General features: G+C 44.5%; 1 protein-coding gene and 1 pseudogene across 1 annotated transcript; both read right to left on the bottom strand.

Moving 5' to 3' along the window:
• Positions 1–2,208: 2,208 nt before the first annotated feature.
• LOC136477891 (tripeptidyl-peptidase 2-like) lies at positions 2,209–26,992 on the bottom strand (annotated as a pseudogene).
• Positions 26,993–27,532: 540 nt separating this feature from the next.
• On the bottom strand, positions 27,533–30,234 carry LOC136477892 (probable phospholipid hydroperoxide glutathione peroxidase). The gene is made up of 6 exons (XM_066476149.1): positions 29,862–30,234; positions 29,506–29,582; positions 28,661–28,722; positions 28,402–28,520; positions 27,886–28,053; positions 27,533–27,796 (listed from the first exon to the last, which is right to left on the bottom strand). The coding sequence occupies exons 1-6, from the start codon at positions 30,144–30,146 to the stop codon at positions 27,755–27,757; spliced, it is 753 nt and encodes a 250-aa protein (XP_066332246.1). The 5' UTR covers positions 30,147–30,234; the 3' UTR covers positions 27,533–27,754.
• Between the last annotated feature and the right edge of the window lie 32,490 nt (positions 30,235–62,724).

The raw sequence follows: 62,724 nt of genomic DNA, 5'->3' as shown, positions 1-62,724 counted from the left end.
TTGAATTGAGTAAATACCTGAATAAAATTAGAATTCAAGACATCTATTTTGTATTTGAAAATATCCGTATCGTATTCGAATTTGAATGAAAATATGGTAAAAGGTGATATCTGTATCCGAGTATATGCGAATCCGATCCGTTTCAATAGGAGGTCTTGTTGTATCAAACATGAATCAGTTGGTTCTCTATGTTGATTACCACCATCATAGGCATCATTGCCGCCTCGCCACCCCTTAAGCCATTATGGCCAGACAAAGAAGATGGTGCTTCCACCGGCCAAGGTCATGCCTCTCCTTCTCTCCTATGGTTAAATCGAGCTCAGTGGAGACTAACGAGGTTACCCGGAGGTGAGCAACCGCCAGCAGAAAATGTCATATCTTCTTATTCGAAGAGGTCTTGCTATCCTAGACACAGAACGATTGCCTCTCTATCTTGACCACCACCGGCATGCCTTGGTAGGCGTCGTCATCGACCTTGCCAAGCCACTATGACGCCATCAATGGTTAGACGAAGAAACTGGCACTTTCATCAGCCAAGGCCATGCCTCTCATTCTTGCATCTCTCGTGGTTGAATCGAGCTCATGGTTGCACCAAGTGCATTTCTTCACCATGCAAACATAGGTGGCACCATGGCGGGAGCCGCAACAGCATTGACAACCTGTGCTTGAATCGAGCTCGTGGTGGGGCACGGAATGCGTTTCTTCACTGTGCAAACATAGTTGGCATTGGCGCCATGGCAGAAGCAGCAACAACATTGGAGTAATGGTAGAAAAGAAAGATTATTATAATCTCCCCCGATCAAATATACTTTCATTCTAAATTAAAAGATATTTTAGCAATTCTAGATACATTAGTTTTATTATGTATCTAGATATAATGTATATCTAAGTGTACATAAAAAACTACCGTATCTAGAAAAGCCAAATCATCTTATAATTTAGGATGGAACATTAGTCATTGTTTCTATTAATGGCGGCATCAATGTTTTTAAACTAAATATTATTGATAGTCAAAAGTTTGACCTTACCTTATAAATCAATACGACAGAAATTATACCCCTCAAAAGCAACAAGCGTTAAATCCCGGTATGAATGCAAATTCCTTATGTACATTTTGCATTAAATAGGTCAAGTTTGGATCTCCCAAGAAAAATGAGAATGAGGTAGAAATATAAGAACTTGATCCAAACACTTGATTCTAGAATGAGATTCTAAAATCCAACTATCTACCCAAAACCTATTATTTGAAGGTTTTCGCTATACAAAGACAATACTATGAGAATGAGATCCAAACATCCTTTTTTTTTAATCCAAAATCCAGATTTTACATTCACTGTCTAGAATCCAGAATTTCACTATGAGAATGAGATCAAAACATGCACATAGTAATCCTCTCTCTTGTTCATCAGTTACTTACCTCTCTCTGTCTATCGCGTCCTCGAAGTGCCTTAACAAGTGATGCTTTTGTGCGGTTATTCTGCTTAATGTTCAGCTAACTCTGTTTAATGCTAAATTGTTAAAGCCAAGTCCATATCATCCTCAACTATACTACACTCCTTTAGGTCTTGTTTGGTTTGATAAGGAAGACCTTATTCGGTTTGATAGGCATTATAGGGATTGAAGGGATAAAATCCCCTTCAAGTCGTCAAAATCACTCAGTGTTCCGTCATATCTTCTTGGAGAAAGGACTCGGCTAGCTGAAAAAACGACTGATGCTGATACTAATTTGTTACGAGAGAAAAACACTGTTATTTCACGAAAATGATACAGTTGATAAGTTCAAACGAACCAGGCCTAAAAGGGTTGTATTGTACCACTGGTTAACTTTGAAACAACGGTGTGACGGCTAACCTTGAAATCGAAGATTCCTCCTGCCTATACATTGCTACTCATTACGTCAGTTCCCAGTGCACAGATGCCCGTGCGCAGTCTCTTCCTCTTTACATCTTGTTCGGTTATTCCCCATTCCATGGGGTTTGAAGGGGATTAGGAGGGATTAGAGGGGATTTTGACTTGCTAGGGATTAAAACCCCCTCAATCCCCTTGGATTGATTTGCAAGCCGAACAAGGCCTTAACAAAATCATAATGTCATCATCCAAACTTTGTTTGACCCTGAATCCCTGATATAATAATCGACAATCTGGATCTTAAAAAGTCAATTGCGATCAAAAGATGACAAAAAAAAAAAGAATAGCGCACAAATCCGGTAGCTTGCCTAGTTGGCTTTTTTATATTATTATTTTTTTGCGAAAATTTTATATTATTATTTATAAGAGAAAACTGCAGTGTAAGCAAATGACCATCGAAATAATGAACTGACGCACCCAACAATGAAAATGACAACTACTGAACCCAGGATGATATAATGATTGTTAACATATGAGTTCACAATCAAAATGGTGGCAGACTTGGGGGAAAGCGGACTTGCATCCACTGCTTTTCGTAGGTTGAGACATGGCTCCATCCCATCTCCTCAATCAACTGGATCTTCAAATCGTAAAGCTTTTTCTTTGGTTCAGATTCATTTTGAATCAAATCATTTAGAATCTGGCCATCATGAAAATAGTTACTATTAGCGCTGAGCTTAGATGAACGCAAGGGGAAAAAAACAAAAGTAGTATTACAACAGTAACTGGCAAGCATCAGAATCAAACAATAACTAACAGATAATCATCTATTATCATTAAACATAGTTGCTGACAAAATATAGTACTCTGCAATACTACATGTCTTCACTTGGACCAGCAACCACTCAACCATAGAATAACTAATGACATGTAGGCAGAACCACCACTCCTCTAACAGTTAACATGAAGATTACATAACTGCAAATAGTAAGCACTTGATAGGCAGAGCATACCTTCAATGCTGTACCAGGTCTTCCACAGCGTTTTTCACGCAAAACAGTCAGAGTGCCATATTTTGCAGATTTGGCATCAACCCATTTAATCAATTCTTTGTAATTCTCCTCAAAAATATCTTTAGCAGATGCCTCAATTGACTCATCAGACTGTCACAAAACAAACGAATTATTTCCAAAACATGAACCATGGCAATACACAGATAGACATAAAATACATGTATTGTAAGTTCAGTTGTATGACGTCATGCAAGAAATTAGAATACCAATGCATGGCATAAAGATCCACATACTGACTGAGCAAAAAGTAGAAAAACAATCTTGTTATGCTTTGCAATGTTGATACAAGGTTTGGACAGTTAGAAATTCAGGAAAAAGAAATCCAGGAAATCAATGAGCAAGATGCAGGTCTAAGTTCTAGGTTATGATAACATGAGTAATAAAAAGTAAAATAAAAACAGTAAAGGCATTAATGTCAAGAAAATATGAAATGCAAAGATGCTGTACCTTCAGTGACTCAATCTCTGCCAATGCAAGACACTTTTGATATAGTGCATCAGCTAACTGATCCCGTGTTTCTTCCATTTTTTTCTTGAATTTCTGTCATGGAGAAAATATTTCAGGATAGTCAGCATTAAGTAGGAGCTACTCTCACCATTCCAAATTATAAGACATTTTGGTTTTTCTAGATACATTGCTTTTACTATGTATCTGGACATAGTGTATATCTAGAAAAGCCAAAACGTCTTATAATTTGGAATGGAGGGAGTAATACATTTTCAGAAAAAGAAAAGAACAAAACAAAGTACTACTGCCGTTTGAAATTACAAGGCATGTTTCATTTTGTTAGGACGAGGTTTTGACCAACAATTACTCACTTAATGTGATATAAACCCATAATCATAAGTATGTATGTTCAACACGAATCTAATACCATCAAGTTTGTTTCACAAAAATCAAAATCATGTATTGATATAGTAATTGCTGGTAAAGGCTTGCACTAACGAAATGAAATACTTCAAAAGGAGGAAGTACTATCTGTTACCTGTGCTTCTTCATCTTCGGGATCTGAATTTAGAGATAAATACTTGGCCAGTTCCTCTTTATCAATACTGCCCACAACCTCATCGGCTGCAGCAATAACCTGAACACCAAAATGACAAAGTGGAAAAAAGAACTCTTGCTTGATAAGGAATAGTGAAATTGATTAAAAGAGAGAGAAAAATGAAAGTTGATTTAAAAAAGGAGACCACTTATCAAAGCACAGCACTGACATAAAAGTAATACACTTGAACTTTGCATAAGGTCGAAAATATAACATGATTTTATCTGACAGATTAAAGGCATTAACCCACCTATGTGACAGGAAAATGTCTTCTGTAAGTTGGAATAGGCACACGGAATAATCGGTTTATTATGGAAGATATAATTGTAGACATATATAGGCAAGGATGACCTAGGTTTATAGAAATACTGCCTCCATCCACAAAAGGATGCAACTATGGGATTTGTGCAAGTCAAACTAGCTTAACTTTGACCAAGTTTATAGTGAATAGTATTAACATTTATGTCTCCAACTCGGTTTACTACAAAAATATATTTAATAATTAATTTAATGGTCCCTATCTTGTATCATAAATGTTAGTACCCTTTTATTAACTTTGGTCAAACTTCGAATCGTTGTGACTCCTAGAAAAGTGAGAACTGCGTCCTTTTGTGGACGGAGGGAGTAGAACCAATCAACAGTGATCCTTACCTATTGGAGATCAATCTATCTATCCTAGCCATATGGGGCGTGAGGGTCTAGTAGGGGCGCACAGGCCCAGCAGGAGAACACCAGGCGGCAGCCCAAGAGGCTGCCGCCCCCTTCTGTCTAAAATCTTCTAATGGAAGTGAGAATGAGCACTGTACATTATGCTTGATGAAGAATATGTTTGAAGTATAGTTTTACATTCAAAAGTCTCAAATGTCCCAGCACTGAAGTAGTAACAGCCAAACTGATTTTGAATGAGTAAATAGCGGTATACACCCAAACCGCATTTGAAAATGCTTTGATGTGACTGGATCCTTTTCAAGTTAGTATGATCAGCAATCTGGCTATGAAAATTCTATGGAATATTTATATGGTTATGTTTCATGTGAAATAAATACTGCTCTCTCCATTCCAAATTAAGTACACTTTGGTTTTGTTCTAAGTTAAATTTCTTTAACCTTTAACCAATTTTATTGGAAAAAGCACCAACATCAACGACAACAAATTAGTTTCATGGAATCTCAATGAAATATTGATAGTGGATTAATTTGAACCTGTAAATGTTAATATACTTTTTTTCTAGAAACTTGGTCAAAGTTAGAGAAGTTTGACTAAGAACAGAAACAAAGGGAACTATAATATGGAACAGAGGAAGTGAAAGCAACTAAGCCTTGTAGCCACAAGCAAGTTTGGGTAGGGTATAGATGAAAGCCAACATGAGTTGACAGCAATATAGATGCATTAATAATGGTAATAGTAATATATAACCATAAAAAGGCACCAAAAAAGCCTAGTTCATGAATCAGGCATGTCGACTGCTGATTCCCATGCGCTTCTAAGGACAATTATTTGGCCATATTCCACTTTTCAAATCCATTTCATGTCAAAGCTATAGCCAAACTTTTACCTGTGTGATTGTTTCCTAAGAGAAAAATGCAACAAGATTTTATTTCATTAAACAGTGATGACATGAGCTAAAGTTTCCAATTCCAACACTAATCAGGCTTGCCAGAAAATCCAACTTAAGGACGCAGAAATGGAGCCTGCAGGGATAGATGACAATTCTATTGCACCAAATAAAGGGCCAGTTTTTTTTTTTTTTTGGGGGGGGGGGGGCAATATATGCATGTTGCCACTAGTAGTGAGTTCGGGCATTAACCAAACAGTTCCAACACACCAACCATAGGCATGGTAGATAGTTAAATAAGGACAGCTTCATACAAGGACAACAAATTTGTAAATTCATTTAAGCGTTGCTAAGCTCAGTAGGTAGGCATAAGATGCAGGGCACCTAAATGAAATGGAACATTATTCAACATTTACCTCTTTTTCATGGCTAATCTTATCATCATCAGTTCCTTTCTGGAGAACACATTCCAAAATCTTAGAAAGCAGAGGTGTGTACTTTGGATATTCTGACTGCCACATGCCAAGAAAGTTAAGTCAGTTGGAGTAACAAAACAAAATAATACAATATAAATATTCAGTTTCTACAATTTTGATGGCAGAAAAAAACTTTTTGGAAAGAGAAACAATAAGGTATCTTATTTCCCATCTTATTTATAAATTTTTCTCAAATACACAGGAGAACTGCATATCATTGCATTAAGAAGAATGTAATAGAAACAACACACCCCTCACAATGTAATAGAAACAACGCACCCAAAACACACCCCTCACAGGTCAGAAGAATGCAAATGCACCAGGAGAAAAAAAACACAACCTCGCCCAAACAAACCAAAACCTCCTCAAGTAATAGTAACCACCAGGGCTAGAAGTAGTGCATAGAAGGAAGCTGAGCCTAGCTCGGTTGGTTGAGGATATGGATGCACGCCTAGACCGCCCAGGTTAAGTCCTCATCGAGACAAATTTGGATGTCAATCCATAGGTTGGTCTAGTTTAGCCACCTAGTTCCTCTTACTGGATTAGTTTTTTTAGTGCATAGTAATTCTGTAAAGTACACATCCTAACAAGAAAAAAAGAAATAAAGAGAAGGAAATAAACTGTTAGTAAGCTACATGATACTCCCCCCAACCAAATATGATGGATGTATAAGCTCTGCGCACAGAGACCAAGGATAAATCCTCCCCACAATGCAACAATCGAAGCATCAAATCTGATGAGGACATTTCGTTGCCGTTAGTGTACGCCCACCATTGGCACATGTTGCACGTAGGGATTTAAATCAACCAGAGAACGGCAACTACCCATAACTATGCAAGCATTGTTATGTTGCATGCATGCACTACAAAGCTGACGCCCACGTTGAAACCAAGAAAAAGCGGCGCCCACGTACAAATATGCTAAGTCAGTGATCAATATTGGGAGTTTTTCAACATCAAAGTATTGGCCATCAGGGGTTCCAACCCATATCTTTTATCAAAGTTTCGAAGATGAAATTATGTAGGAAACAGATATATTTGGAGAAAACAGTTCTATAGGAAACGAAATCTAACTATTACATCGAAAAGTGGACTGCAAGTTTGATCCAAGAACAGAATGATTTTTGTTAAGACCCTTTGGTAGAAGAACTTTGAATAAAAGATAAGACTTCTCATGAAAGGCGAGCCGAAACATATCAGATGAATGATTTTTACAACATGAAAAATAGCACACCTTGAGTTTTCTTATACACTTATAGCATCTTTATGATTGTCATTTAGCCATTATGCATGGCACCCAAATTAAGCACACATAGACCTCCAAATTTATGTCAACACGATGAGTAAAAACATGTGAAATAAGATAGTAAAATGTGAATAAGGAATTAAGGATGATACAGCAGTACTACATCTGAGGATACTACAAAAACATCATAAAAGGAAATAATAGTACTTGCAGATAAGATTGCCTACAGCTTCAGCTATAAAGGACAGTGGACACATAGTTAGCAGACCGTTAGACTAGTGTATGTTTGGCACTGCAGCTATTCTGTAACATTTGATCTTTCTGAATACAGCTAATCATAAGAGAAATTGTTACTAAGAATCATATGCCAACGCTACCTTCAGAGAAGCCACAAGCTCCGACCAGGCAGACTTGTCCTCCTCAGTTTGTTGCTTAACACTGGAAAGAAACTTTATCTTGGTGTCTCGAACCTAGTCATGCAATACAATGATACATTGAGGATTGTATTACTTCTCAAGAGTTTGGATGGCAATAAGAGAAAACCATTGTAATCATGTATACAAACATGATTTGATCATTATTTCCATGTAACTGAAATTTACAACTATTTAATCAGCATAATAATATATTACATGGATCTAAAATTTATTATCCGATGAAAACCTTCCAAAGCAATTAAGTTTCAGATAAAAAAAAATTGGATGGATCAGAACTTATTATGAAACAAAAATAGTACATGTAAGAAGTAAGAAACCTAACTAAAAAGTAAAAAGAATACTGAATTCCAATAAATAGTATTACTAGCAGATTAAATGTGTACCAACCTCCTCATCTAACTGCTCAGATACGCTCTTTGTACCAACTGAAACCCCCTTTTCTTTATCATCATCAACCTGCAATAACTTGTATTGATTACGTCGAACAAGGAATGAACCACAGTATGAAACAAAATAGATCCCAACATATATGAGACAAAATGTAGAGCACAAATATATGCTGTACAAAAAGTATCAGGACTGTGTGCCTGTATGGTGATCCTGAACTGGAGATCCAGAACTAATACAAGGATGATCATAACAGCAACAAAGGTAGAAAATTGGGAGCTGGTGCATTCAATACTACTGACCTTTGATGGCAGAATAGTATATGAGATACTATAAGATACTGGAGCATGGTGGTTTTGTTCACCTTTCTTGTTAAATGTGCTTACAGTACCATAGGTTATGGACCCAACCAAAACAGCCCCAGGTGGAGCATTCTGCAGAGCAATAAACAAATAACACAAAAACAAAATCATATGACCGACAGTAGTGAAATCTAATCAAAATTATACATCAAGAGGATAAATACCTTTGGGAGTTTTTCTCTAGATGGAGGACCCACATAGAATGCTTCAGGTTCGCTGAAAATGTAAATGATTGTTGTAACTAAGTGCTCTTATAATAAGATAATCACAAACATTTGAGTAGGAGGTACCCTGGAACTAAAACAGTGGATTTGAAGGTGCCACTTCCAACTATAGGGCCATCAGGTTCAGAGTAGAAACTCAATGGAACGAAATCCTGCAATAAGGTCATAACATCTACATCAGCCATATTGGTAATCGGTCTAAATGTGCACAATTCTTGATGAACATGGACCCCTGGCTAGCTTTCACAATAAAGCATGTTTGGATGAGGGGAGGTTTTGGATTTGGGTAAAATTTGAATTAAATCCAAGGAATTTAAATCCCAAATTCCCTAACCAAATAGGCCATCATTGGCAACAAACTAACAACTAACAAGAATATAATTGACTGCAAGGTCCACACTCCACAGAGCAAAAGGCACCTGAGTTCAGTAAATCATCCTTGAGAGTTAAGACCATGAGCCAAGCAGTAGTAGCAATTATTGGGCAGGCAAACCTGACACCACCTTTTTGCTCAAACCAGCCTACAGAAACGAACGTAAGAAAATCTTATCTTCCAGCCAATTCTGTGATCTATACTGTTGCTCAGACATAGAATCACCAGGACTCAGTGATAGATATGTACATTAGGAAAGTGTATATTAGGCAAGTCTATATTTAGTATGATTAGCACCTGCCATGTATTGCATGTAAGCTGCCATGTATTGGCTATATATATCAAGGTCACCCCCCCACGTTGGGTGTGTGGTGTTTCCCTTCTATCTCTGTTATTCTACATGGTATCACAGACCGAGATCAATTAGATCCCGGACCTTCTACTTCCGCCTCCTGTCTCCCCACCTCTCTCCTGGGCGCCCCTCCTCCTGTGGCGAGATGTCTTCCAACGCCGATGCCTCGGCCGCAGCCGCTGCTGCCGCAGCCGCTGCTGCCGCTGCTGCTGCACCACCACCGCCGCAGGCCGTCGTCGTCCACCCCTACACCGCCGTAAACGTGAAGACTCACATTCCGGTTACCCTAGAGATGAAGAATCCCAACTTCACCAAGTGGGCTTCGTTCTTCAAGGCCTTGTGTGGGAAATTCAGCCTTCGCCCCAACATCGACGGGCCAGCCCCTCCGACTGCTGATCCATCGTGGGACATTGCCGAGTGCACTGTCCGCGGCTGGATCCTCAACACCGTTGACGACTCGGTTCTTGATCTTGCCATCACCGACGAGAACCAGTCCGCCCGTGAGCTGTGGGTGGCGATTGAGGGCCTCTTCCGTTCCAACCGCGCGCCCCGGGCCGTCTTCCTGCTTGAGGAGTTTCACTCCTTGAAACAGGGTGACTCGACGATTGACGAGTACTGCCAGCGCCTCAAGATCAAGGCCGCCGCTCTTCGGGACGTCGGCCACACCATCGAGGACTCCCAACTCGTCCTCAGCCTCCTACGCGGCCTCAACCCATGCTACACTGCCACTGCCGACGACATCGCCAACTCCCCCGAGCTGCCCTCCTTCTCCAGGGCGCGAGAAATGCTCTCCCTCAAAGAGCTGCGCCTCGCCAACGACGAGAAGACCACGGCTGCATCTGCCATGGTGGCCGCCTCTGGCTCCTGCACTTCTCCAGGGTGCCGCCCCTCCTCCTTTGTGGCCACTGGCGCTGCTCCCAAGGGCTCTGGGGGCGGCAAGAAAGGCAAGGGCGGCAAGAAACAGGGCGGCTGGCGCGGCCAAGGCACCGGCGCTGGCTGGCAGCAGGGCAGCGGCAGTGGACAGCAAGGGGGCAACCGCCCCATGGGGCCCTGGTTCTGCTACAACCCATGGGCCTTCCAGGGCGGCGTTCCTCCTCCAGGCCGCAGCTAGCAGCAGGGCAACAGCCCCGGCGGCTGGCCCCCTCACGGTGACCAGGGCATCATGGGTGCCAATCCACCGGCCCACACCGTCTTCGCTCCCCCTCCGCCAGCTCCATCCGCTCCACTGTGGGATCAGGCCGGCCTCATCGCCGCCTTGAACCAGATGGCGCTCCAGAACTCCGGCTGGGTCATGGACTCCGGCGCCACCTCCCACATGCACAACTCGGATGGTATACTCCTCTCCCGTCAACTCTCTTCTATCCCATTCATCACTGTTGGCAGCGGCCATCATCTTCCTGTCTCTTGCTCCGGCAGCTCCACATTACCAGGCCACGCGTCTCCCTTCTCGCTTCGCAATGTTCTAGTTGTCCCATCTCTAGTGCGCAACTTACTTTCGGTTCGCCAATTCACTCGTGACAACAATTGCACTATCGAATTTGACGCATTTGGCTTTTCTGTTAAGGACCTGCAGACCAGACGCGTGATTCTTCGCTCCAATAGCTCCGACGGCCTCTACACCGTCCCTGCCACGCCACAAGCCAACCTCGTCACCTCCACCGACCTATGGCATCATCGTCTTGGTCATCCAGGAGCTGCTGCCCTCCATTTGCTTAGACAAAATAATTCCATTTCCAGTAATAAATCAGCTCATACTCTTTGTCACTCATGTCAACTTGGCAAGCATGTGCGGCTGCCTTTTGGCCATTCCAGTTCAGTTTCCTCTTTACCTTTTGAGCTTATACACTGTGATGTTTGGACATCCCCGGTCGCTAGTATTTCTGGTGCACAGTACTACCTTGTCATCCTCGATGACTTCACCCACTTTTGCTGGACCTTCTCCCTAGTCCACAAGTCCGAGGTAGCTACTCACATCACTCAGTTTTGCGCCTTCGTCCACACACAGTTCAGCCTTCCTGTCAAGGCTGTTCAGGCCGACAATGGCACTGAATTCGTCAACAATGCCCTCGCCACCTTCTTCGCCTCTAGCGGCATTCACTTACGCCTCTCCTGCCCTTACACCTCCCCTCAAAACGGCAAGGCTGAACGTATCATCCGTTCTCTGAACAACATATGTCGCACGCTGCTCATCCACGCCCACATGCCACCCAAATATTGGGCAGAGGCGCTAGCTACAGCCACATATCTCCTCAACAGGCGCCCCTGCTCAGCCATTCACCATAGAGTTCCCTATGAGCAACTCTTCAAGCAGTCCCCAGACTACACTATTCTTCGTGTCTTCGGTTGCCTCTGCTATCCCAACCTCACCGCCACTTCCAAACACAAGCTGGCCCCTCGCTCCACAGCCTGTGTCTTTCTTGGATACCCCTCCTCTCACAAGGGTTATCGGTGTCTCGACCTCACAACTAGACGGATTATCATCTCCCGTCATGTTGTCTTCGACGAGAATCATTTTCCGTTCAGCACTGACCCCACCAGTGAGCCCACAAGCTCTCTGGATTTTCTTCTTCCAGGTCCTGCTGCGCCGGTGCACCACACTGCCACCATGGTGCCCCCTGCGGTCGCTCCGTCGCCAGTCGCCGCTGAGCAGTCGCGACGCCGAGCTCAACTGGAGGAGCTCGCTGAGGACCCCGCCATCCTACAGATTGGCCCGGTCCTTCCTCCTGGCACGGCTGCTCCTGCTTCGACCGGTCCACCTCTACGGGTCTATGTTCGGCGGCGTGCTGGTGCTCCCGCCCCGGCTGCTGAGCCGGCTCCTGCACCACTGTCTGCACCAGTCATGGAGGTGCCCCCGTCGGCGCCCGCTGTTCCAGAACAGCAGGCTCCTGCTCCAGTTGTGGTAGCCGGTCCGCCACCTCCTCCTTTGAGCCGACCTGTGACGCGCCTCCAGACAGGCTCGCTGAAGCCTGTTGATTGTTACGGCTTCCCACCGTCTGCTCACGTCGCCGCCGCCTCCACTGCCTCACCCATTCCCCGCGACTACAGAGGGGCCCTTGCCGACCCCCAGTGGCGCGCGGCCATGGCTGAGGAGTACAAGGCTCTCGTCGACAACGACACGTGGCGACTCGTTTCCCGGCCCCCAGGTGCCAACGTGGTGACAGGCGAGTGGATCTTCCGGCACAAGTTCCACTCCGATGGCACCCTGGCTCGTCACAAGGCTCGCTGGGTCGTTCGCGGCTTCACCCAGCGCCACGGCATCGACTACGACGAAACGTTCAGCCCCGTCGTCAAGCCTGCCACCATTCGGGTCGTCCTCAGCATCGCCGCTTCTCGTCAGTGGCCCATCCACCAGCTGGACGTGAAGAATGCCTTTCTTCACGGTCACCTGCACGAGACGGTCTACTGTCAGCAGCCTCCCGGCTTCGTCGACCCGGCGCGTCCCGACGCCGTCTGTCTTCTTCAGCGCTCCCTTTACGGCCTCAAGCAGGCCCCGCGGGCGTGGCACCAGCGCTTCGCCACGTACGTTCGACAGCTCGGCTTCGTCACTTCTTCCACCGACACCTCCCTCTTCGTCTACACTGAGGGCGGCACCAGTGCCTACTTGCTGCTGTACGTCGACGACATCATCCTCACGGCTTCCTCGGATGCTCTGCTCTGCCGCATCATCGATCGCCTTCACTCTGAGTTTGCCCATGACGGACCTTGGGGAGCTCCATCACTTCCTGGGGATCTCCGTCACTCGCTCCTCCGACGGGCTCTTCCTCAGCCAAAGGCAGTACGCGGTGGATCTTCTTCAGAAGGCGGGCATGGCCGAATGTCACTCGACATCGACGCTTGTCGACTCTCGTGCCAAGCTCTCTGCCACGGAGGGCGCTCCCGTCGCCGACCCCGCCACGTACCGGAGTCTTGCCGGCTCACTTCAGTACTTGACACTCACTCGCCCCGACCTGGCGTACGCTGTGCAGCAGGTGTGCCTCTTCATGCATGATCCGCGCGAAGCTCACCTTGCGCTGATCAAGCGCATACTTCGGTATGTGAAGGGCACACTGTTGGCTGGCCTCCACATCAGCACTGGGCCTATCGACAAGTTGATTGCCTACTCCGACGCTGACTGGGCAGGGTGCCCCGACTCCCGCCGCTCCACCTCCGGCTTCTGCGTCTTCCTCGGCGACAGCTTGGTGTCCTGGTCGTCCAAACGGCAAACCACGGTGTCCCGGTCCAGTGCGGAGGCCGAGTACCGGGCTGTTGCTCATGTGGTCGCATTGTGCTGTTGGCTTCGACAGCTTCTTCAGGAACTTCACGTTCCATTGAAGGTCGCCACAGTTGTCTACTGTGACAACGTCAGCGCTGTCTATATGACAGCCAACCCGGTCCACCACCGTCGTACCAAGCACATTGAGATCGACATCCATTTCATCCGTGAGAAGGTGGCTCTCGGCGAGATTCGCGTTCTCCATGTGCCGTCCAAGTATCAGTTTGCTGATCTCATGACAAAGGGGCTGCCGGTTCAGCTCTTTGAGGATTTTCGGTCCAGTCTATGCATCCGGAATCCTGATGCTTCGACTGAGGGCGGCTGATAGATATGTACATTAGGAAAGTGTATATTAGGCAAGTCTATATTTAGTATGATTAGCACCTGCCATGTATTGCATGTAAGCTGCCATGTATTGGCTATATATATCAAGGTAACCCCCCCACGTTGGGTGTGTGGTGTTTCCCTTCTATCTCTGTTATTCTACACTCAGGAACATGTTGTTTCATACATTCTTGCAGGCTTGTTCAAGTAGAAAGGTTAGTTGACAGGCTGGCAAATTTCAGATGTACAAGCAGATGCAAACTAGTGATAGTAGTTTTGTATTATTGCCTTGTGTACAGAACCATATTCAAATAATGGATGTCAATAAAAAAAATCTAGTCCTTACATGGGATATTCACAGCATTTTCAGAGTAAATCTCCAGGACAATTTATATTTTATGGGTATGAGGCTATCAGCCCACCCATGACCAAAAGTGCGTATGTCAAAGAGGTGGTTGTAACATGAGTATAGAAAGAATACCTTTATATCTAGTTTCCTCTCAATAAACACAACCAATTCCTTGAGTTTCTCCAAGAATTGCACATTCTCATGCCTACACCATTAGATATATTATAAAATAAACGAGACCATGGTAAATGAAATAGCTTACAGCATCTGACAAGATAACCTTGCATTTTTAATCTATCAAAATACAAGGCATCCACACAATGCTATTAGTTTTGCTATTCCATCATCTTTTAATGCAATCTAATATTCTATTAGTTTGTTTATTCTTCCATTAACTTGCTCAGTTTTGACCCAGAAGTAATGTAAGAACATGCATGTCCAGCTTATACATACAACACCTTTATTTCTAGGAAAGTCCTGCTACAACTTGCGGACTATCCTTCTAGTATTAAATAAAAAAGGATTCCCATGTATTGCCGTATGATGCAAAAGAATTTATTGTGCAATGAAACTACAACCAAAACAAATGGGTTCGTATTTAATAACTGAGAACAAAACATGTATGAAATTTTAAAGATGCACACAATTTATTCTTTCTGGCAAGAAGCATGCCCCCCCCCCCCCCCCCCCCCACCCCCACCCCCGCCAACATTTTCTGTGTAGACAGATCTAAAGATGTAGATGAAGAAATAACCACAGGGGTTGCATGGAAAAAGAAAGCTCAATGTTTAGTATGCAACAGTCTTTCTCTGTAGTCCATAAATCTAGTTTATGTTATTGGGGGTTCCTAGCTCATGATTGATTTGCCATCAGATAGCATGGTTTAAAGAGATTTGATGCTAAGATGGTATAGAGTCAAACGCGACTAATTAAGTGGCAAATACTCAGTGTGTAAATATCTTGGCTGTTGGAGCTGAGTTATTCAAGTTTCAATAGTCAGTAACACATGAGCTACGGTGGCGCTGTGTATGGGTGGGGCAGGGGTTCAGGGGTTTTCTTGACCTGCGTGAGAAGGTATTCTTAATGCAATGCCCGGGGGTTGTCTTACCCCCGTAGGTCGAATTTTTTTTCAGTATCTTCCCTTTTTGAGTAAACCAGTAGATTGGTTAGAGTTCTCGCTGAGTACTGGTTGTGCAAAGATATACAGTGTCATAATAAGTTACTCTATGTTAACCCATGAGAAACATTTGCATATTATTAAAACAAGATGACATTAAAAAAAAGAGATGCATATGAAGATGGGAGAGATTTACCTTATGTACAGTTGCAGCGTGTATTCGCCTTTTGAAAGTTTGACATAACTAGGGTAAACAGTCTCCAGACGAGTAAATACGCTGATTAACACAAAAAATATATATTCTAAGCAAGGCAACATCAGATATGTTGGTTAGGCTAAAAAGGGGAGCAAGAGTAACATCGATAAATCATAGTGATGTCTAGACAGGAATTCAATCAATTGGCAAAATAAGTTAATACTTCCATAGTTTCTCTGATTCTCTCACATTAACAAAGTTGTATTTTTAAGAAGAGCGAAAACACAAATTACGAAGTACATAATGATCCATGCAGAAAAGGGAAAAGATGAGGATGAATTAATCAACACAAGAGAAACAGTCAATGGAAAGAAAACATCTAAAATTCACCACCATTGGAAGGGACAAATAAATTAAAGAAATGTTTTTCTATAAGCAAAAGAAATGCACCTTGTTTGAATCTGATATTCTATAAAACTGAGACTCAAATTTGTTGTCATATATTCTGTTGTTAAGCAGTGGCACATGGGGCTTTATTTCAGCACTGTCTTCTAGTTTGAACTTGTAACTGCAGAGATTCAATGAGAGAAAGAAAATGAAAAAAAAAAGCAAGTCTTGAGTCTTGACAAGAATGTATAGGTATGTCAGAAGCAAATATAAACTCACGTTAAGGTCAGGGCAATAATTTGCTTGCCAGAGGGCAATCTATCACGGTCAGTGGGAAGCGAAGAAAGATTACACTCCACAGGTCGATAAGGCATCCTGATCTGCAATCTTAAAAATCAATATATGGAAGGAAAAAAAACTCTTCAGACTTCTACAGATTCTCAACTGACCTTGTTCAGGGTGGCAACAGGAACAAGCTTCTCTGATGCTAGAAGTGATCTAGCAACTATAAGCAAGGGTGACTCACCATCAAGGGTAGTTACTTTCTGATCAATGGATATTCCATGGAACACAATCTGCAATTTGTAATGAAAATATTCAGCAAGGAAATAGCTGGTATAAACAAATTGCCTCACCAGTCAACTTACAAATTTATCTAGGAGACCAAGGATTAAGGCTGATCAGAGAGAAAGAAGAAAGAAAGAAAAAGATTATTGATGTAGATAGAAGCACCTCAAAATCAACACAGGTAGGCTCATGGCTAGCAATTCCACTAGACCAGAACTGGGCTATGGACAACTCCAAAGTTAAGCCACCTTCAACAGGAAAACTGAAATTCTTTGAAGATGGAGAAGAGAAAGTAACAACAGCCTCCCATTTAACAGGCCGCTTCAGTGGACAGATCTGTCATATTTGATGTTAGAGATTGCATCTTAGAAATAGGAATTAAGATAAAATCCTATATAGTATACCTGAACAGTATCCAAAAAGAACCTTCTAGGAGTATCAAAAGCTGATGTTCGCATAGTAACTTCCGCCCATGAAGCTCCAAAAGGTACATTTATGAACCTCCTTTCAATATGACCTGAAGGAAAGAATATGTATAAAAAAAAAGTTGCCTTTACTTTGAACCTACAAAATTTGTCAGTCCCTCCTCCCTGTGTTGGTACACATTGGTGCTTAAAAGGTCCTCAAATTTGCCTCAAAAAAAAAGGTCATCAAATATTCATAAGTGCAAACCATATTAAAAATAAGTGTACATCCAAAAACAAAGATATATAAGTTAGCAAAAAGGACTTTTAGCAGGCAGTAGCAATGAATACCAGATTGAAAAGAAAGGTTTGAAATTGACAATAGTGGTGGCTCTCCCAATAGAGTAATAGGCTTTATTACAGTAATTGGCACACGGAAAATAGGTCCACGCCATGGTGCTTTGTAATCTATGCCATAAACTTCAAAATAGTGAAGGCCACTGCTGATATTAGCAGGATTGACGACAATGCTGCAAGGAAGTCAAAGAAAAAACAAATGAAGAGTTTCACTCGACAGAATTGAAATCATATATTGATCAAATAATTTTGATATACTATTAATATTGTGCAAATTGAAAGAGAATGTGATCATTTCCCAAATTTACGGTTTGATAAGAAACAACATTTAGCTTCAATTGAAGAGCTTATGCTATCGCTTCAATAAAAGTTTGCAGCAATAAGTTAATGAACATTGTCCAGTGACAAAATCATGTATCATCATCAACCATGATCAGATGAGCGACACGTGTTATCTTTTTGTATGTGTTCATATAAACAGATGCCACAACAAATATTAATGAACCACTACACTGAAGTCGGAGGAACTGAATATAAAAGAAAACGATATGGTTGTGGTTGAATACACAAAAGATACCAACTTGAAACTGCGCCCATTGTTTGTGACCAATATATACTCAGGAATTTGAACCACAGAGGTATCAGTTGAATGCAGTTGCAGGCACTCCTCGAAAGGAACCAGTTGCTCCAAGTTACTCGCACCCTCATGAAATTTTGGGTCAAGTTGCACAGTCCACTGAAAAGTGAAACAGTTAATACAGTAGAAACCTTTTGTGCTGCCCTAGCCCCACAGAAAAAAGAAAGAAAAAACACGTTTGTAACTTTGTAAAAGCACATCTTCCATTGGTCAATGATGCTTCTTGCACCTCCAGCCTCTTTTTAGGAAGGAAAAATACAAAGCAGGACACTGTAACCCAAACAGGTTAGCAGAAACTGACCTCACTTGTTTGGCGGCATGCATTGCCCCCGCGGAGGTATATTCCTCTTAGTTTTGGAACTGCAAGGCATACATGCTACCATGTTATCCTAATACATAATATATCAAATCAACATCAATTATCAATACAGATCCTTTAGCTTGCATGTCATAAAAACACAACAGATGTTGAGATTGCATCATTATTCGAAACTAGAGGCAATAGAGAATAAACACCATGAAAGCACCACTATGGGTGAGCTTTCAGTGGAGGCTCCTAGTGTTAGTGCGGTTATTAGGTCGATAACAGAGGAGGCTGCCATGTGGTAGTGCAGCCAGGGCTAATGTAATGAGCATAGGCAGCCTAAGATAGTTTGGCAGGGTGCCTAAGGTCGTGTGTTTTATCTGGCTGGTGGCGTGCCATTTATTATTTTTGAATGGTTTGATTGAAAACATCATGCAATTAAAAACACTTTAGAGGAAAAAAATGGCTTCGATGAAAAGAAAGAGAACCCTAAGATTTAATTAAAAAAACTCGGTCTTGAGGGAAAGACCACCCCAAGGTATTGATAGCAGAAGAAACTCTCTCACTGCAGGACTGAGATAATAGTAATATAGTATAATACCCTGAAGACCCCCCACCCACACGAGGCATCTGTCCAGGAGCAGCCAGGTACGCGCCTGCAGGCCATAACAGATTAACAGCAGGGGGCAAGGGTTTCAATTTAAACCCAGCCCCGGAAATTCGCACCCATGGGGAGACGAACCAGGGACATTGGGATGCTACTAAGGCATTACAACCACTAGGCTGCAGGCACTTTCGCAGATTTAATTAAATGAAATTTCAAAAGCCCTTGGAAGAAGATTTATTAGATTAAATACTAAAAACAGAGAGGGTATTTACTTGACTTTCCCACTTGATTGATTGAGATTCTATAAGAAACAAGTGGCAACTTCTTAGCCTGCTGTGCATATTCAAAAGCCCTGCCAAAGCAAAACTATGATGTCAACTGAAATTCCAACATCATATCACAAAATTTTCGTCAAATAGAATAACATGTACAAGTTAACTGCGGCTAACCTATCAACTTGCAAAAGCCCATTTCCTGTGGTCAGTTTCTCCTCAGGTGCATTACTTATAGATGCAGCTGTATTCTCTATTGCTTTTCTCACAGAATAAGGGCTTAATGGAATGCCTTCAGCCTGAAATATATTCCAAATTAGAATAACATATGTCTTGCTTTACGCCTTTACCAAACATAAAAATGGGTGTATTGCATTAATGAACAAAAAAAAAATTGGCCACACAAACCTTCATGCCACTAACAAGAAGAGCTACCCCACCACAGGCAGAAGGAGATGCCATGGAAGTGCCATTCATGAGCATGCGAGATTGAAGCGTCCAAGTTGGTACAGGAGCAACTGCACCACCAGGTGCACTAATGGAGACGCCAAGATCCCCATCAGCAGTAGGGCCTCGGCTAGACCTTACATTTCCAATAACAGATTTAAATGTTACTGTCTAAAAACAAGCACAGTTGTAATAAACCTATTAAGTCAAGACAAGTAAAGAATCTAGAATTTGCCACCTATCCTATTGGATCGATTGGAAACAATACCACAAGACACATTACCACCCCTTGCATTTTTCTCCAACCACCACCCGATATTTCACAAGGACAAGTATAATATATTTCACCAGGACAAGTATGGAATATGATAAAACAGGTTAGATTGAAACTGAACATTTGGTTTGTAGGCAAAAAGCTTACCTGAGAAACATTTATTTTCAAAAGATTACATAGAAAAAGGTTACTTGGTGGGAACCCAATTACGATAACTTAGATTTCCCCTAATCCCCTTCTCCATATTATTTGTCAGATACTGATAAATTTGGGAGGCTAGGGCAACAATTCATAATGCAAGGCGCCGTACAGCTCATGGATTATGATAAACAACTATCTCCTCTAAGTTTGCTATGGACTTGTCCCTCACTGCTCACTATGTATGCACTCATACCAGGTTATCTCTAGAAAGGATTACCTTATAAACAAACCAAAGAGTGGAAAGATTTTTAGTATACAGAGAATGAGGCCATGTTTGTTAGGGCTGAAACTTCTCCAGATTAAGTGGCTGCTCTAGGAAGTCATAAGGCTAAACTATCCAAGAGCACGAAAAATATAAAGGTAGGAATATGAAAAAAACATTCAAAATTCTTTTATAGATTTTACAAATTCAAAAGCCATAATTCAGATATGGTTTCAAATATTCTAAACTTTAAATTTTGCAATTATGGATTTCAAGCATTCAAAACCTTGGTGTATGCTTTTCGCAGACGATGTAGTGCTAGTTGATGAAAGCCGAATAGGAGTGAATCAGAAACTGGAGTTATGGCGGGAGACTTTGGAGTCCAAAGGTTTTAGACTCAGTAGAACTAAAACTGAGTATATGAGATGTGACTTCGGCACTACTATTCGGGAGGAGGAAGATATTAGTTTGGAAGGTCAAGTAGTGCCTAGGAAGGATACCTTTCGATATTTAGGATCAATGCTATAGAGAGACGGGGATATTGATGAAGATGTTAGCCATAGAATCAAAGCAGGGTGGATGAAGTGGCGGCAAGCATCTGGTGTCCTATGTGACAAAAGGGTACCACAGAAGCTAAAAGGCAAGTTTTATAGGACGGCGATTAGACCTGCTATGTTGTATGGTGCAGAATGTTGGCCTACGAAAAGACGACATGTTCAACAGATAAGTGTCGCGGAAATGCGTATGTTGCGTTGGATTTGCGGTCATACAAGAAGGGATCGAGTTCGGAACGATGATATACGTGATAGATTAAGGGTAGCACCAATTGAAGAAAAGTTTGTCCAACACCGGTTGAGATGGTTTGGACATGTCCAACGGAGACCTCCAGAGGCACCGGTGCGTAGTGGAATCATAAGCCAGGATAGTAACGTGAAGAGAGGCAGAGCAAGACCAAAGTTGACTTGGGTAGAGACAATAAAAGGAGACTTGAAAGGATGGAATATACCCAAAGACTTAGCCTTAGATAGGAGTGCTTGGAAGACAGCTATTCACATGCCTGAACCTTGATTGTTTCTGCTGGGTTTCAACTCTAGCCTACCCCAACTTGTTTAGGACTTAAAGGCTTTGTTGTTGTTGTTGTTGTAAGCATTCAAAACCTTCTAGATATTAAGATTTGAATTCTGGATTCCAAATGCTAAATAAAAATTAAAATCTGGATTCCAGATTTTAAGCTAACAACTTCAAAATCTAAAGGGCGTACCATGTGCAGAGAGCTCCCGCTCTGTGCGGGGTCGGGGTCTGGGGAAAGGTGTCAGTGGCAAGCCTTACCCTCGCCTGTGCAATGCGAGGAGACCGCGACTTGAACCCGGGACCTTCCGGTCACAGGCGGTAAGACTCTACCGCTTGCACCAGGCCCGCCCTTCTAACAACTTCAAAATCTAATCTATTGAAAATATTGAAGACATCAAATGTTTAAAACTTTGGATTCAAGCATTTATGTTATGGGTTTCAGTCTCCAAATTTTATCTCAAACAACAACTACCATCTTCTTGCTTCTAGTCATACGGGTTGCTTTCACTTTTGAAAAGGCCGCACATTTGGATTTCGGTTTACTTTCCAAGAGAAGAGGAAGCAAAGCCCGAACAAACAGAGACAAGGACTTGATGTTAAATTCCAGTGGTTCTACGAGACTTATTTTATTAGTTAGCACAATACGGTTTGCACAATATATATCATCATTCATAACAAAACGGTGTCACATGAAATTGTGGGACTGACATACCATGTGTACTCCATTCCCTTTGCAGGTGGTTGTACAACACAGTGAGCTCCAGCAGCCATAGCTGGTGAAACATAAGCACCAACACCAATAATGCTTGTACGTAGTCCCACCTGGAGCACCAACAGTGTTTAAAGCCGGTCCATTGTTTCCGGCGCTACTAATGAATATAATACGATGCTTGTCCACAACCTGTGAAACAATATAGATCTTCAGCCACATTTCCATGAGCATTCTAAAATAGAATACTGTAACCAAAGAATTGATGAAATGAACACTGCAGTAAAGGACCCCACCTCATTAGAAAGATCAATGAATCTGCCATAGTCAGGAAGAAGGGTAGCCTCTCCATAGCTCATGTTAATCAGATCACATTTGTGCTGGATGCCAGAATTCAAGGAATCAGTTCAGGGAAAATCCTAAGAATTGATGGAGAAGGCTGCTGAGAATCTTTAGTGAACTAGGTATTCCTCGAACATTACATTAAAACTTCATAAGGATGCATTTACAATGGTACTGTGTTCAATAGACCACAAGCAAATGCATTTTGCACTCCACACCAATAAATGATATACAGAATAAGGTTAGTGTTATAACCTCTACTGCAGCTATCAAGGCCCTCACCAGGCCCGTCCCTGTCTCCATTGATCCTAAGCGAGTGTCTCCAATCTTACAGGAAATCAATTGTGCACCAGGCGCAACTCCATTCAGCAGAGGTTCCTGTGTAAGAACTCAACACACTAGTGCCTTCGAAAATTTTAATACAAATGAAAAGCCAACAGTTAGGTAACATACATCTGGATGAAATGCAGCTGCAATGCCCGCGACATGAGTAGCATGGGGATGGCAGTCAGTTACTATACTAACAAGGTTCCCATCATTATAAACATTTGCTACAAAAGAGCAAGCATCCAATTTGCTAAAAATTGCATATTTACGTTCAAGCCTGCAGGAAAAAAATGCATCAACCATTCATCTGAGATCAGAAACACATTGTTTAATATATAAGAACGCATACCAAACTGAAGCTAAAACAAAGATAAAAGATTATGTTTCAACGGTTAGCTGTAAAGTAGAAATTTATACTGCATAGAAACCTGAAGCTAGGCACATACTATCACATACAAATATAAAATGGTCAGATGCCCCAGCCACAATAAGGGTTACATCAGTAATGGACAAATGGTATATAGAGAAGTCTATGACTCGAAATAAAATGCTCTCTGGTTCGGGCTTAAAAAAATAGAGCTTGCGTTCCGGCACATATGAGATTTAATCATTTGAATACCTAAGGTGCTTTGATTAGACAATTCCTTTCTTTTTTTGTGTTCAAATGGTGGATGTTTGCGAAACCATATAAAATTTTCATGGAGTATTTTATGGCACTGTTTAGAAATTATGACAAGAGCCGTTGATAAATGAATGCAGTTCATTCAAACAACATGCAGCAAAGCATGGGCTATACAGTAATAGAAAACAAAACCAGTATAAGAAATGAACAAGACCAGGAACTGCAACATCTAGTTAACAACACAAAATCAACTATACCCACTGTTCGCCTAAACGGTCGTTTAGCCCGTTTAAACACCGTGTAAACTCTACACGGTGGTGCGCCGTTTCGTTTAATCACCCGTTTACCTTGTTTAATTGACCGTTTAGCCCGTTTAATGGGACGTTTTGCCCGAATAATGGCTAAACGGTAGGTGACCGACTGTTTACCGTTTAGCGTTTAGGAAAACACTGACTATACCTGTAGTTTGTCAGTGGAACAAAATCTGCTAGTTTTCCACCATCATTGCTACCCTCAAGGGTCTGGGTATCGACAGCAACCCTCCACACATCACCATCATTCCATGTAACAATATCGATTACAGGTCCCTTATCATCATAACCCTACAAAAACAGGAGGAATACATTACACTAGAAAAAAAAAATCCCCTTGCGTTCTATGTGGTCTTCTTACTTCAGCTTGTTTCCTCAGGTATTCAAGTCTTCTTTGCAGGTCTTCATGAGCCTTCTTCACCACGGTGTCATCAGGCTTAGGATGCTTCTGCAACCATTACCAACTAACATGAGAACTTCTGAAAGAGCACTTAACAATGCGCCCAGCAGCAATACTTGTCTACACTGCAAAGAGCAAACTAAATGCAGTACATACAATAAAATAAACAATAGGCAGGAGTGGATAATCAAGATGCAACCAGAATGGACCTAAACCTTTTCAAATTCATTCAGCTGCTTCAGAGCATTGGAAATTGCTTCCTGGTTTTCCTCGTCCCATTTCTTCTTTCTTTCTTTCTGAAGTGCGGGTGGGTAGATCCTTGTTAAGATATCAAGTTCAATATAAAAAATTTGGAGTGTAGGCACTGAAAATGAAATTTACCTTCAATCGAGATATAAGTGTGTCAGTAAACAGTTCATATATTAATTTACAGCCAACATGCCACTCTTGAGAAGGGTTTTTCCATGAGGGGTTTATAACCAAACGAGCACCTGGGTGTAAACAGCATATCAGGGAAGAGTCAGTAGAATTCCAATAGGAATATGGATCCCTATTGGCAGCATTGATGAGACAAGGAACATTCATTCATAAATCCATTGCAAGTAAGAAAGGTATACACTCCATACATTTTATTATTTCACAAGAATGCTGAGTATTAAAAACTACCATCCATTTGAAAAGAACAAGAAATGGCATGGAAGCTAAACACCATCTCACCAACCTGAAGCACCAACAATAGCACCATCAGCATCAGCTTTCACCACTTTGGACGTGTCGACATCACCACTACCAGTGCTGCATTTAAGAGCATACATGTATTTGAATTAATGGACACATAATTCAAGAGAAGTAAGCATCCAAATGTTGGAAGGATCAATAGTACCAATCAAGTACATCAAGGATTTTAGGCTTTCCATCCGAAGTAGTCTGCAACCCAGCAGCAGCTGGATCGACTCCGGAATCTGTCATGTTTACAAGTCAACATCAGCACAACACAGCTAGGAGAATCAAGCCTATCAAATGTATGGAATTGCACACAAATCGGATCCATCGTAGATCACGCAAGACTCAGACTGTGCCCGACTGCCCATGCCCTGCATTCATGCTTTGCCTAAACAAGAAATTTTACAAAGCAATATCTAATGGAGATGTAACAGCCCCCCACTGATTATACTTCTCTCCATGTTTATTTATCATATATTTCTTAACTATGGTTATTTATTTGAACAAACTTGGTTGTGTTTCTTTAGCAAGATGAACACTCATGCCAACAGGTAAAGGCTGCTAATATCATCTGAACAATACAACAAGCAAGCAAAGTCAAGCCCATAAACTGCAAGCAGGATTCAATTAAGGATGCAACTATCGAGAGAGAGTTCTCCCAATAACAGTTAGAGTGCAACCCCCCCCCCCCCCCCCCCCCCCCCCCCCCCCCCAAAAAAAACACAAAAAAAAGTCCACGCCTTACGTCTTCCCCCAACAGGCAAAAAAAACGCTCTTGCTCGTGCCGCCATCAGCCACAACTAGATCTCATTGACTCACCAAGCGCCACCACCGCTACACAAACCACTCAAATCCTCAAGCACTAGCCACATAATTATTGTACCTTGATCGGGGAGAGCAAGGTTTTGTGCTCAAAACAAAGCCCCGCCATCCTTCACCGTCACAGCTGCAGCCTTGGCCCTTGGCACCAAACCCTCACGCACCCAACTGCCAGTCCGGTGTCCTCCCCCAAAGCTCCCTTCAGTCTGACAGCACCAGGTAATCCCAGCCTCAAACCCTAACCTTAATAGTTGGCAGCTTCTCCTTGTTCTTTTCTTTTCAGGATTTTGTTGATTCTGACATCCATAGTTGTTAAAATCTCGAATTCTCGATTCTATGGTGCGGTTTTACGACTTTACGATCCAAGTTTATCGGGTTGATCTACGATTCTAGTAGTTATGATCCTACCATTTTTTACCCTACCATTGGAGTTCCGATCCGATTTAGGTTCACAATTTTAATAACCTTGCTCAACAGCAATTTGTTTCCAAATCTAGGGAGCTCTCAATTTAGATTTATGTTCTATAAATAACAAATCATATTCTGCAAAATTCAGTGTCACTTCCACAGACCATGAGCCTCCTATATGTGACAAAGATCACACCATACACACCAGCTTAAACCACAGATATCGAAAACAGAAATATACTCGCTAAAATTCAGAGAGGCTGTTATCCTTTAACTGGTATAAAACCCACAGCGCCCATCTCAGTTATGAATCCGAAAAGCATGCAGTTACAAGCCACACAGCTCAGTGACTTCACCTACTTAAACACCGCAAACCACACAAATGACAACTACGAACCAAACCAGTTAACCACATGCCCTATCATAGCATCGCCTACTAAAACCCTCAGCCGAACAGATAGCACCCAACACCCAATCTTATCACTCCGGCGAAAACCAGCCGTGCAGCCCTACAGCAACGGGGCGAAGTCAACTACAGCCAACCCATAGGGGTACGCAATCACACCTACTTACTCACCGAAGATAGCGATGAGTGCGCCGCGCCCGTCGTACTCAGGGTGCGCGGCGAGGAAGCGGTCAACGCCGATCTCCTTCTTCGGCATGAGGGACTCGAGGAACGAGGGCTCGGTGAGGCGGAATCCACCCGCAGGGGCGGGAGCGGCAGCAGAGGCGGTCGTCTCCTCGGCTGGTGGCGGCGGAGACGGGGACGACGAAGGCATCGCGGTGGCCGAGACGCCCCTGCTAGGACTCGAGCGTCGAGTCGTAACCGCCGCCGCCACAGCGCTGGCTGTGCCGAAGTGAAGTGGTCCAGAACAGGCGGAGACTGCGATGAGGAGATGCAGGTTGGCGTGGGCGACGGGTTTATGTAACGACGCCCACATGATTAGTCCTACTCCTACCAGGCTACCACATCTCGTTTTACAGGATTTGAGTTTTTAATTCAAAAAAGTTGGCCTAATTTATCGTGGAATCTGCGTGGAAAGCTTTGCTCTTGGAAACGATGATGAGATAAATAAGTGGAAAGAAAATTGGACTGGAGAATGGAGACGAGTAACGCAGCATTGGAGCTGGGAGCAACAGTGGAGTGTGCCGTCGTGCCGACCGCCGGTGGCTGTTGCAGTCTGGCAGCCGGTGGTTGGCTGGGGCTAATGGAGCGTGGCGTAGCCACTAGCCCAACAGATAATTTGTGCCTATCCTAGCAAAACGCTTGGAAAATAAGATGTGGAGAGGTATGAGAAAGACAAACTGAATGCATACCACTTAAGAACCATAGCAATTTAGAAATTCCCACTTCAAACATCAAACCATTACAAAATAATTGCCCCTTGCCAAATTAATTCCGTTGCTTTTTAGCAATATCTCTTCCGATGTTTGCCCTTGCTCCGGCGAGCAGGTACGCAAGATATGCCCCCATGTCAAAACTTATTTCTAAATATCTCAACAACCAACCCGGTTTCTCAAAGATCTCAACAACCAACCCGGATACATAACCTTTCAAGAGAATTCATGCATTGCATCATTTTATTACATACATGGCATTTACCACAAAACAGGGCATACAGAAGAAATACAGTAAAAACATCTCGGTTCTAAGCACAGTTTCAAACATCTCGGTTCTAAGAACAGCTTTATTAAAACGCTACTGAGGCAAATGCAATGCAGCAGTTTAGTAGGGCTAGTGGATCCAATTACAAGGTTGAAGAACTCCCTAGTAGCTTCTTGATGTCCTTCTGCAAAAATTTGCCAAAGTTAGTGCTGCAAGATGAAACAAGAAAACTCAAATGACCAGACCACCGACCAGGTCGATGTAGGAACTTACCTCGATGCTCAGTGGGGAAGTTGTTGGTGCGTACCGCTCCACAACACGCCCCTCTTTGTCAACCAAGAACTTGGAGAAGTTCCATTTTATGTTCTCACCAAAGAGACTACCTTTGCTGGACTTCAGGAACTTGTAGATGGGTGCAGTATTGTCACCATTGACATCAACCTAACAAAATGAAAGTTAAAAACTTTAAACTCCGTGTATGCTAATTAGAATCACATTCACAAGCACATGGATAATTCAACTGATGCATAAATTAAATTTAAACAATGAAACTGGTCCCTAATCCCCGCCATTTGATTTTTAAAACAATTATGAGATAGCCTTAGCAACAGCACAGTGAGTTCAAATATTACATTTCACACAGACAACATATATATATAGAGAGAGAGAGAGAATGCTTGGATTCATTGATCAAGTACGGTAGCTGATCATGAACGTCAAGCAGATTTTTTCCCCTTTTGGCTTGGAAAATACAAAGACAAAAGAAATAAGTACTGTGTGCAGATTTACCTTGTCGAAAATTGGATATTCAGCCTTGAAGCGAGTGCAAGCAAACTGAACAATCTCCTCATTAGTGCCAGGCTCCTGCCCACCGAACTGGTTGCATGGGAAAGCAAGGATCCCAAAACCTGAAGACACATCAGATTGACAACATTTAGCACATCAATCATGTTTTGATATGAAGGAGCCAATCTATATGAGCAACAGAGCATGCGCAAAAACACACTCCGTAATTAAGGAATAATGAGGCACAAGATTAGATACTTACCCTGGTCCTTGTACTTCTCATACAACTGGCTCAGCTCTGTGTAGTTGGAATTGGTCAAGCCACTGCAACAGAATAAAAGAGAAGTGGCCATGTTAACTCAAAAGTAGTCAACATAATCTAATACAATGGTACATGTGCACCTCATGATCAGGGATAAAAAACTATGCAAGAACATACATATATTCCTATATTCCTAACGTACAAATAGAAATGGGGAGAATAACATTGACACTTAAATCTCCATAAATAAATAGTGCAGTTGGCAGGTGTCCCACTATTTTGATGTCCAACTGCAACCACTACCACGCTGTCTGTTTAACAGGCAAATTCCTCCCACACATGGATAACTCAAATGTTGATTCTCAAGAATAGAAATTACTATGGCGCTCAGGGTACGCGTTTAGCACAATATATTTAACGGTAAAAATTTAAATTTGAATTTGCTACGATTATATTACATAACAAAGCATATAATGTGCATCTTTACTTGCTAGCTCCATCACACTTATCCACAAACATAAAGCTCAAATTATAAATACTCCCTCCATTCCAAATTGTAAGTCGTTTTGCTTTTCTACATTCAAAGTTTTTACTATGTCTATGTATCTAGACATAGTGTATATCTAGATGCATGGCAAAAACTATGTCCCTAAAAAAGCCAAGACAACTTACAATTTGGAACGGAGGGAGTACACTACATTAGATGATTAGAAGAACTAAATGAGCATATTGGCTTGTTTCATTATGAATAAGAGGATTACATGATGCATTCCACATAACTTTTCAAGCCATGATCAATTTTGCAACATAATGGAAAATGGTGTTAAGAAACAGTAAATTGGTACCACTGAGATGCAACATTGACTATGAGCAGAACCTTCCCCTTGTAGGTGCTAAGGTCCACATCTTTCCCGCTAGCATCCTGCGATCAACAACAAAAAAAAAAGATCATTTAGGAAAAGAATCCAAGACGAAAAAAATCATTTAGTATGATAGCACATCCGGAGACTATCGGGAACGAAGCAATCTTCAACCAAAACTGGAGTAGGAAGACAAGACTTGAAAAACAGCGGAATCAGGGAGGGATCTATGTGCAAATGCTAAACTCGGCGAGGACATGTGTACAAACTTTGTAGCTCTCGCTTTCAAAGAGAAATGAGGAATTGGTATTTTATACAGGCGATTGGGCCGTTTTGCGCACCTTGACGATGAAGTCGTGGACGGAGGTGGCGGAGGAGGCAGCAGCCATGCTGAACAGTGCGAACCCGCCGGATATCGAGCGCAGATCCAGCGACGACGAGACCGCGGTGGCGGCGCGGAGGATGCGCTGGCAAGGTGTGGACAGAGGGAAGGGGCTAGCGAGGCGAGTGTGACGGCCGTAGCGCAGGGGCGGCGCGGAGGATGGAGGGGGGGAGATGGGGATAGCGGCGCACGTCGGGAGGCGGAAGCGCAGGCGAGAGAATAGTGGGGCGGGGCGGGGAGGCATCGGCGATCGGGCCGCGATTATACCGGAGCGCCGGTGCCGGTGACGGTGGGGCTGATGATAGAATGAACGAAGTAGAGTATCTTACGGCCGGAGGCGGGGCCCCCACGGGCCACGGCCGTATCGTGTTGGCGGTGGCCACGGACGGTATGTCTCGCCACGTCTCACGCGAACGTGAGGGTTTTGTCAAAGCGCTGGCGCCGCCCGTCCGATGAGCATCCGACGGGCCTGTTACCGTATCTTCTGCACGCGAACGCTTGACCCCCTGGATTAGACCGTCTCCAACAGCTCATGCAAACTGCCGTATACCCAAAATCGATCATGTACAGTGTTTTAGCCGGCTCCAACAGACGACGCAGATGGAGCATGCATTTTGGATATGACACCAACCGAGATGCTTATTTGCGTCGTCTTTCTCCAGGACGCAAAGTCTTCCGCGGCAGCGAGGTGAGCGCCAGCGGGGGCCGCCACCGCCTTCATCACAGACAGCGCCGACGACGTGGATGCCGCGCGCCGCGCACTCCTCTCCGAGCGCGAGGTTGGGGCTCGGCCCGCCGACGTGGTGGCCATCCACCGGGCCAGGTACCGCGACGCGGCGGCTGAAGCCCGGCGTGCCGATGGCCCACGAGGACGGTGAAGTCCAGGTGCCCGCTGGCGCTCACCTCGCTGCCGTGGGAGGAGCTCGCCGGCGAGGCGGGGAGGGAGGCGGGTGGAGCTCGCCGGGGAGGGAAGTGGGCGGAGCTTGGCTGGGAGGGAGGCGGGCGGCGCTCGCCGGATCTGCGCGCAGGGAGGGAGGGAGGCCGTGCAGGGGAGGGAGCTCGCCGACGAGGCGGGGAGGGAGGCGGGCGGAGCTCGCCTGGGAGGGAAGTGGGCGGAGCTTGGCGGGGAGGGAGGCGGGCGGCGCTCGTCGGATCTGCGCGCATGGAGGGAGGGAGGCCGTGCAGGGGAGGGAGCTCGTCGGCGATGCAGGCCCGACGACGACGACGAGGCGGGGAGGGAGGCAGGCTGTTGGAGAAGGAAGGTTTTGGGTAGGCGACCTATTTACTGTGTAGAACTCAAATCCGGGTATAGGTAGTTGATTTAGGTATCGGCTATTAGAGATAGTCTTACCCGTGATGCGACAATGGATCATATCACAATTATATATTTTGTTTTACAAAAGATGTCACTGTGATCAAATGGACATGTAGCCAAGACATGAGATAGCTCTAATGCACGATCGGTAATTCTGCCAAGTGGGCGCCCGTCCACCGGAACACTCCGCTAGTGCCCATGGCGCCAGCCCAACAATGTCAGCCTCTTATTTGTTCATCCACTCGTTCTACAACCGTTCTAAAAAAACTCACCTCATTGCAGCACCGCGACAACCCTCCGCGACCACGCTTTACCGTACCACCTCGGCGATCGTGTCTCCCTCTCCGTCGCACCTCCGCTCCGTCGGCCAACATCTCCACCGTGCCTAGGCGTGGGAGCCAGTCTTCCTCCCTCTCCATTGCGCCTCCCGCTCGCCATGGCCTTCTCCAGCCCGTGAACTCGCCACGGCCTTCTCCACCAGACCTGCCGCGGCCTTCTCCACCGGAGTGGCGAGCTTTGCGCCATTGGTGAACTCCACGAGCCGACGAGCATTCATTCGCAAGCAGCAAGGAGATGTTGTGCTAAAAGAGCATGTTGCAATCGTATCTTTCAAGTGTTTCAGATGTTCCATAGGTATGTTGCAAGTGTTTTATATGATTGTTGCAAAAGTAGATCGAGATGTTATATATGTTGCAATGGTTGTACACATATGTCGCAAGCTTCTGTTCCCAATGTTTTATCTGTTTTTTCAGACATGTTGCAAGTATGTTTATTTGGATGTTGCATATGTTTCACACATATGTTGCATGTGTTTATCTGGATGTTGCGTATGTTTTACAATGGTTTCAAGTGTTTTTGCAAGTGTTTCAGGTGCATGTTTCATCTGTTTTCAGATGTATATCGCAAGTGTTACATCTGGATGTTTCAAAAGTAGATCAGGTGTTGCATCTCTCTCCTCACCTTCTGCTGCCTCACCTCAGTATCTGTGACAGAACCGCCCAATTTATACGAGATCAAGTACGGTTGTCCCCGCTAACACGTTGACACACCCATACTTTCACTCATATAAACCCGGTAGTCCGCTGAGTGTCCCAAAAGACCTCGGTAAATCAACATCACAACCAAGATCGCGTGATTAAGCAAATACACATCACATACATCGGGTTGCAGCGAAAATAATATTACAAAGGGGTTAACAAATAATGGTACAAGTTTGGATTTCAAAATTGCTTAGTGAAAACAACATAGCTTTCAAATGATTACATTAATATAAGTTCTAAATATATTGCTAGCATAATGACATCATCCGACAAAAGCATATAGATGAGAAGTAAGTATAGAGTCACCGAGCCCACCGGCGGTTAGCCACCATCATCAACAGGTCGAGAACATCACCTGCAACAAGGTGGGATGAACCCTGAGTACTCGAATGTACTCAGCCAGATTTACCCATCTTAAACCAAAATAAAGTGACACCAAGGATTATGCATGGCTTTCTTTAGTGGGCTAGCTGACTTGTTTGCGAAAAGCATAAGCTATCATGAAGAAACCATTTTTAAGTACTTTGCATCATCTTTATTATGACCTATCCATCTAGGTAAGCACTTGTACTATAGCAATCACTTGATTAACCAATAACATCTAGTTGCCAATTTCGATTTAGCATATCCCATACCATCCAGATAACCATCATTGTTCCATAATAATTACTACGATGCCGTAACTCGAGTCAAGTGCTCACTATCCAGGAGCGATGGCGATTCGAATCGATTCCTAACCAGCTGGTGATTTATTCCTTACACAAACCTCACTCACCCGCTAAAGTGAGATATTGATCACCGAGTCAACTATCCAGGAATCTCGAGTTTGCTAGGAACCACATGTACCCGGGGGCCGACTGACTGCACTTTGGTCTTATCATCTTGCCCCCGTGTCCTACCACACCTGCTCCGGCACAGTGCGCTGCGGGCAATCTACTCGGCCCGAATAATCTCCCAGCTTCGCGGTCGAAAGGTACTTTATCCGGCCAGCTAAATGTAAGGCATGCGTTCAACATGACTCGAGGGCCAACAACGGTCGGTCCTTAATCGGCACAGATGGAAACTAACAGCACCCCAGAACCCTGTCTGGTTGCCTCCAACTTTTCCGTCCGGTCTCCAATTATCCATCACACATGGTTAATTCCAGGATATCATTCTTTTCATAGCTAAATTCTTCCAGTAACCACATATAAATATAGGTGACCGGATATCACCGATCGCTACCGGTCTAAGCAAGGCTAAGCAGTTATTCGATCCTGACCTAACCGGGTAAAAGGTAATAAGGTAGACAAGGATAGTAATAAATGCATCAACGGTTTTAATCAACTTCTACAACTTAATGCAACAATATATAAACTCATATATATAGAAAGAATTGCTTTTATAAATTAGGAGACTTATAATACTCCGGGGCTTGCCTGGGATCCGACACAAGTCAGTTCAGTTAGCTTGCACCATCCTGGTGATATCACAGGTCCTAACACTTGCTTAGTCCTTCCATCTTCGGGATAGATCCATCAAACGCTGTCTTCGGGTTCGGCTCCAACATCACGTCCTTCACATGGTTCATCTAGCGTACCTAGATGAGATGCAATATGCAAGTGTATGAATACATGGAAGTGCAATAGACAATGCATCGTAGGCAGTAAGTAAGACAAGCACAAGGTTACATTAACATGCACAAGCACTTCGCATTGCCTACTTTAAATATCGCACAATTTATCATCCCACGATAGCAAAGAAGACGACAACACCAAGCATGACACAAGTTTTCCAAGATCTCAGGTACTCTAACTCAACCATCATCAAAGGCATACGTCACACTTAACAATATACAAGCAAGCACTATAATTGGAATCTGCCAATTTCTGGACATGCAAACAGCAGCTACAAGATTTAGCTATAACTGGAGTTACACAAATCCAAATGACTTGTAAGAAGACATTATGGAAAGCTTATGAAATTTTCTACAACTTTGTTATTATCACCAAAAGTTCATTCAAATCCTAACTAGATCAAACACTAGCATCTTTCAGATCTGCTCAGAATACAATCAAAACCTGACAGGAGACTTGAAAGTCATGTAACTCAGGCCTATGGCCTTACAATTTGAACACAAGCAAGACCATGGAATTTGCTACAACTTTTGTATTTACTACCACCATAGCAAACATCATTTACACCACGAAAATAATTGCACAAGCAAAACTGCAAATGCAATCCAACAGCAGTGGTACAGAAAACTGATAGGAACTTCAGAGAAGCATAACTGGAGTTCTAGATCTCCAACAAACATGAACCATAACTTTTTGAAAATCTTAGGAAGTTACCTACAACTTTATTATTCTCATATTGAAATGATTATATAGTTAGAAGGGTCAATTAATTCAATAATTGTATCTCTGTCCAAAACATAGATAGAAACTGACATGCCAATTTAAACAGCTATAAATGGAGTTATACATGTCCAATAAATGTGGTTCTATACTTTTTAGAAAGCTTAGCAAATTCTAAACAACTTTGTTGTAAACACCTAAAGCTAATTATACTATTAAGAAGGCCCCACAGTAAGAACAAGGAAACCCTCTCTGGTTTTGGGCAGAAACAGTCACAGAGATTTAAGCAAGTATAACTCAAGATGTACTTAGCCAAAAATCATGATATTTAACTTTTTGGAAAGCTTAAGAAAAGTACCACAACTCATGTATTTTCACCAAGTCATGATTCATAGCTTAACTGAGCCAATTAATTCAAACAGGCAGAACTGTTCAGAGTAGAAGCAAAGCAATACAGGGTATTTGTTATTTTTATAACTCTTAAACTATAAATCCTAAACTCCTAAAATTTTTACTACACAACAACAATCACCTTAGTAGCACTCCACAAAAATTTCACATTTATTTGAGCATAAAAACTATAGTTATGAAAAAGACAAGACATGGCAAGTAACAGGAACCTAGCTGCATAGATCTATTTTTATAGCGAAATATTTAAACTAAAACATGTCACATTATAGATCTACTGCATAGACAATGTCACAAGGATTCCAAAAAGTCCTCATTTTCTATTTTACAATTTTTGTACGAATTACTATGAATTTTCAAAGTGGAGCATTCAAATCTGTAAAAATCAGGGAAAGGAAATCTTGCATCGAGGTCCCTGGAATTTACACAAATTAAACTCGACAAATATATCCTTACTGCACTATTCATCAGAGTCACTAGTTCTTCACATAACCCCCTGCCTTTTCCCTTATTTCCGCGCGAGGTCCTTCTTCTTCCTCCATTAGAAAACAACGGAGCAGCAGCCAGCCGAGGAAACGGAGAGCTCGTCCAGCGGGGCAGCGGCCGGCGGAGGCAAGGAGGGGACGCGTTGGGGCTTGGCCGTGGCCAGCCGTGGCCGCGCCTGGCCTTGGCCGGCCAAGCAGCAAGCAGCAGCAGCGCATCAGCTGAGCAGTGCCAGCATGGCACTGCCGGCAACGGCGAGGGCGCAGGGCGGCAGCGAGCGCGCGGTGGGGCTCGGCTACGACTAGGGCTTGGAGAGGCGGTCGTGGAGCTGTAGGAATGCTCGGTGGCGGCGCTGGAGGGGCTACAGGAGAGGGAGCAGCGACGGCAAGGAAGTTCGGCGACGGCGGCCATGGCGGCATCGCTCTAGTGCGGCCAGAGCGTGAGCGAGAGAGCGAGAAGGGACGGGCAAGGGATGGGGCAGCCCTGGCGCTCTGTTATGGAGGAGAAGGGCATTCAGCAGCACGTGGCATGAGGTAGGACGCGCGTCGGCCATGGCAGGACGTGCTCCGTTGCATGGCGTCCACGCAGACAAACTGTCGAGCACGTGGCGCACGCCGGAGTTGACATGGTGGGGAGCCGATTTTGGCCGTCTCGGGTGCGAATTGGACATTGGGCCTAAAACAAAGTTTGAAGCCCGCGAACTGCTCTTCATTTTTCATTTAGAGACCAAGGTCATTAGAGCTCTTCAACAGCGGGTAATTAGGCCATAAACTGTCAGTGTCAGCGCCTTGATAACGGTCACGGAAATTCACTTTCGGAGGTCCAAACTCGGTCAAACTCAGTGCAACTTTTTGCATGCTCTTCTCCATAATATAACCTTCAACTTTTATTTTGGGGTCAAGTCAAGTTACTTAACGAAATTTGGAGAACGCGAGACGTCAATGCCGATGTCGATGAATTTCTAGACTTAGAATATTTCTAAGTGCTGAAATCAGCAGCAGGTTCCAACTTCGAGCCTCTGTTTGACTTATTTCCAAGTTGATCTAGCTCTTGGTCCAAAAACAAAGTTTGTTCTACATGATATGGACTACAACTTTCATTTAAGGTCCAACCTCAAAACTGGTATAGAACCTACTGTTCTACTTTGACCAAAGTAAGATCACGATGAAGCTTAAATTATCCTTTTTGATCCATTGGAGCATTTTCTTGGCATTTGCCCAACATGAACCTTTCATAACTTTTGTTGTAGAGTTCATCTAGAGTCAATTGGGCATGGTTGCAAGATTTGGTTGACGATCGAGAATTCCATTCACTTTATAAAATAATTCAAGCAAGGACATAACTCGTCATTTCATGTGACTTCTTGATTCCAAACTTCATGAAACTTTTCCATGGATCAATATAGATGGGTATTGATGTGAGACATATGAAGATATTCCAATAACACCAGCCAAGCATATATCTTGAAAAGGGCCTATATGTAAAGCAAGGGTGCAATATCCAAGTTTAGGTTGGGGCTCATTTCCATAGGTTTGACCTTGACATCTTCATCATCACTTAATACGCCATGTTTGAGCTCAAACCCATTGCTTAACTGGTGGCAAACACCTGGGGTGTTACAGCCCTCCCCCCTTAAAAGAATCGTGTCCCGAGATTTAGGACGAAAGACTTTTATGGAAGAGAGACATGCTACCAGTTTCCAATATCAGCCATAGCTTTAGGCTACCTAGCTTCAAGCATAAGAGAGGCTAATTTGGTCAAGACACTTTCTGATACTTGTCCTTTGTAGTAAGTTTGGTCTGAAGAATTTCCTTCGTTGGCCTTCATGAAGTATTGTTACTTTGGGAGGAACCAAGATAGCAATGTCCTATGTACTTCGTCCTCGATGTACGAAGAGCGATACAAACATAGACTAAATACTTGTAGCATCTACTTCCCTGGTGGATACGGCACATACCATGTGAACTTTGCACTAGATCATAATCTTCTGAAGGATACTCGTTCTAGTGGTTCCATGTGTGCAGTTCTCTTTCTCTAATAACAACGTTGTATGGTCTGAGTCTGCCGAGTGAGTGGTAAACGTAATAGCTGACTCTATTGGCTCAACATTCTCGATGATCATTCCTTAGGGAGCCTTTGGATCCAGGTTGCAACAGGGATCTAGGTGGAATCTGATGTAACCTCTTGGGTAAAAACACATATAAGGTACCAAAGGCATGTCAGTAATGGAGAACCATTGACGTAGAAGGATGTTAGCGAGGCTTGGAGGACAACACAAGTTGCAAGTAATCACAAAACTAGGGACTAGTTCACTACCAAGCAGGTTAAGTACAATTTGCCTTCGTGGTGCAGTTGCACAGCAAGTTGGGTTGACTTGCATCGTAGCAAAACTAGCTTTCTTACTACATTTGTCGTCGAGGCTTCCATTCTAAGGCCAATCAATATCTCAAAACCCATAATCCAAAAATCTGCGGTTTGACACCCTTCCAATCTATTTTCGAATTGCAAGGGCACAAGTTGACTTGTAGAACATCTTGACTGCTCAACTATTATCGATATGAGAGGACAAAGGTACGGCACAAACATGGGTTCAAGGAGTCTTCTCTAGGGCATGGAGGATTGTCTAACAGTGATACACCTACAAGTTGTAATTTCTTGGCATGAATTATAAACACAACCGTCTAATGCAAAGGATGATAGCAGTCACAGTGAAATTGCAGATTCTGTACCATTTTGTTTTCTATTCATATCTCACAAACTACTGCTCCCATATGCACAAAATTTGGTGGGCTTGTAGATCCATGGGTCTTCTAACTACTCACCAAAAATTAACTCAAACGGACACCGTTTGACCATCCAAATAATTCCTCTACCAAAACTATTGGGTTCTGAAATGGCAGCAACTGAGCCGACAAGGTATCTCTCAAATCCGATGTTTTACTCAGCCAATACTCAAACCAACTTAAGACATTGAAGGGCCTTAAGCAAGGAATGAGATCACCAAGTTTGGGGTCAATCCAACTTCGTTTGAGTCACTAACCGCCGGCTTGAAGATAACCGGTTTAGTGCCACAAAATCTGGACAGATTTCGTGTCCTCCCTTTTTTCGCTCCACGCGTTGAGGTGTGTGTTTGGCACTCTCTAACCTTTCTCATAGCAGCAGCAGTCTTTCTCTAGCCGGGGATGGAGGCTAGGGTTTTCCTTACATGCTTCTCTGGTAACACTTCAACCATCGTTCTAGACACCAACTTGACTATGCACAAGCATTGGACTTGTGGGCTGTTTTCGCATGGCACAAAACATTATTCCACATGTAGGGCATTTCTACATTGACAAGGAACCATTCCTATATATCCTTCGGCACTTCATCCAATAGAGTCTGGACACATGTGTTAGTGGCACCTTGGGGCACAAAGATGCTAACTAAAAACTAGGGACGTGCTTTCGCTAGCTCCTACCTAGCCGATACCACATCTTATACTATATACGTGATTGTCCAAGATGGAATTGACTTGATAGCACATTTGGAGAAGAAGTAGCAGTTGCATCATGGGGCCAGGTTTGCTGTTTCCTTGATCAACATTGTCCTGTGAGATCTGGCCTTCATAGTTACCAAATAGTCGTTACCTAACTGAAGACTAACTTTCCTGCTGGTAACAAATCAGTTGTCCCTCAACACTTAAAAAGGTTCCAAATCTTCACTCTTGATAATAAAAAATTTTGGTCGAAGCCTACCGATGGTCGCCATTGAAGTTAGCAGAAAGGGGTCACACCAAAGAAGGTCGGTTCGTCTACATCATCCTTATGCACCTAAAGATTGAGAACTTGGACAGGAATCTCATATATACCAGGTGACCTATTACAGCACATAATATCCTAGTCCATTTATCATCCGACTGATAACTTGTTTAACCTTAAGTGTGGTGCACCTTTCTAATCCAATGAAAATGACATAAGTTGCTCACTAGATGATCGACGTCATTACAGGGACAGTCACGTCGAGTAGAGTCACTTGTCTACCCTCTTGCAGTCTATTTATGTTCCTGTTAGTGATCTGTTCTTCAAAGGTTAACCGTTGGACTACTCCAGAAGGAAGTCCTATTGCATCTAGTTCGACATATAGATCTCTTAACATGATAAGGAGAGATAACCAAGGAAGAGCTCAAGTGAGAATAACATATCGGTGTAGTTCTGTAATGGATCATGACTAGAAACCTTGATACCAGCGCATGCCAAGCAGCATAGCCTTGTGTGTGCACCCACAGGAGGCTCTCGGTTTCGTCGCGGCACCGTAGATCGCTAATTGTGGCACCATTACTGAACATACAACCCACAAGAAATCTCACATGGCATAAATGGGGTTGCATAGGAGCAAGCACTATGCGAAGGAGGGATAGCAAACAAAGATAGTCACAAGGTTAGGAATCAGCAAGGAGGCGATCTGAAGATCAAAACACAGCGCAAGAGAACATAGCTTAATTGCCAAAGACAACTAAGTATGAGATTCTTGATTAAATTCCATGCATGCCTCGCGTCTACCAAGGTGATTACCAGATGAAAGATTATCATAAGATCCGGTCATGTTGAGCAACAACATGAGACCAAGACTGATAGACATCCCGGGACGTGGGAAGGTTGGAGACAAAATAAACAAGATTCAAGGGATAGAGCCAAGGCACTGACTAAGGATCCAGTTGATAAGGCAACGACATGATCTACGAGGAAAAGGTTCTGAAGCAGAGTAGATAGCGATTAACGTTGCACCAGATCATTAGTAGAAGAAGGAGCAATGAGATCTAACAAGGATTTTTGAGCAAGGTCCTCCCACATAGGAGCAGGACAACCACAAAACACACGAGCAAAGAAGGGGGCTAAGCTTGGGTCAAAAATCAAGCAAAGGCATGGATAAAAGTCTTCATAGCACAACATTCAATGGCTAGCAACCACGTGTACAGGCTTAGGCTCCTAAGAGAGAACTTAATTGAAAATGACAACCATGAGATTACCAAAACTTGGACGTGGTTCTAGGATAGTGCTCCTCAACACTCGTATGCTTACCGAGGACAAAAGGGGTGATAACTATGGCACTAATTAGATAACAAGCATACATACCCACCACTTGGCTAAACTAGAGGACATTATAGGTTAAGCATGTAACCACAATTATTTCTAGCAAGACTAAGCACACACTTTTCTCAAGCACTTCCTATTCAAGAAACATGGAACAAGGCATTCTTGTTTAACTCCACACAAGGAAGATAGTGCAATACATCGATCACAAGTTACTTAGAACAAAGGAAGGGAAGCATATTTATGCACAAGCACAATCATGATGCATGCTCATCCTATTCGTCCTCACGAAATTGCCAGCCTAAGGTGGCAATCACGTTCTATGTCGGTGGCATAACACGTACTCTCTCGATATATAGCTAGTCGTCAGCTACATTCATTCTACGCATTCGTGGTTAGCGTACCTGCAGGCAAATTCATTGCAGCCCATCCCCACAAGAGATAAATAAGCGCACAATGAAAACAGTGAACTAAGATACTCTCCATATATACATCCCCAGATGTATATACTTTGATATCCATAGCTACCCGATAAATATACCCGCAATTAAGTACCTTCATATATACATGTGTGTAACATGTAAATATTCCAGTAGCCACAGCTAACTCTCCCTTAGATCAACAGTTGGACGGTCATGCTCTCACAACTCACACTTACCTGGACGTAGAGGCAATTGATCCATACATTACCATTCAAGCGAATGGCATCCATACAATAGCACACCGTATGAACGACGAAAGTAAAAATTTCAATAAAGTACATCCCCCAAAGTTAGTACTTAGATAGCCACCTAATAGTCCTTAACTGGGCATAAAGGAGGATGTCGCTAGCATAGTTTTGCAAATAAGTTTTGACAAATTTGCCTGTAGCTAAAGTTTTAGTTAAAATAGACTTTTTAAAACCAAAACTTGGCTTTTAAAACTATGTACCTGACAGTATTATGCTTAATCTCGCTCTGATACCAGCTGTGACAGAACCACCCAATTTATACGAGATCAAGTACGGTTGTCCCCGCTAACACGTTGACACACCCATACTTTCACTCATATAAACCCGGTAGTCCGCCGAGTGTCCCAAAAGACCTCGGTAAATCAACATCACAACCAAGATCGCGTGATTAAGCAAATACACATCACATACATTGGGTTGCAGTGGAAATAATATTACAAAGGGGTTAACAAATAATAGTACAAGTTTGGATTTCAAAACTGCTTAGTGAAAATAACATAGCTTTCAAATGATTACATTAATATAAGTTCTAAATATATTGCTAGCATAGTGACATCATCCGACAAAAGCATATAGATGAGAAGTAAGTATAGAGTCACCGAGCCCATCGGTGGTTAGCCACCATCATCAACAGGTCGAGAACATCACCTGCAACAAGGTGGGATGAACCCTGAGTACTCGAATGTACTCAGCCAGACTTACCCGTCTTAAACCAAAATAAAGCGACACCAAGGATTATGCATGGCTTTCTTTAGTGGGCTAGCTGACTTGTTTGCGAAAAGCATAAGCTATCATGAAGAAACCATTTTTAAGTACTTTGCATCATCTTTATTATGACCTATCCATCTAGGTAAGCACCTGTACTATAGCAATCACTTGATTAACCAATAACATCCAGTTACCAATTTAGATTTAGCATATCCCATACCATCCAGATAACCATCATTGTTCCATAATAATTACTACGATGCCGTAACTCGAGTCAAGTGCTCACTATCTAGGAGCGATGGTGATTCGAATCGATTCCTAACCAGCTGGTGATTTATTCCTTACACAAACCTCACTCACCCGCTAAAGTGAGATATTGATCACCGAGTCAACTATCCAGGAATCTCGAGTTTGCTAGGAACCACATGTACCTGGGGGCCGACCGACTGCACTTTGGTCTTATCATCTCGCCCCCATGTCCTACCACACCTGCTCCGGCATAGTGCGCTGCGAGCAATCTACTCGGCCCGAATAATCTCCCAGCTTCGCGGTCGGAAGGTACTTTATCCGGCCAGCTAAATGTAAGGCATGCGTTCAACATGACTCGAGGGCCAACAACGGTCGGTCCTTAATCGACACAGACAGAAACTAACAGCACCCCAGAACCCTGTCTGGTTGCCTCCAACTTTTCCGTCCGGTCTCCAATTATCCATCACACATGGTTAATTCCAGGATATCATTCTTTTCATAGCTAAATTCTTCCAGTAACCATCTATAAATGTAGGTGACCGGATATCACCGATCGCTACTGGTCTAAGCAAGGCTAAGCAGTTATTCGATCCTGACCTAACCGGGTAAAAGGTAATAAGGTAGGCAAGGATAGTAATAAATGCATCAACGATTTCAATCAACTCCTACAACTTAAAGCAACAATATATAAACTCATATATATAGAAAAAATTGCTTTTATAAATTAGGAGACTTATAATGCTCCGAGGCTTGCCTGGGATCCAACACAAGTCAGTTCAGTTAGCTTGCACCATCCTGGTGATATCACAGGTCCTAACACTTGCTTAGTCCTTCCATCTTCGGGATAGATCCATCAAACGTTTTCTTCGGGTTCGGCTCCAACATCACGTCCTTCACGTGGTTCATCTAGCGTACCTAGATGAGATGCAATATGCAAGTGTATGAATACATGGAAGTGCAATAGACAATGCATCGCAGGCAGTAAGTAAGACAAGCACAAGGTTACATTAACATGCACAAGCACTTTGCATTGCCTACTTTAAATATCGCACAATTTATCATCCCACGATAGCAAAGAAGACGACAACACCAAGCATGACACAAGTTTCCCAAGATCTCAGGTACTCTAACTCAACCATCATCAAAGGCATACGTCACACTTAACAATATACAAGCAAGCACTATAATTGGAATCTGCCAATTTCTGGACATGCAAACAGCAGCTACAAGATTTAGCTATAACTGGAGTTACACAAATCCAAATGACTGGCAAGAAGACATTATGGAAAGCTTATGAAATTTTCTACAACTTTGTTATTATCACCAAAAGTTCATTCAAATCCTAACTAGATCAAACACTAGCATCTTTTAGATCTGCTCAGAATACAATCAAAACCTGACAGGAGACTTGAAAGTCATGTAACTTAGGCCTATGGCCTTACAATTTGAACACAAGCAAGACCATGGAATTTGCTACAACTTTTGTATTTACTACCACCATACATTTACACCACGAAAATAATTGCACAAGCAAAACTGCAAATGCAATCCAACAGCAGTGGTACAGAAAACTGATAGGAACTTCATAGAAGCATAACTGGAGTTCTAGATCTCCAACAAACATGAACCATAACTTTTTGAAAATCTTATGAAGTTACCTACAACTTTATTATTCTCATATTGAAATGATTATACAGTTAGAAGGGTCAATTAATTCAATAATTGCATCTCTGTCGAAAACATAGACAGAAACTGATATGCCACTTTAAACAGCTATAAATAGAGTTATACATGTCCAATAAATGTGGTTCTAGACTTTTTAGAAAGCTTAGCAAATTCTAAACAACTTTGTTGTAAACACCTAAAGCTAATTATACTATTAAGAAGGCCCCACAGTAAGAACAAGGAAACCCTCTCTGGTTTTGGGCAGAAACAGTCACAGAGATTTAAGCAAGTATAACTCAAGATCTACTTAGCCAAAAATCATGATATTTAACTTTTTAGAAAGCTTATGAAAAGTACCACAACTCATGTATTTTCACCAAGTCATGATTCAAAGCTTAACTGAGCCAATTAATTCAAACAAGCAGAACTATTCAGAGTAGAAGCAAAGCAATACAGGGCATTTGTTATTTTTATAACTCTTAAACTATAAATCCTAAACTCCTGAAATTTTTACTACACAACAACAATCACCTTAGTAGCACTCCACAAAAATTTCACATTTATTTGAGCATAAAAACTACAGTTATGAAAAAGACAAGACATGGCAAGTAACAGGAACCTAGCTGCATAGATCTATTTTTACAGCGAAATATTTAAACTAAAACATGTCACATTATAGATCTAATGCATAGACAATGTCACAAGGATTCCAAAAAGTCCTCATTTTCTATTTTACGATTTTTGTACGAATTATTATGAATTTTCAAAGTGGAGCATTCAAATCTGTAAAAATCAGGGAAAGGAAATCTTGCATCGAGGTCCCTGGAATTTACACAAATTAAACTCGACAAATATATCCTTACTGCACTATTCATCAGAGTCACTAGTTCTTCACATAACCCCCTGCCTTTTCCCTTATTTCTGCGCGAGGTCCTTCTTCTTCCTCCATCAGAAAACAACGGAGCAGCAGCCAGCTGAGGAAACAGAGAGCTTGGCCAGCGGGGCAGCGGCCGGCGGAGGCAAGGAGGGGACGCGTTGGGGCTTGGCCGCGGCCAGCCGTGGCCGCACCTAGCCTTGGCCGGCCAAGCAGCAAGCAGCAGCAGCGCATCAGCTGAGCAGTGCCAGCACGGCGCTGTCGGCAACGGCGAGGGCGCAGGGCGGCAATGAGCGCGCGGTGGGGCTCGGCTACGACTAGGGCTTGGAGAGGCGGTCGTGGAGCCGTAGGAATGCTCGGTGGTGGCGCTGGAGGGGCTACAGGAGAGGGAGCAGCGACGGCAAGGAAGTTCGGCGACGGCGGCCATGGCAGCATCGCTCTAGTGCGGCCAGAGCGTGAGCGAGAGAGCGAGAAGGGATGGGCAAGGGATGGGGCAGCCCTGGCGCTCTGTTATGGAGGAGAAGGGCGTTCAGCAGCACATGGCATGAGGTAGGACGCGCGTCGGCCATGGCAGGACGTGCTCCGTTGCATGGCGTCCACGCAGACAAACTATCGAGCACGTGGCGCGCGCCGGAGTTGACATGGTGGGGAGCCGATTTCGGCCGTCTCGAGTGCAAATTGGACATTGGGCCTAAAACAAAGTTTGAAGCCCGCGAACTGCTCTTCATTTTTCATTTAGAGACCAAGGTCATTAGAGCTCTTCAACAGCGGGTAATTAGGCCATAAACTGTCAGTGTCAGCGCCTTGATAACGGTCACAGAAATTCACTTTCGGAGGTCCAAACTCAGTCAAACTCAGTACAACTTTTTGCATGCTCTTCTCCATAATATAACCTTCAACTTTTATTTTGGGGTCAAGTCAAGTTACTTAACGAAATTTGGAGAACGCGAGACGTCAATGCCGATGTCGATGAATTTCTAGACTTAGAATATTTCTAAGTGCTGAAATCAGCAGCAGGTTCCAACTTCGAGCCTCTGTTTGACTTATTTCCAAGTTGATCTAGCTCTTGGTCCAAAAACAAAGTTTGTTCTACATGATATGGAATACAACTTTCATTTAAGGTCCAACCTCAAAACTGGTATAGAACCTACTGTTCTACTTTGACCAAAGTAAGATCACGATGAAGCTTAAATTATCTTTTTTGATCCATTGGAGCATTTTCTTGGCATTTGCCCAACATGAACCTTTCATGACTTTTGTTGTAGAGTTCATCTAGAGTCAATTGGGCATGGTTGCAAGATTTGGTTGACGATCGAGAATTCCATTCACTTTATAAAATAATTCAAGCAAGGACATAACTCGTCATTTCATGTGACTTCTTGATTCCAAACTTCACGAAACTTTTCCATGGATCAATATAGATGGGTATTGATGTGAGACACATGAAGATATTCCAATAACACCAGCCAAGCATATATCTTCTAAAGGGCCTATATGTAAAGCAAGGGTGCAATATCCAAGTTTAGGTTGGGGCTCATTTCCATAGGTTTGACCTTGACATCTTCATCATCACTTAATATGCCATGTTCGAGCTCAAACCCATTGCTTAACTGGTGGCAAACACCTGGGGTATTATAGTATCTCATCCTCTCGACGTCGGCTAGGCATCCAAACCAGAGGCGTAGGCAGGCACTGCCTTCTCCCCCTCTTCTCGATGCTAGTGACGTTCGGGGCAGCGTGGGCCCCATGTAAGGCATGTGAAATGGAGTGTGGATGCAGGCGTCCGTCCTAATGTCCATACGCTAGCACTATCGATGCATGATACCTTGAGAACTAAAAACTAATTTTGAATAAAATCACAATCTCTGAGGAGCAAAACCCATGGTAATCTGAACTTTACGTGATATCGACTCTAAAAGAATCAGCTTCACACAAAGCGAATGAATACTGAACCAAAGCTTTTGCCAAACCGGCAAAGATAAAAATAAATTGGCATCAAACTCTAAACATCGAGCAAAGAAAACACCACTAGAAAATGACCTCACCGCCCATGAACAAAGTGAGTCAATAAGACATTGCCCGCTGTTAAAGATTCTAGATACTAGAACGTGGCAATAGCTCGAAGCTCCTAAGGGATACATAGCCATTGTTGAATGACGTATAACCTCACAATGTGCACCTCAAGGGGATCATACCAAAATGACGTCTCTAAGAAGAAAACAAAAATGACAGCAAAGACATTATCATTGCACCAATGACTGGAGGTAGGATTCACCTGAATCGATCACCAGCAAGAGGCAAAGGGGCACGATGATGCTTCCCTTTAGGGGAGTGGCGTCCATAGGCATCACCACCATCAAGAGCGAGCAACGGGCTCTCCATCATTTCCCACAATGCCCTCCCACCATCCACTAGAACCGGATCGGAGTTGACAAGTTATTACACCCAACAACATTCCTCGAGGATCATTGATGGAAGTGTCAGAAGGCCACCAACAATCTAATCTGGAAAGATAACATCCGCTTTCCACCATCCCCGTCATACAAAGCTAGTCACAATTGCTCCTAGTGTAAGGATCATGCACCCATGTGCATGATTATGTATAGTTTTGGTGAGATGGTGACAACTCAAACACTATAACTAACATGTATGCCAAGATGTGTTATCAAACTCTAATAGGCCCTATGGATGCAATGAAAGAAGTGGCGTGAAAACTGACATTAAAATAGAAAATGACAAAACATGCAAAAAAAATGCACACACCAGATGATCCGGTGGTAAGAAAAAAACAAGCACCAGCCTATTAAAGTGATGGCCAAACAATGAACAATGGAGGACTGGGGAGCTTAGTGACCCATCGCGAGGCGAACTTCTTGAGCTCATTGTAGATCTAGGCCTTTAAGGTTATAGGATGAGTCCGTTGGTGCACTCCACCTGGTCGTTGGTCCACGGGTGGGACACAGAGGCCCAGTCGTTTCGAATGTGTTGTTTGTTGCAGAAGTTCAAGAATTTGTGCCCTATGAACTAGGCACATTGCCGGTGATGATGCAGTTGGGTCCCTCACACATGTGGATGATGTCCTGAATGAACTCAACAACCTCAAACTTGAGGTCGGTGATGAAAGGATCAAGATGCCCAAGAGGAGGGGGGTGAATTAGGCTAATTCTAAAATTCTTTGCAATAATTAAACCTACACTTAGCCCACTTCACCCCATATGTCTAGAATGTGTTTCTATTATTCTACCGCACAAAAATGAATTGCTCAAATGAATTGCACTCTAGGTTCCAATCCTACTCTAGCATAAAAATTCTAGGAATGTAAAGACAAGAAATGAATTGCTCAAATGTAAATGCTCAAAGTAAAGAGAGGGAAAGGAACGCAACGATGTTTTTTCGAGGTATTGGAGAGTCACCACCCCCACTAGTCCTTGTTGGAGCACCCGCGCAAGGGTGTAGCTCCCCCTTGATCCGCGCAAGGATCAAGTGCTCTCTATGGGCTGATTCTTCGACACTCCATCACGGTGAATCACTCACAACCGCTCACACCTTGAGTTGGGTCATCCACAAGCTCCGTCGGATGATCACCAAACTCCCAATCACTACTGAGCCATCTAGGTGATGGCGATCACCAAGAGTAATAAGCACAAACTCTCACTTGACCACGACAAGCCTAATGAGAAGGGTGGATTCACACTTGCTACTCTCCTTGCACTAATGAGGACCTTAATCTTGGATTCTCAAATCTCAATCACCTCACTAGGCTCTTGCTCTCCCTTGCACTCTCAAGGTGTTTCTCAGCTAAACAAATGGTCAAGAGACCTCCCTTGGATGAGTGGAGTAAGTATTTATACCCTCTCATTTAAAACATAACATTTAGAGGCTGAGTTAGCATTATGTGGGGTGATAGGACGCTCTGGTCAGGGTGACCGGACGCTCCGGTCAGTTATACCCACAAAGAGCCGTTAAGTTCTGACTGGACTCTGACCTACGTCCGGTCAAGAAAAACACTCTCTGAAACCTTACTGATGTTGACCGAACACTGGCACGCAGAGTCCGGTCACTTCACTGTTCAACGTCAGGTCAGTTACCGGATCCTGACCAGCTGAAAGCTCTAGTTTGATTTTGGTGAATTGATGAAACCCTAAGTGCTAACCTAGTTTATCAAGTGATCATGACATAGGTAGCACATTCCAAGTGGCAAAGCAAATGAAGATCATGACATGATGATGGTGATGCCATGGTGATGATCAAGTGCTTGGACTTGAAAAGAAGAAAGAGAAAAACAAAAGGCTCAAGGCAAAGGTATAAATGGTAGAAGCTATTTTGTTTTGGTGATCAAGACACTTAGTGAGTGTGATCACATTTAGGATTGATAGCCATACTATTAAGAGGGGTGAAACTCGTATCTAAATGCGATTATCAAAGTGCCACTAGATGCTTTAGCTCATTGCATATGCATTTAGGATCTAGTGGAGTGCTAACACCCTTGAAAATGTTTGTGAAAATATGTTAACACACATGTGCACAAGGTGATACACTTGGTGGTTGGCACATTTGAGCAAGGGTTAGGAACTTCACCGGTGGAGTGTCCGCCTGTAGAGTGTAGACAGTCCAACAGTGCCACCGACGCTTTATACAAAAAAGATGGAGGTCACTGTAAGTGACCGGACGCTGGTCTCGATAGGACCGGCGCGTCTGGTCAGTGGATGTGTGAAGACGCTAGCGTCGGTCCATGATCGGATGCTGGGTCACTTGGTGACCAGACGCTAAAGGGGTGCATTCGGTCCTGCTGATGTGGCAGCGCATAGAGGAGACGCTGAGTGACTAGACGCTGGGTGAGTCCGGTCGAGCATGACCGGATGTGTCCGGTCATGATTTCTTGCTTTTGGATGCTTACTGGAAACAACCAGACGCTGAGGTCCAGCGTTCGATCACTTCGCAGTAGTACGTCCGGTCATCACTTGATCTTGAGATCGAGCACTCAGTATTTGAAGAGAGGGAACACATGGCGTGCATCGCGTGACTGGACGCTGAGGTCCAGCGTCCGGTCAATCTGACCGGCGCGTCCGGTCGACCCATGTTTAGTGCAGTGAGGAGCCCAACAGCTCTATTCATGGGGGCTTTTTATTTAAGCCCCATGGCTGGCTCAAGCTCTCTCTCTCTTGGCCATTTGCATTAACATAGCAACCTTGTGAGCTTAGCCAAAGCGCTCTCACTCATCTCCATCATTGTTTCATCATCTTTGTAAGATTGGGAGAGAATCCAAGCGCATTGCTTGAGTGTTTGCATCTAGAGGCACTTGGTGTTCTTGTTTCACTGTGGGATTCGCTTGTTACTCTTGGTGGTTGCCGCCACCTAGATGGCTTGAAGCAATGAGGATCATCGAGCGGAGGTTGGTGATTGTCTCCGACTCCGATCGTGGTGATTGTGAGGGGTTCTTGACCTTTCCCCAACGGAGAGCCAAAAGGTATTCTAGTGAATTGCTTGTGGCTTGTGTGATCCTCATGTTGTGTTGGTTGTGTGGTACCCTATTGAGGGTTTGGCATGTGATGGCAATTAGCGCATGAACCTCCAAGTGAGTGAATCGCCACAATGAGGACTAGCTTGCCGGCAAGCAAGTGAACCTCGGTAAAAAATCATTGTGTCATCATTTGATTCCGAGGTGATTGGTCTTCATTGGTATTCATTCTTGTGATTGATTGGTTCACTTCTCGACTCGGTGGTATAACCATCTTGCTCGCTCTCTTTACATTACCGCAAACTAGTTGTCAAGCTCTTTAGTGTAGCTAGTTGTGAGAGCTTGTTAGTTTGGTTAGTGTGGCTCTTTAGTTAGCTTTTGAAAGCGCACTAACTTAGTGTAGTGACATAGATATTGAGTGGATAGAAACTATATAAACTAGAATTGTGGTAGGTGGCTTGCAATTTTAGTAGGCTAGCGCAACACTTGCTTCGCATCATAATTGTCCAACCAGTTTGCTAAGTGTTGTTGTAGAAATTTTTAATAGGCTATTCACCCCCCTCTAGCCATTAGGACCTTTCACCAGCGTCTAGTCAGCACTGATCGAACGCGTCTGGTCAAGAAAATCCTTCTCTAGAACCTCTCTAGAGTTGACCGAATGTGGGCACCCATCGTCCGGTCCACTTTCACTCAGCGTCTGGTCAGTACCAGATGACTTCATTAGATCAAATGAACTGACCGGACTCACCCTCCAGCGTCCGGTGATAACCAGACCAGCGTCCAGTGAATCATTTGACCCTCTATTCACTTCCAACTCAAAATCCTATGCGAATGAAGTTTGCTCTAATTGATCTTAGGGCTATTCCTGAGCTACCTAGTGCTAGGTTTGACAAGTGTGCACCACACCGAACCCACTAGACTTACCTAGGTCAAGCTACTAGTCCATACCCCCCTTAATAGTATGGCCAAAGGAAAAACAAAGTCCTAAACTACTCTAAGCGTCTCTCCATCACCAGGCGACACTTAGAACTAGTCCATCCTTAACCTTGTCATCCATCCTTTGAAAACCAAAATAATTTCCATCAACAGGGGCATGACAATCATGAATGCCCAATCAATTGTCATTACCATGACCTAACTCAAATTGCCTCTGTAAAACACATGTTAGTCATAGTAATCTCGTGTCGTCATTAATCACCGAAACCCAACTAGAGGCCTAGATGCTTTCAATCTCCCTCTTTTTGGTGATTGACGACAACACAACCTCGAGTATGTAGAAGAGATGAGTGAGGTTTTCAACATGCTTGGCTCATATAAGCTTTTGACAATAAGAGCAAAAGGGTTAGTCATGCTTATATGACCCAAGCCAACATGGTGTACTCAATAGATATGAATTAAGCATGAGTGCATAAAGTAAAGCTCATTTGAATCAGAGTAAAACACGGAAGCAAAGCAAATGAGCATAACCAAGTGACATGACATATATAAAGATATCAATGTAGAGAGCACATATGTCATATAAGTCTCACCGTCACAAGTATGTAATGCAATTCATGAAAGAAAACGTGAATGCACAAAGTATCACACATAAAGAAATGAATCACATGCTCCCCCTAGATCTAACATACTCGCTCCTTCTCCCCCTTTGGCGTCAAGCACCAAAACCTAAGGGTCAAATGGTGGAATAGGAGTAGATGAGTCATGCGCTGAAGTGCGGTGAGAAATCTGAAACTAAGCAGCAGCATCCTCTGACCCTGAACTCTAAGTGGTGTAACCCTCTGTCGGTGGAAGTGAAGGTGAAGCGGTCTAGGTTTGCTCAGTAACTGGTGTGTCCTATGACTCTAGAAGTATCACTGTAGGAAGTGGTGCCACATTTGCCTCTGTAGCTATCGCTATCTGAGATGGGTCAGATGATGCAACAGATGACGAAATCGTCTCTATAGTCCTGGTCACTAGAGCAACTGTGGTAGGGATAGGGACTTGTAACTCTGGAGGTGTAGGCTACCCTATGAGCTCACTAAAAGTCCACGAGCCATCCACCCACATCCTGGAAAGTCTGATCCAGGCACACCCCGATGCCCAGCCGACGCCCAGGGCCTCCGACCCCAATGCCCGGTCGGCGCTCGGGAGCTCTGACCCCAGCCTCAAGCCAACGCTCGGGGGCTCTGATCCCAACACCTCTATGACGACATCACCCGCAAACGTCGCTGTGCTAGCACTCGATCAAAATGACTAGAGAGTACCGTTACTCGCCTACGTCCTCGAGGAGGTTCTCCCGCCCAAAAGGACTGAAGCCCAATGGATCGCTCGACATGCCAAGACCTTCGTCGCGCTCGGTGACGAGCTCCACAAATGGAGCCCATCAGGGGTACTCATGAAGTGTATCCCCTCCAACCAAGGGAGGCAGCTCCTCCTCAAGGTCCATGCCGACATTTGCGGGCATCACGTGGCCCCAAGGACGCTGGTCAGAAAAGCCTTCCGCCAAGGTTTTTACTGGCCCACCACGCTACGAGATGCGGAGGAGGTCATCCGTAACTGTGAGGGATGCCAGTTCTATGCTCGGCAAACCCATTTGCTGGCACAAGAGCTCCAAACCATCCCTATCACCTGGCCATTCGCGATCTGGGGCCTCGACATGGTAGGACCCCTCAAAAAGGCCCCAGGCAGTTTCACTCACCTACTCATAGCGGTCGACAAATTCACCAAGTGGATAGAGACCAAACCCATCACCAACATCCGGTCGGAGGAGGCAGTCAAATTCTTCATCGACATCATCTACTGGTTTGGTGTTCCTAACTGTATCATCATTGACCACGGGACTAACTTCACCGGAAGAAAGTTCCTAGACTTCAGCAACGGATACGGTATCAGGATCGATTGGGCTTTGGTCGGACATCCATGAACTAACGGTCAGGTCGAATGTGCCAATGGCATGGTCCTCCAAGGACTTAAGTCACGCATCTTCAACCAACTCAACAAGTATGCTGGGCGATGGGTTGCAGAGGTCCCAGTGATCCTCTGGAGCCTAAGAATAACCCCAAATTGATCCACGGGATTCACACCCTTCTTCCTAGCCTATGGAGCTAAGGCAGTGTTGCCCTCCGACATCAACCACAGCACACCAAGAGTAAAGGCTTTCGACCGCGACTGAGCCGTGGAGGCTCAACAAGACGCGGTCGACCCACTCGAAGAGGCCCACGAAATGACCGTCATCCGCTCCGCTCGCTACCAACAAACCCTCCGCAGGTACCATGAAAGAAAGATCAGGGGAAGGATACTCGAAGTCGGCGATCTCATACTCTGGAGGACCCAATCAACGAAGGAAAAACACAAGCTCTCTCCACCATGGGAAGGGCCCTATATGGTGATCAAAGTAATCCGACCAGGCACCTACCGACTGGAGGACAACAACGGCAATGCTCTCACCAACACTGGGTCTAACCGCCTTTTCTTTTTACTATCACATAATAAACAGCTTTGTCCCCAAAGGGAAACACATTCCATGTCTTTGATTACCCTACATAACTCTGTTCTTACTCCCAACCAAACGCACCTCGCCTTTCCCTATGGATACGAGCAATCAAGCCCCATGGGCCATGCCCCGGACTCCCAAGCTCGCACCCTACGGGACAAACGGGCAGGTACAAGAGAGAGGGGATAAAAACAAAGATTATGCTAGGATATAAACAGAGAACGGATATCGTGGTTCTGTCACAAGGGCAGTACTAATGTATTCATTGATACAAAAAACTATTCACACAGGGACTCACCCACAAACTTAACTTTTACATTTTCTACAACTACAAATACTACTGCGACCGCAAGGGATCCGCTCGGTTCTGCTCCCTCGGCTTTGGCAAGCGCAATGGGTACCTCAAGGGCGTCGCACTTGTAGATGCTTAGTAGAAGAACATGGAGCTCCTAACCTTCTCATGCAGTTAAGGCAGCTCCTGGGTAGGGGCGCAGCCACCAAGGTAGGAAGCAAAGGGACGCCCCATGTAGGCCATACTGACTCCATCACGAACAACGAGCATGGGTCCCGGTCGGACATTTCTGACTGAAGCTCTCCGAACCCCGTCACTCAGGTCATCAAGGTGAGCATGTGTTCATTAATACAAAAAACTATTTGCACAAAGGCTCACCCACGATTGACGAGCGTAGGTCCCGGTCGGACATTTTCGACTGAAGCTCTCCGAACCCCATCACTTAAGCCATCAAGGTGAGCACTACTGAACCCCTCTATTTCCTTATAAATCATTTCATACATCCATACGCGCATCTCATTCCATACGCCCATGCCTCCCAGACGATTTGGGCCCTGAACCACCCAGGGGCTCAGGAACTAAGCATCGCACGTGCAGCGAAATGCACCACAACGCTCCATGTTGCGTCACGAAGCGGTGGTTGCCTCATTCGACATGAGCAACCAATAGAGCCAGGGGATAAAACTGTAGATGAGCCCCGTGCGGCCCTTGCCCGGTCTGGCAGAACAGGTCATCTCAACCTTCTCGTTCGATCCTGAACCTCTCGCCAAGCCCATAGAATCTCCATCAAGGGAAGGCCGTTAGGCCACCCGGGCCGGTCTTCAAAACAACCCAAGCATCTGTCGGGTTGTAGGTAAAGGAGTAGTGGAATGTCAAAAGAGGGCTATGCTGACCCCGTCATGAACGAGGGACCCGGATTCCACTCGATCATACCGATTAACGAACTCACCGAGCGACGTCGTTCGAGCCCAAGCGATCAGGACAGGCGACAAGACTCAGCCCCTCTGGTTGTGAGGAACCAAGGATGGGGTAACGCACACAACTCACATTGACCCCTATGAAGGCCCAACAGGGCTCGAGGGCTCAAGACAAATGCCAGGGACTGCGACCCCAAACTCGCTAGGATCCATGACTCCGACTCGCCCGGTCCCACGACGCGCACCGACGCCAGGATCCATGAGCACCGCCTCATCCGATCTATAAACTAACCAACTAACTACGCTTCTGGCTGTGCTCCAAAAAACCAGGGACCACGACTCCAAACTCGCATCGATGTCATCTGGCTACACTTCCGACTGTGCTCCAAAAAACCAGGGACCGCGACTCTGAACTCGCGTCGACGACATCCGGCTACACTTCCGATCACGCTCCAAAAAATCCAGGGACCACGACCCCAAACTTGCATCATCAGGATCCACGAGCACCGCCTAAGTCGCCTCGTCTAATCCCAAAAACTAACTACCTCGGCCACCCAGGCTGCACCGAGGCCGAGATCCACGACTAACCACCCGGTCCCACGGTGCGCACCAACGCTAGGACCCACGGTCTCGGTCTCGTCCGACCCCTAAAACTAACTATTTCAAAACCACGGCACGCACTGACACCCGGGTTTGTCCAAACTAACTCCCTCACCCGATCCCATGATGCGCATCGATGCCAGGATCAGTGAGCTCTCTCACGCCCGAGCTAACTCCCTCACTCGATCCCACAGCGCGCATCGACGCCAAGATCAGTGAGCTCTCGCACGCTCGAACTAACTTCATCGCCCGATCCACGGCGCGCATCAACACCGAGATCAGTAAGTTTTGTCTCAATCCAATCTTCACGCCTAAAAACGCCTCGGCTGCACAACGACGCCTCAGGTGACAAAATTCCATCTCAGACTAAAAACACGCACACACGCCCACTAAACAAACACCCCCTAGACGGTTCTGCCCGAACTGCTTGGGGGCTTGGGGGGCTACACCCGCGGGTGCGCTCGCGTGCACCCACCAACAAAACATAAAACCTCCCCTGATGACACAGAAAACCCCCCAGATGGTTCTGCCCAAACCGCCCGGGGGCTACACCCGTGGGTGCGCTTGCGCGCACCCGTCGGCAAGACAAAAATCCCCCGAACGATTCTACCCGAGTCGCTCGAGGGCTCGGGGGCTCCTGCCGGGTTCATAAACCCAGGGTCCCTCAGGGACCGGCTTCCGTGCCAAGGCTCGGCCCAAAAGTCTAAATACAATAGGTCGAAAGGACGGCCCAGTCGCCGACCAGAAGGTCTGGACCAAAAGGAGCGGCGCCTGCTTGTCGACCCCTTCGGCCCACCACTCCGATCGGAGCACTCGCTTCAGCCTCTAGCCGCCTCCGGACTCCCTCTCCAATCGAAAGACCTGGCCCAAAGCGCTACTTCTGACTCCGACCCCACGTCCCTCCGATCAGGGCGCATAGGAACCCTGCTCACCGCTCTTCTCCGACCGACGCGCTCAGAGCCAATTGGAGCCATCCGACTAGGGACGCCCGCTCGGTAGGAACCAGGAGACGTGCGGAGAAAAGCAAGGCAAGGCTCACAAGTCAAAACCACTATACCAGGGACCATACCCTGCACGGAATAGTACTCTGCAGCCACCCTGACACAAACAGTATTGTAGGCGCCGACATCTCCCTCTACAGTATTGTAGGCGCCGCTAAAACTCCCATACGGTAAGGCCCCCCACGTGCCTCTGGGCATCAATAGCGTCATGGGCGCCGGGATTTACCATACTGGGTGAATGTGGTGAGACTGCTCACATGCCTCTAGGCATCAAACAGTATTTGCAGGTACCGACATCTACCATCCCTGAAGAAGGCAGCACGACCTCCCACGTGCACCTGACATTCTACAGTGACATCAACAGTATTGTAGGCGCCTACCATTATCTTGTACCCATCGGCATGGGCAACAAGGCTCGAGAGGTGTGGGCAATAAGGCTCAGTAACATACGCACCCTTTCCCTCTCACTTGTAAAGCCATCCCCTTCATCTATAAAAGGAGGTGCGCTTCCTCCAACAAAGGAGATCGATTCCAGTTGATCAGAGTTCCTTAGATCGATAGCTCTCAACCATAGAACCACCAGGTTCGGACCTCAAGCACCCACTTGAACACTTAGCTCATAGCGAAGTTCCCGTCACTCTCAGCCCTTCTGACTGGAGCCGACCGAACCTCTTGTACACCCCATCTTTCTCCTTCTCATTTGTAACCCCACTGCAAACTTTGAGCACCTAGGCTCAGGAATAAAGTCACCAACCGACCCCGACTGGACGTAGGGCATGTTGCCTGAACCAGTATAAATCCTGTGTCATTGAGTGCTAGGCCACCTCCGATCACAACGTACAGCAAAACTACAAATATTTACTAGTTGGTCATATTTTGCACCGACACCTGCAATATCCTATACAAGATATGAACAAAGACAAACAAGGGTAAGCCTGCTAAATCAGAGGTATAAAGTTATGATCTCATCCTTAAGTAGTTATTTGATCAATTCTCTTAGCCTTGTGCCCCTCCCCGGCAACGGCGCCAAAAATGCTTGTTGGCATTTCTTAGCATCACTCTTTACTAAGTTGTCATCCCTAGCAATGATGCCAGAAATATGTTGTTGGTAATTATTGAGAACACTTGTAAATTTATATATATATATATATTAAGTATCCATAAGCACACAGATAATATACCATTGTAGCATTTCACCTGGGAGTATACCAGGTATTGTTATTTATATTTTCCACAGGGAGGAGCGATGGGGTGTGAAAGGATCTAACAATGCCTAGAGGGGGGGTGAATAGGCGTATCTAAAAATTTATTGCAAATGCCAAGTTCAAATCTGTCAGTCAATGTTAGAAGTCCCGGCGTTTGGGTCAGAACTCCCGATGTTGTCAGAAGTTCTGGTGCAAACGTCAGTAGTTCCGACGCCTATGTGAACTACAAAAGCAGTGTTAAATTTAACTTTGCGGATAAATAATCTTATAACCTCACTTCCTAGTGGTTTGGTAAAGATGTTGAGTCACTCCCTTGACGCCGTAATGCCTCCAAACCGTAGATCGAGTCCAAACCCTAAAATGGAAGATTGGGAGAGAAAGAGACAAACAAATACAAGTAATCTCTAGCAATCACAACAACAACAACAACAAGCGCGCGGGACACAAGGATTTATCCCAAGGTTCAGCAACCCCACAAAGGAGCTCCTACGTCCTCGTTGTTGAGGTGACCACCAAGGTCGGAGTCTCTTCCACCTCCTTGCCTCTCTCAAAGTGACCACAAAGGTCACTTGAGCTTTCCACTAAGAAATCAAAGGGTGATACAAACTTCCCAAGGCTCTTCCACAAGATGGAAGCTATTAGGCAATGCCTAGCTGGCTAGGGGCAAAGCCCCAAGAGTAATAGACGCAAAATCAACCGGCTTGACGAAGAAATCAAGTGCTCAAGCTTGCCAAAGTGATGCTCTCACTTAATCCACTCTCCTTTCACTCAAAACACTAAGGGAATCAAAGATTAGAGCAAAGGGGGAAGGAGAGGGGTGCTTTAGTTGCTTGGGAGTTGTTGAGCATAAAGTGGGTCAGCTGTGAATGAGTCCGTAATGGTTAGAAGTGAAAAGAGGGGTATTTATACTCCAAGTGAAAACCTAACTGTTCAGATCTACGTCGGAAGTTCCAACGCAGATCTTGAGACTTCCAATGTTAATAGAAAACACTGTTCACATAGGGTCAGAAGTCCGCGCATGCAAGTCAATGTTGGAACTCCTAGCAAACATCGGGACTTCCGATGGTTGGAACTTCTGACATACGTCGGGACTTCCGATGTGCGCAGTTAAACAACCAGCCAGCACCGCTGATGCCAAGACTTCCAGCTTGGGTCGGGACTTCCGACAGTCAAAACTTCCGACATACGTTGGGAGTTTCGACGAGCACAGACAGCCGGATAGCAGAACCATCGATGTTGGGACTCCCGGCTTGGGTCGGGACTTTCGACTGTCGGAAGTTCCGACTCACGTCGGGACTTTCGACGTCCATAGTCATCGCGCAGGCTAAGTGACTAGGAGTCAGAACTTCCGGCAAGAGTCATGACTTTTGACTGTCGGGAGTTCTAGCTTACGTCGGGACTTCCGACACCGACAGTCACAGAAAAATAATCTACATGCTCGTGGAGTGCTAGAGTGTCTCTCTTTTGATTTTATTTTAATGCTTGAGCACTCTATCTTCCTCAGACCAACTAAATTTATATCCCTCTTTATAGTGCGGCGGATCCTAAACTCAAAAACAAAATTAAAACCTTTGGAGAGCGTTTTGAGTCCGTCCGCCTTTTCAACTTCAAGAATTGAGGGATACCATTTCATCTTGATCAACTCTTTGATTCTTTCATGGGACTAATAGTTGCGATATGTCTCATTAAGATCATATTAGTCCCTAATTTGGATGTCATCAATACACCAAAACCCATATAGGGGGCAAATGCACTTTCAATCTCCTCCTTTTTGGTAATTGATGACAACCAACTTAGGCTTTTATAAAAATGAAAGAATTTAAAGCTTTTGAACCCCAAAATTTATGAACAGCTCCCCCTTGATGTATGCATGAATTTGAATATCAATTAGAATCATCTATACACAATTTGCATACCTCAAGACAAAAGCTCCCCCTAAATTTTGAATCCGTGGGGTGCAACAAGTGTGTGTGAACAAATAGATATCCGTGAAAAGAAATTACAATATGACATGTTATTTCACACAACAAATAAAAAGAATACGATGGTTAGTATTTCAAAGTAGAAATTTGAAGCAACACATGGCCATCAAAATACATGCACCATCACAAGTTGAGACAAGAACAAGTTAATAAGCTAGATAGATAATCATGACTTGTCCTACAATCATTCATCACAAACATATATAGATATCTGTCCATCACAAAGTGGCCACCACACGACAAGTGCTTACATGCTAAGGGTTTTAAAGTCTCCAAACAAAATAACCAACTAACTTATTACAAGATATCAAAGCCTAACACTCCCCCTTTGTCAACAAGTGCCAAAAGGGGTAGGCCACATGAAAAACCAACTACTCATCCTCATAGTCATCATCCTCATCGTGGTCACCATCATCACCACCGTCGTCGTCTTCATCATCATCGTCCTCGATGTAATCCTCATCTTCTTCCATCGCCTTGCCCTTGCCATGAGGGTGAGAAGTCGCATCATCTTCGTAGGCCACATAAGCCTCATCATATAGAGCCAACGGATCATGGGGAGGCACAAACGGCGGTGGATCAGAAGAGACAATCCCTACATGATGTTCCAACTGATATAGCCTCTCTTGCATATCGTGCTCATGTTGAGCACTAGCACAACACTGTCCAAACATGTATGTCATTAGGAACTTGAACTTGCTGGGCTTCTTTCTAGAGGAGGACGAAGAGAGGGGCTTGGCACTAGAAGAGCAAGCAGCAGCGGCAGGTGTTGAAGCACCACGGCGAGAGCGAGAACCCGAAGCACCTTTCCCTTTAGCTTTGGCTGCATCAACTTTCTCCCTCAGTTCTCTAGTAGCAATGATGGAGGTCTTGTTGGATATCTTGAGGAGCTTTTGCTGAGTGTCATAGGGAAATCGGATGTCGGATACTTGCTCAATGACATGCATAATGTATGGTGCATAGGGAAGATGCTTTACCAAATCCTCAGTAGCATCATGTATCTTGTTCCAAATGTATCTGCTGATGGAAAATTTCTGAAACTCATCGCCAAATCGCTGAAGCACCTTCTGTGAATCATCACGAAGGTAGGTGGAGTCACCTACCTTCGGATACAAGATCTGTCGCAAGATGTTGTTCAGAACATAATAGTAGGGCTTCAGAAACATTGTCTATCCATCAGCTGTGTGTCCATCAAGATATATATGTTGGTACTCCTCCAAAGCGAGATCCTCATACTCAGTCAACTCAGTAGCAGTGCGATCGCTGTGACTCAAACCAAGAAGGCGAGAGAAAGTGATGAAGTCCACCTTATAATGCTTGCCTTCAGTGATCCAATGAATAATGTCAACAGCACCGGTAGGGTGTCTCTCATGATGATAAGAAGCATAAAACTGACAGATTAGCTTGTTGTTCCAATGCTTCCTAAACTCTAGCAAGTAGGACAGCCCCATTGAGTGTATATCCCGAACCATCTACTCTAGCTCGGGTTCCTTGTACTTTCCAAGCGAGTATGCATCAATGCACTTCATCTAAAGGATTGGTGGCTCTCTCTTCTTCAAAAACTTTCAATATAGAATAGAATCATAAAAGTCATAATGGAAGGGGTGCCAAAAACGATACTCAAATCATAGATCCTTCTCGTCCTCAGCATAAAGGTTCCTTCCCCTCTAGGACCTGATGTCCTTAACCCGATGATGATAGTCCACTAGAAGAGGAGGAGTCCATCCACCAGCAGGATTCGAAGCCATGGCGGGCTCCCGCATGATCGATGACACACCCATGAACGGAACAAGCTAAGAGACAAACCCTAGACCACGAGTCGGGGTGTGAGTCAGTGGAGCAGCAATGGTGTGTCTAGCACGGTCAAGCACTTCCTCTTCTTCATCAACCATCAGCACATCCCCAATAGGGGCAGGAGCAGGAGCAGGAGGAGAAGTGGCAGCCGACGACCCTTGATTGTCATGATGACAAGCAGCACGGGAACCACTAGCACCACCACGCTGATATGATGCCTTGGTGCGACCAGATGGTCTGGGGACAGTGGCACGGTCCTGGTTCTTCTTGGAATGCTTCTCCTGATGATGTGAAGGACTTCCACCATCCATGACTATGAAGAACACGAAGTGGAACTTAAGAAATAATATAAGGAGATGCGAACGAACATCGAGAAGAGAAGAAACAGGAACGGAGTGGTCACCCTAGGGTTGAGAGTTCCGGCCATAGTTAGGACTTTCAATAGCCGGAAGTTTCGGCTAGACGTCGGGAGTTCCGATGGTCAGAACCTCCGACGGTCTCTAGGACCTCCGACGCCCAAGGTGACCATCCCATTCATGGGGCTTCAAATCACGACATACATTCATACAAGGGAGATAGAGGAGTAGAGAGGAAGAAGGAATAGATTCAAAATGCAAGGTACATTGGAGTTAGGGTTAGGACGCCACGGTAGTACCTTGAATCGAGAAAGAAAGGAGATGAAGAGGAACTAAATCTGCAGGCCACGAAGAGATCGACGAACGCGAACACCTCCACCAATGGAATCTCCACCACACAAACTGAATGTCCACCACGATCCGAGGAAAAAACAGAGCATGAGCGGTGGAATGGGGGCAGGGAGGTCGGGACTGCCGGCAAGGCCTCTGGCGGCACAAGGAAAAGGAATGGGGGCCGGAGCTCCCGGTAGGGCGGAGGTGCGGGCAGGGCACGACGCGGCGGCACGAGGAGGAGCAAGGGTGGCGCAAGGAGAGGCGATGGCGGTGCATCGAGAGAGAATGAGGGTGATAGGAGGGGAGGAGGGAGAGATAACCGCATATAAGGGACTGGGCCGGGTAAAAATGAATCGGGCAACCGACTCAGTGTGTTCAAAAAGTCAGATCTACGTTGGGACTCCCGGCATACGTCGGGACTTTCGGCAGTCGGGAGTTCTGACCTACATCGAGACTTCCAATGCAGGGAAACTAAAAAACCCTCAAACTTGAACTCACTACACCATGTGGGGCAAAAATATGATGGACACTAACA

Source organism: Miscanthus floridulus, chromosome 8 (genome assembly GCF_019320115.1).
Source record: "Miscanthus floridulus cultivar M001 chromosome 8, ASM1932011v1, whole genome shotgun sequence".
NCBI lineage: Eukaryota > Viridiplantae > Streptophyta > Magnoliopsida > Poales > Poaceae > Miscanthus > Miscanthus floridulus.
This window is presented reverse-complemented; position numbering and strand designations above follow the sequence as displayed.

What these genes read in the sequence shown, in the direction of transcription:
- LOC136477892 (XM_066476149.1), bottom strand. Translation starts at nt 30,146, where the DNA reads ATGCCTCCCCGCCCCGCCCCACTATTCTCTCGCCTGCGCTTCCGCCTC. An exon ending in TGAGAAGTACAAGGACCAGG is followed by an intron (nt 28,521 to 28,660) that starts GTAAGTATCTAA and finishes ATGTGTCTTCAG; the next exon opens with GTTTTGGGATCCTTGCTTTC. An exon ending in CTTCCCCACTGAGCATCGAG is followed by an intron (nt 27,797 to 27,885) that starts GTAAGTTCCTAC and finishes AAATTTTTGCAG; the next exon opens with AAGGACATCAAGAAGCTACT.